This window comes from Haemaphysalis longicornis, unplaced genomic scaffold, assembly GCF_048455015.1.
Source record: "Haemaphysalis longicornis isolate Haplotype H1 unplaced genomic scaffold, Haemaphysalis longicornis Haplotype H1 scaffold_11, whole genome shotgun sequence".
NCBI classification, from domain to species: domain Eukaryota; kingdom Metazoa; phylum Arthropoda; class Arachnida; order Ixodida; family Ixodidae; genus Haemaphysalis; species Haemaphysalis longicornis.
Window position 1 is genome coordinate 128,698,255 of NW_027526214.1, and position 72,089 is coordinate 128,770,343.

Sequence of the window (72,089 nt, forward strand, 5' to 3'; positions counted from 1 at the left end):
GAATTTTTTCTCTACTTTCTATCTTTCTTTCCAAATTCTTTATCTGTTTCTATTACCTACCACATCCTCCCCTTTGCTTTCCGAGGTTTTCTTTACTGCGAACCCTTATTTCTGTCTTACTTTCACCGAGCCCCTCATATCCTATTCTGATTCGCTACATGCATTGCGAGGGCCTCTGTTGTGGCACTCTTAGTGCCATAGGGAGCTTAAGAGGGTTCAACGCTGGTCGACCACTCTCGACATGTCGTAGACACTCGAGTCACGGCCCGGGAGTTAAAACGAAGGTCCCCTTCACCCCGAGTAGTCAGAGTGGCGCTGGCTACCACCCCCAAGCGCAGGAAACAAAAATACCTAACATAAATACCCAGAAAGTGGAGGGGAAATATAGCCCCGCCGGTAACTTAGTGGTTATCGCACCAGACCAGTATTCTGGATGTCGTGGGTTCGGATCCCACCTGGCGGTCATTTTTTCTTCACTTTCTAACTTTCTTTCCAAATTCTTTATCTGTTTCAATTACCTACCACATCCTCCCCTTTGCTTTCCGAGGTTTTCTTGACTGCCAACCCTTATTTCTGTCTTACTTTCAACGAGCCCCTCATTTCCTATTCTGATTCGCTACATGCATAGCGAGGGCCTCTGTTCTGGCAGTCTTGGTGCCATAGGGAGCTTAAGAGGGTTCAACGCTGGTCGACCACTCTCGACATGTCGTAGACACTCGAGTCACGGCCCGGGGGTTATAAAGAAGGTCCCCTTCACCCCGAGTAGTCAGGGTGGCGCTGGCTACCACCCCCAAGTGCAGGAAACAAACATACTTACATAAATACCGAAAAAGTGGAGGGGAAATATAGCCCCGCGGGTAGCGTAGTGGTTATCGCACCAGACCGGTATTCTGGAGGTCGTCGGTTCGGATCCCTCCTGGCGGGCATTTGTTCTCCACTATCTGTCTTTCTATCCAAATTCTATATCTGTTTCAATTACCTACCACATCCTCCCCTTTGCTTTCCGAGGTTTTCTTGACTGCCAACCCTTATTTCTGTCTTATATATATATATATATACAAGAGAAGAAAAACTTCGAACAAGGTAAAAGCACGATTGTGGCCTAAGTTTCAGCAAAGAGAACTTGCTTTCCTCAGGGCAATCTCTCGCCTGGCAGGCAGGGTTTATATAGGGGTAGGACCCCAGGTGAAAGGAGAGGGAAAGATGGAAGGGAAATTGAGCAAGCTGATTGGTTTCGGAGTGTGTCGGGGGAGAGATTGAGGGGCCAAGAAGGTTGTCTAGTTTAAGCCGCGAAGTAGGTCACACGGAAGTCAGCTGGTGGCTGATATTCGTGGAATTTTTGGACAGAAAGGATGAGAGGGTGCTTATTGACCCGCCGCGGGGTATAGGGAAAGGATCTCAGAACCGCCGGAAGCAGACCAGGCGGTGAGGGTGGGGCCCTTATCAGAAACTATCTGCAAGCCTCAGGTCAAAAGAAAAGATAGAGACGGGGGAAAAACTAACTAGGTCAAGAAAAAAATAAAAAAGGAGAAAAAAAAACAGGGAGGGAAACCACATAAACCCACACACAAAAGAAAAAGCAATGGCCCGGCAACTGAAATGGCACGTGTCACCCACAGCAATATTCCTGGTACAGGCCTGTCCTGAAACTCAAAAACGAAAAGATAAAGTTAGAGTGACATACGGGGCACGAGACCACGCGGAGTAAAAAAAAAAGGAGAAATTAAATAAATAAAATTGAATTCCAAAAGCAAAGGTTGGAGGCATGAGGGCGAGTATTAAGCTAGACATTAAGGAATGAAAAAAAAAAAAAAAGAAATTAGGTGACCAGGTACAGAGCAGAGTGAACGGTCATAGTCTTTGGATGAGGTATATGCACGAAAATGCCTAATGCTGTATTCGCGGTGAATATCGCAAGGATTCCAAGTTGCCCTTAGACGCATTAATTCCAGCAGGTTCCATGGAGTTGAATTTGTGAATTAAGTAGGATTCTCGGTATTTCCTGTCCCTAGGGGGCTTAAAATTTGACTGAAGTATATATAACTTAAGGTCATCAAAATTGTGGCCTGGTTGGTTGAAATGCTGCGCTACAGCTATGGAGGATTTGCTAAGAGTATCTGCCCGGTGACCATTAAGTCGTAGGCTCATAGGTTGGCTCGTTTCGCCTATATACTGTTTGTGGCACATTGAGCATTGCAACATATACACAATGTTGGATGAAGTGCACGTAAAACTTGAATTAATCTTGTGGACATAATTACTGGCTGTGCTTTTTACAACGCAGTCTGTTTGCAGGTGCCGACAAGTCTTGCATCTGGGGCGGGAGCAGCTGGCTATGACTGGTTGCTTTGAAGGCCCTGTTTTAGCATGCACTAAAATATCTTTTAGATTCCTGTTTCTCCGGTAGGTAACCCTTGGTGCTTCCGGGAAAGTCTTTTTAAGTCGGTCGTTACTGGCTAAAATGGGGTAGTACTTCCGCAGTATATTGTTTACGTTTGGGAGGGCGCTTGAAAATTTAGTTATTAGGGCAGGTGGCCTGGCACTTTCGTTTTGCCGCTGTTTCTTGAGAACGTCATCCCTTTTGAGATTAGACACACGTTGGTACGCCTGATCGAGCGAGCTTTCGGGGTGGTTCCTGTTCATAAGGGTGGCCTTTAGTTCGTCTAGGTGCTCTACGTAGTCACTGTCATCACTGCATACTCTTCTAAGCCTGGTGGCTTGTCCTACAAAGATCCCTTGTTTGCAGTGTCTGGGGTGATGGCTTTTATAATCTAGGTACTGCTGTCTGTCTGTTGGCTTTCTAAAAAGCGTGGTTTTAAGTTTACCGTTGTCTAGAATGACGGTAGTATCTAGGAAGTTCACTTCTTTTTCAGAATACTGGCAGGAGAATTTAATAGTCGGATGCGAAGAATTGAGATGTGATATAAACGTTTCTAGAGTCGCGCGACCGTGTGCCCAAATCATAAAGATGTCGTCTATGTAGCGGAGGTAAACCTGAGGTTTATGCGGAGTTGGCTAGTACAGTGTTCTCTAAGAATTTCTAGGAGGGAAAGAGAAGCATTATTCAGAATATCTTGCCACCTGGCAGCTAGTTCAGGAGGGAGCTCACCAAGGGCACATCTAACTTTTAGGCGGAGGCCTTTGGGGATCTTTTTGCTTTGGAGATACAAGGAGTACGTTTTTAGATGAAATCTGTAGTTGGTTTGTTTGCCGGCTAGTTTTCGAGCTTTGAGGAAAGAGCGGGATTTAGGGGTTGGAGCATACGGCCTACTCGGTGGTAGTCATTTGTGTTTGTTCCGAGCAGACCTCCGGGGTGACACTTTTTTGCTTGGAGTCAGTAGTTTAGGGGGGCTGCTAGGGGTGAGGTCCACATCGATGCCTGTTTGGGTGCCTGTTTGCGTTATACTGCGTGTTGGGGTCTGCGTAAACCATGAGCGTGTTGTCTTTGGTGGGTCGGGTTGTTGTTCGCTCACGTGCTGTACAGCTGGTGTTGCGGCCACGTCCACGGTTTGTGTGCTGGCGTCACATGTGCTGTTCTTAGGTGGACATGGCATTTCGCTACCGTTGGGGGTGTTGGGTTGGTTCTGTTGTTCTGTGCTGGCCGGAGACGGGAGGTTGATACGTGAAGTTGGGAGCGTCACCTTAAATGTGTTCCTCAGCCTGTGCTTGATGTTTTCGGAAATCAGTCGGACGCCTCGAAAGTTAGGGTGTAGTCCGTCCTTGGCCAGGTGTCCTAGGGGGTCGTGGTGAATTTTTGCGTGGTGGATGATGTCCACGTTTCCTGTGTTGTGTCCAAGGTACATGAGGAAGTCGTTAAGCTTAGCTGACCTTTGTGAGTGAGCTAGAAGTCTGTGTGTCTGGGGTATGTCTGGCTTGTGTTTGTTTTCGATCCTGGGAAGTACTGTTGTCAGGGTTATCTTTGCTTTGGGCCTGTTGGTCTGAACATCGTGAACAAGAGTTTTCATGGCCTCGATGGTGCTTTCTGCGGTGTCGTTCTTTAAGTCGTTAGTGCCAAAGTGCAGAACGAAGTGAGTGATGTTGCGTGATGAGTTGTTTTGCCTATGGGAAAATACAAAGATGAAGCTTATAGGCAGCTCAATAACCCTTGCCACTACAAGCCCTTAGATAACGATCCGAGCCAGGAATACAGCCTAAAAATCCTTCAGACCCTCACAGATCTACGATCTAGAGAATTAATAACGACTACTGACTTAAATTTCATGAAACCGAATAATAAGCATGCAGGACGTTTTTACCTCCTCCCAAAAGTCCATAAAGTCCCCGTAGACTTATTGTTCACTGCCGACATTCCTGGCAGACCCATAGTTTCGAATAACAATACCCCAACCGAAGCACTATCTCTGTTTCTGAATCATCACCTATCTGACATCCCGGCTCTTCTTCCTTCATTCGTTCAGGACACCCCCCACTTCCTCCGCATAATAGAAGAGATAAATATGGGCGGGCGCCTACCCAGTGGAACCCTCCTTGTTACTCTTGACGTTGCTGCATTGTATACAAACATTCCGTTCGCCGAAGGAATTGAAGCGATTTCAAAATCTCTATCAGTTAACCCGCACCAACATGCACCAGAAGTGTACATAACTTTGTTAAAACTAGTTCTAACTCTCAATTATTTTGAATTTGACTCTTCTTACTTTTTGCAAGTTTTTGGAACTAGCATGGGTACTCCATTCGCACCGACCTATGCCAACATTTTCATGGGGCAACTTGAAGCTACCCTATTAAGCTCTTTTCCGCATAAACCTCAGGTTTACCTCCGCTACATAGACGACATCTTTATGATTTGGGCACACGGTCGCGCGACTCTAGAAACGTTTATATCACATCTCAATTCTTCGCATCCGACTATTAAATTCTCCTGCCAGTATTCTGAAAAAGAAGTGAACTTCCTAGATACTACCGTCATTCTAGACAACGGTAAACTTAAAACCACGCTTTTTAGAAAGCCAACAGACAGACAGCAGTACCTAGATTATAAAAGCCATCACCCCAGACACTGCAAACAAGGGATCTTTGTAGGACAAGCCACCAGGCTTAGAAGAGTATGCAGTGATGACAGTGACTACGTAGAGCACCTAGACGAACTAAAGGCCACCCTTATGAACAGGAACCACCCCGAAAGCTCGCTCGATCAGGCGTACCAACGTGTGTCTAATCTCAAAAGGGATGACGTTCTCAAGAAACAGCGGCAAAACGAAAGTGCCAGGCCACCTGCCCTAATAACTAAATTTTCAAACGCCCTCCCAAACGTAAACAATATACTGCGGAAGTACTACCCCATTTTAGCCAGTACCCGCCGCGGTGGCTCAGTGGCTATGGTGTTGCGCTGCTGAGCACGAGGTCGCGGGTTCGATTCCCGGCCGCGGCGGCCGCTTTTCTGATGGAGGCGAAAAGCAAAAACGCCCGTGTGTACGAGATTTCGGCGCACGTTAAAGATCCCCAGGTGGTCAAAATTAATCCGGAGCCCTCCACTACGGCGCGCCTCATCGCCTGCGTTGCGTCGGCGCGTTAAACCCTGCAATCAATCAATCATTTTAGCCAGTAACGACCGACTTAAAAAGACTTTCCCGGAAGCACCAAGGGTTACCTACCGGAGAAACAGGAATCTAAAAGATATTTTAGTGCATGCTAAAACAGGGCCTTCAAAGCAACCAGTCATAGCCAGCTGCTCCCGCCCCAGATGCAAGACTTGTCGGCACCTGCAAACAGACTGCGTTGTAAAAAGCACAGCCAGTAATTATGTCCACAAGATTAATTCAAGTTTTACGTGCACTTCATCCAACATTGTGTATATGTTGCAATGCTCAATGTGCCACAAACAGTATATAGGCGAAACGAGCCAACCTATGAGCCTACGACTTAATGGTCACCGGGCAGATACTCTTAGCAAATCCTCCATAGCTGTAGCGCAGCATTTCAACCAACCAGGCCACAATTTTGATGACCTTAAGTTATATATACTTCAGTCAAATTTTAAGTCCCCTAGGGACAGGAAATACCGAGAATCCTACTTAATTAACAAATTCAACTCCATGGAACCTGCTGGAATTAATGCGTCTAAGGGCAACTTGGAATCCTTGCGATATTCACCGCGAATACAGCATTAGGCATTTTCGTGCATATACCTCATCCAAAGACTATGACCGTTCACTCTGCTCTGTACCTGGTCACCTAATTTCTTTTTTTTTTTTCATTCCTTAATGTCTAGCTTAATACTCGCCCTCATGCCTCCAACCTTTGCTTTTGGAATTCAATTTTATTTATTTAATTTCTCCTTTTTTTTTTACTCCGCGTGGTCTCGTGCCCCGTATGTCACTCTAACTTTATCTTTTCGTTTTTGAGTTTCAGGACAGGCCTGTACCAGGAATATTGCTGTGGGTGACACGTGCCATTTCAGTTGCCGGGCCATTGCTTTTTCTTTTGTGTGTGGGTTTATGTGGTTTCCCTCCCTGTTTTTTTTTCTCCTTTTTTATTTTTTTCTTGACCTAGTTAGTTTTTCCCCCGTCTCTATCTTTTCTTTTGACCTGAGGCTTGCAGATAGTTTCTGATAAGGGCCCCACCCTCACCGCCTGGTCTGCTTCCGGCGGTTCTGAGATCCTTTCCCTATACACCGCGGCGGGTCAATAAGCACCCTCTCATCCTTTCTGTCCAAAAATTCCACGAATATCAGCCACCAGCTGACTTCCGTGTGACCTACTTCGCGGCTTAAACTAGACAACCTTCTTGGCCCCTCAATCTCTCCCCCGACACACTCCGAAACCAATCAGCTTGCTCAATTTCCCTTCCATCTTTCCCTCTCCTTTCACCTGGGGTCCTACCCCTATATAAACCCTGCCTGCCAGGCGAGAGATTGCCCTGAGGAAAGCAAGTTCTCTTTGCTGAAACGTAGGCCACAATCGTGCTTTTACCTTGTTCGAAGTTTTTCTTCTCTTATATATATATATATATATATATATATATATATATATATATATATATATATACGATAGAGCATTCAAACTGAAAAACATAACAACATTTATTTTAACTTTTCGACGGGGGGCCGGTCTTTTTCAAAAAAGACCGACCCCCCGTCTAAACGTTAGAATAAATGTTATGTTGTTCAGTTTGACTTCTCTATCGTACAGCTAACCTCATAGCCAGGAATCTTTTCTCTTAACTATATATATATATATATATATATATATATATAGATATTGCTGCGGAGCAGATAAAACACTTATTCACAAGTAGTAAACGAATGTGTCTCTATTGGCAGATAATTACGAAGGCTAATTCGGACAGGCAGCTAGGTCCTTCAGCTCGTGCACACGCTAGTCCACGAGAGCGTCTTCTTCTTCGTCGACGGATAGCCAGGCTGCCGCGCAACCATGGCACATGCCCACTTTGGGGGATTGCGCTCTTTGCAAGTCGAGTGTCTGGCCAGCTCATTTCTCGGCTTGCTCATTTCTCTAATCAGCTCCACGCGGCATAGCTCCCCCGCAGGATAAGCACCGAATCGGTGCTGTGCGGCTAATATGTGGAAGGTGAACCAGAGGAGTGGTATGGCTTGAGGCGGGCGACGTGGACGATGTCCCTTCGAGGTTCAGAGCTGGAAGGAACGACGGGTACTTTTTCATATGTAACGTCCATAACTTGACGAAGTACTTTGTAAGGGACTGCATAGCGGGAAAGCAGCTTCTCAGAAAGTCCCACACCGCGAGTCGGACACCATAGTAGGACGAGGGACCCTGATTAAAAGTGAACGACGCGGTGATGTTCATCATAGCGGTTCTTCTGACTGATTTGTGAAACGGCGAGGTTGGAACGGGAAGCTGACGTGCTTCGTCGGCACTTGCGATGGCTTCGTGGGCATATTCGGTTAACGGGTCTATGGCGGGACGCAGAAGGGTATCAAGCGGCATGGCCGGTTCGCTCCCGTAGAGAAGGTAAAAGGGCGAGAAGCCTGCCGTGTCGTGATACGCGAAAGTGACGAAAGGCAGTGCAATGTCCCAGTCGCTGTGGTCACTAGACACGTACATGGCGAGCATGTCAGTAAGGGTTCTATTAAAACGCTCAGTAAGGCCATTCGTTTGTGGGTGATAGGCTGTAGTCACCTTGTGGCGAATCGAACATGAGCGAAGTATGTCCGCAATGACTTGCGACAGGAAATTTCGACCGCGGTCTGTGACAAGCTGCCCAGGAGTGCTGCGGTTCAGTATGACATGATAGAGGAGAAAATCGGCCACGTCAGTTGCACAGCTCGTGGGTAGCGCACGGGTGATAGCAAAGCGAGTAGCGTGCTCGGTACCGACAGGAATCCATTTGTTTCCAGAAGTAGACAAAGGGACAAAGGGAAGGGCCCGAGCAAATCTAGTCCGATCGGGAAAAATGGTTCAGTGGGAATTTCAAGTGGTTGCAGCTGGCCTGCTCGTAGCTTGGAGAGTAGCTTACGGCGTTGGCACAGGTCACATTCACGCACGTAACGCTGCACTGAGCGTTAGAGTCCTGGCCAGAAAAAACGGTGTCGCACGCGGTCGTTGGTGCAGGTCAATCCGAGATGGCCGGCCATGGGTGCGTCATGAAGCTGGTGCAGCGCAGTCGGACGACGCAGGTGTTGGGGAACGACAAGCAGGTTACCAGGACCATCCGAGCGAAAGTTGCGACAATATAAGACTCCATCGTGTATAACGAAGGAGCGGAGGGCAGGGTTTTCTGAACCAAGGTTAACGCCGTCAATGATAGAGCGCAGAGAAAGGTCGCGCCGCTGCTCTTCGCCAATGTTCAGGAAGTCGGAGACCACTAGGACACAAGCGTCAGTGTCGTCCGCCGAGAATCCCGGAGGGCTGACCGGGTTTCGAGATAAACAGTCGCCGTCCATTTGTAGGCGGCCGGACTTGTGAATCACCGAAAAAGAGTATTCTTGAAGGCGCAACGCCCAGCGGCCAAGACAACCGGTAGGGTCTATCAAGGACGAGAGCCAGCACAGTGCGTGATGGTCAGTCACAACTGCGAAGTGCCTACCATACACGTAGGGGCGAAATTTTCCGACGTCATACGCTAGAGCAATGCATTCGCGCTCAATTATAGACTAATTGCGCTCCGCCACAGACGAGACGAACGATGGCATAGGGTGAAGCGATCTATTTACAGTATGTGCATGGCGGCCATGACCCAAACCTCGCGCAAGATGCGCGCCAGGAACGTCGTCGTCGTCGTAATCGTTCTTCGGTCAAGGGGCTGTGAGGCATTGCCGGCCTAGTCCCGTAACATCAGCCCCCGGGTCGAGGCCGACCGTCAATGTCGATGCCGAGGCAACGTGAGGATTGCGATGCGGTGACCGATGCTATGAAAACATACAGTGAAGATTTGCCCGCCGCCACAGACAAAGATGACGTCCCTGTTGAAGCCTGGCCCCACGGAAGCAATGTCTTGAAGGCGGAAACGAACCGTCTGCGGAATTCGAACCACGTCGGACGAAAGAGCTGTGGACACGGCGTCTTCTTTGGTCTGTTCTCGGCTTGTATCGGCTGGTCTTCAGTGGCTGCACACGGGCTGGGGACACGGGGAGGGGGACGTGGTCGAAGGCAGGTCGCAGTGAGCTGGGGATGCCCGACATGGCCGACGTTCCCTCGACGATGCGATGCGGAGGCCAGGATGGGGATTACCCCGCACCTCTACCAAAATGTTAGGTGGCGGCAGGACACAGACGAGACGAACGATGCGTGATGGGTGAAGCGATCTATTTACAGAATGTGCATGGCGGCCATGACTCAAACCTCGAACAAGATGCGCGCCAGGAACGTCGTCGTCGTAATCGTTCTTCGGTCAAGGAGCTGTGAGGCATTGCCCGCCTAGTCCCGTAACAATATATATATATATATATATATATATATATATATATATATATATATATTTTGTAGAACAGAGACGTACGGGACGAGGGATTCCGTAAGGACACATATCAAAGTTGCAGTCCTTACTGCCAGTGCTGTTTGGCGTTTTACAAGTGCTTTATAGTGCCGAATGAGGTATGATTGCATTTTTTTTGCAGGAATAAATAATTGAAAATTCAAGTCGAGAAAAAATGCGTTTTTTCCGGAAGCGCGAATCGAACCCACAACCTCCGCATAACGCGTGCGGTGCTCTACCATTGAGCTAGTTCCGTGGCGACTCCCTTCTCGACTATACGGGGGGTTTGGTATTTACGACTGCTCAGAGCCCGGAAGTCCTTACGGAATCCCTCGTCCCGTACGTCTCTGTTCTACAAAATGCATTACGAGGGTTCTGGCTTCAGCAGTCTGAAATGCCTTTGGCTATCCCCGACTTCCGACCACGTCTTACGTGCGGCCGCTGGGAAAAGACGTTCTACGTCTTCCCGCGGTGGTCGAGGGGCGGCGCTAGTTGACCGGGCTCTGAGCAGTCGTAAATACCAAACCCCGCCGTATAGTCGAGAAGGGAGTCGCCGCGGAACTAGCTCAATGGTAGAGCACCGCACGCGTTATGCGGAGGTTGTGGGTTCGATTCCCGCTTCCGGAAAAAACGGCGCATTTTTTCTCGACTTGAATTTTCAATTATTTATTCCTGCAAAAAAAATGCAATCATTCCTCATTCGGCACTATAAAGCACTGGTAAAACGCCAAACAGCACTGGCAGTAAGGACTGCAACTTTGATATATATATATATATATATATATATATAAATCTAGAAAAAGATAACCTCACAAAGCGCGCAGAAATAGTATAAGTAAAGAGTCGGATACACAGCAAGAACAATAACAATGTTTACTTACGTAGCGGCAACGGGACTTGCCTTCATCAGAGTAAAGTTACATGATTTTACTGTAAAATCATGTAACTTTACTCTGATGAAGGCAAGTCCCGTTGCCGCTACGTAAGTAAACATTCTTTTTTATTGTTCTTGCTGTGTATCCGACTCTTTACTTATACTATATATATATATATATATATATATATATATATATATATATATATATATATGTCCGTCGCCAGGGACATCCTGGCGACGAACATCCGTCGCCAGAATGTCCGTCGCCAGCGCAATTCACGATATTAGGCAGCACTGTCCACTCGCCATGAGAGGGTACGTGCTTGCCGAAACAGTAGAGCATCATCATCGCAGTCAAGTGACAACAATACACGGCAGCCGCATCGCGAACGCTTGGAAGGAAGAAGAAGCTGTTTCTCGCTTTTGCTCTCGGTCAACACGACAGAGCGGACTTCGTGCTCCTGACTCCTTGAGCTGACTTTGCGGATCCCAGTCCGTCGGCCTTGGAATAAATCCTCCTTACAGTTTTTGGTGGAGTGTGCAGGTTCCTCCCTCTCCTGGCCTCAGCTTCCCACCTCATCGGCCTTCGGGCGATCGTCGAGAGGGCGTGACCTGCGTCGGCAGTCGTTTCGTTACCCTGGGGCTCCGAAATCTGACACTTCACCCTCCTACAATGCCTCACGACGATAACCCCCCGCCTGCGCCAACACCCATCATCTGCTCTGGTCCAATCCGTGAGCGGGACCCTCCCAGTACAATGGCACCGATGAGCAGGACGTCGAAGACTGGCCTGCCCTGTTTGAACAGGTGAGCACTCATAACAATTAGGACAACCGCCTCAAGCTCAGTAACGTAAACTTTTCTTTGACTGCGCTACGGGAGAAATGGTTTCTGAACAACGCAGCACGTCCTGAAACGTGGCCAGAATATAAAGCCGACTTCCAAGCAGTATTTGGACGTCCCGCTGTACGAACATTCCGGTCGGAGCAGCGCTTGCGCGAACGTGCACAGAAAAGTGGTGAAAACATCACTTCGTACATCGAGGACGTCGTAGATCTGTGCAGGAGGATCGACAGCGCCATGCCCGAAACGGTCAAGATCAAACACATCCTGAAAGGCACCGAAGACGATGCCTTCCAAATGCTCTTCGGGAAAAAAATCCCAAACTGTGGCAGATGTCGTTACCATTTGCCAGAGTTTCGACGGGCTGCGTAGGCAGCGGGCTCTAACTCGGCGACCCGTCGCACAAGATTAGTGTATGTCCAGCTTGGCTGCAAACGACAGTGACAGTACATTGGTTCAGCGAATCCAGCAGTTTGTGCGCGAGGAAGTGGCTCGTCAGTTGTCCCTAATGCCTAACGTTCCGGAGTGTAAATCTTCTCTCAGCCCTGACCTCCAGACCATTGTCCAACAACAAGTTGCTCAGTCCCTTCCAACTGCACTGCAGTCAGCCCCTGTTGTTGTCGCCCCCGTGCTCTATTCCGACGCTACGCCGACAGCCCAAGTCACCACAACTCTGGCTTATGCCGATTCCATATTCTCCATGCCGATGGCCGCTCCACTGACCTTTCTTGACTCTGTCCCACGACGACCTTATGCTGAGGTCGCAGCTAGGCACATACATCGGAGCCCCGTCTTTCTCCAGCCCCGCGTATCTGTACGCCCCCCGGTATGCTCCGGTCAGCAGCTCACTATCCCTTGGAGGGCGCTAGACAATCGTCCAATTTGCTTTGCCTGCACGGCTCCTGGCCATGTGGCCCGATATTGACGCGGCAGTATTACAACTGGACGCAAGCCTGCCACGGCTTATTCCTACGCCCTATCGCAACTCATTCAGGAAGGCGCCGCTTATTCGCCGGTGATATCTATGCCCTCCGAAAGCCGTGACTTCACCAGCCGCCGACTTTGTCTCCGCGACGACGCTCGCTGTCTCCCATGCGTCGTCGTCCTGCCCCAACGCAAGCGGAAAACTTGGCGCCGCAGTTCCGGAGGCAAGAACTGCGTCGTTGTCGATCTGCCCAAGACCTCCTCCCTCTCCCGCAAACATCATTAGTATTGTCATATATGGCGCCGAAATCTTAGCCCTTGTCGACATTGGAGCCACCGTTTCTGTCATCGACGCCAAACTCTGTCGCCGCCTGAAGACGGTCACGACGCCGCACCTTGGGTTCTTATTGCGGACTGCTACGGCTCATCCCATAGATCCACTTGGCGTGTGCACTGCCCGTGCCGTTATTCGAGATGTCATATACGTTATTCAGTTCGTTGGCCTGCCTTTGTGCTCCCACGATGTAATACTGGGGTGGGACCTCCTTACCCAACATAGAGCTGTAATCGACTCTGGCCGTGCCAAAGTAGAGCTCTTCCCGTCCATGGATCCTACCGCTGATGACCCGCCCGCTTGTTCTGCCGTAAAACTGGTCCTCGCGGGAGAAGTTAGCATTCCTCCTCATTCCGCCCTCCTTGGTTCTTTATCTCTGTCCAATGCGACAGTACTCTTTACGCCTTCTACCCTGTTCTACCAGCGCCGAAATCTTCCGCTTCCTTTCTGCCTGCTTCCAATCCGCAACAGCCAAGCTACACTTCTCCTTTCTAACTAGGGCACATGTACCTGCACCTTGCAACGCGGAGAGTGCGTCGGCCACGTCGAGACCGTAGCTTCTGTTGTGGCTGTGGATTTTCTGGATGATTTAACAACTCTTGACGTCAGTGGACTCTGCGCTCCTGCAGCAGCGACACCCCCACCGTCTGCAGATCTCTTTCTTCACGCCGTTGATGACAAGCTTTCGTCGTCCGAATGAGACCAACGTCTTGCACTGCTGCACAGATTTCGGACGTCTTTTGATTCTGTTCAGACTGGCCTGGGGCGTACCACCACAGTTGAACACACCATCGAGACCGGGAGTCACGCACCCTTACGACAACGTCCCTACCGTGTTTCTCCTACTGAACGCCGCGTAATTGACGAACAAGTCGAGGACATGCTCCAACGTGGTGTGATTCGACCATCCACGAGTCCATGGGCGTCACCGGTAGTGCTTGTCAAGAAGAAGGACGGTTCTATTCGGTTTTGCGTAGATTACCGACGGCTTAACAAGATAACCCGCAAAGACGTATATCCTTTGCCAAGAATCGATGAAGCCCTCGATTGTCTCCAAGGCGCAGAGTTTTTTTCTTCAATTGACTTAGGCTCAGGTTATTGGCAGGTTCCCATTGCGGAGGCTGATCGTGCAAAAACGGCCTTTGTTACTCCAGATGGCCTATATGAGTTTAACGTCATGCCGTTTGGCCTCTGCAATGCGCCTGCAACCTTCGAGCGAATGATGGACAACATTCTCCGTGGACTCAAATGGCACACATGCCTTTGTTACCTGGATGATATTGTTGTCTTTTCTCCAGATTTTTCAACACATCTCATTCGACTTCAGCAAATTTTGACGTGCTTAACTACCGCAGGACTACAGATAAACCTCAAGAAGTGCCGTTTTGCTGCCCGACAGCTTACCATCCTCGGCCACGTTGTCGCTAAAGCTGGTGTCCTGCAGGATCCTGCCAAGTTGCGCGCTGTGGTAGAGTTCCCGAAGCCGAAATCAGTGAAGGCCCTTCGCAGCTTCATTGGGCTGTGTTCGCATTTTCGCCGCTTCGTACGGAACTTTGCATCCCTCATCGCGCCACTGACACAGCTCCTCAGCAAGGAAGGCAGTATCTCTGAGTGGTGAACGGCTTGCGACGACGCTTTTACTAAATTGCGTCATCTCCTCACATCTCCGCCAATCCTGCGCCATTTCAATCCCGACGCCCCTACCGAGATTCACACCGATGCGAGCGGAGTCGGTTTGGGGGCAGTTCTCGCACAACGGAAGGCAGGTTATGACGAGTATGTGGTCTCCTACGCAAGTCGCACGCTAACAAAAGCCGAGACCAACTATTCTGTGACAGAACGAGAATGCTTAGCTGTTGTTTGGGCGCTTGCAAAGTTCCGCCCGTATCTCTACCGCCGCCCTGTCGAGGTTGTTACGGACCACCACTCGCTTTGCTGGCTGTCCTCCCTCAAAGATCCGTCCGGTCGCCTCGCACGCTGGGCTTTGCGACTCCAGGAATATGATATTCGCGTTACCTATCGGTCAGGCCGGAAGCACCATGACGCTGATGCCCTTTCTCGCTCCCCGTTGCCGCATGAAAGTGAGTGACTCCCGGGTACCGATTGTTACCTCTCACCACTGGCGATACATGTAGAAAATAAAGGTGGAATGGGTGGTTGAGACAAGCGAAGGCAGGGGGCGCGGCACGATCAGAAGATGAAGATCGGCCGCGCTCGCGTGCTCGAGCTTGAGTGTTCCGTGACCACCACGAGAACCGGACGTCTGGGTCCTGCTTTCCTTGCTTGATCCGCCACACGCTGGTGCCGTGAAACCCGGGATTCGAGGCACGAGTGGACCTGACTTTGGAGGCGCAGCGGCTGCGAGGATCGCGAGGCCTGCAACCTTCGCGCCACTTGTTCCGGGAGGCCTTGCCCTCGACCGCTGCCCATCATGGCTCGTGCCCAAGCCGACCCTCGTTTTTCTACGCCACCCCTTCCATTGGAACGCCTGAAGCTACGCCGCAGGCTCCTGCGAGAGAAAATCACAGGGCTCATTACGGCAATCGACGCCCTTCTCCAGGACCCGGCTCCGCACATGACCGACCTTACCGCGAACATTTACCACTTCCACGACACGCCGAGCGAGATACGGGCCCTCGACGCTGCAATTCAAGGAAACCTGACCGGAGACGAGCTAAAGGAAGACGTTGCCGTATCCCAGCATTTTGACGACAAAATGCGCTCGTGTCAAACGCGCGTGCTGCTCCACCCGGTCGGCAAAGCCGCTGTGAATTCAGCCGCCGGTGGCTACGTCCGAACCACCTGGAGGAGTGACAATCGAGAGCCCATGGGTGTTCCCAACGTACCGGAAAACACCCACTTTGTCTCTCTTCCGACGGTTCAGCCAGACACGCTCCAACAACAGCCCGAGCACTCCATGCACGACGAACACGCAGCCAACATAAGTTCGTCCATTTGGATGGGGCCTGGTGACTCTGCTGTCAACGCCACTCACGGTGAGACTCCTGTAACGAAACCGTGTACAGTGAAAGCAGAGGACCACACCCAGCGTCAATTGCCTCTCCCGATCTGCCCTCAAACTACCATCCTCGCCGTATTCACCGACAGTGAGAGCATGCTGCTTTCGAGCAACAGAAATGAGGCGCAGGGTGACGATAAGGCATACGCGTTCCTGCCGTCCTCTTCTACAACCGATGGCCGTGCCTTCATACCTTCTCGTGAGGCATATCCGCGTACGAAACAGATCAAGGAACTCAGTGATCCTGGGGAGAGCAAACACAGCGGGCTTCCTTGCGTGCTCAAGTTGTTGTCACCTGGCGACGCCACCCTCAGAATGCACTTAGACGATGCTCCTAAAGGTCAGGAAATGGCCCATTTGAAATCGCGACGGGAGGAGGTGAATCGATGCCGACAATCCCGAAGGAAGATGAGTACCCACGCCTTGCGCCGTACTGTGGATAGCTGCGACCGCGTACCAGCTAGACACCAGACATTTCACCGCGTCCGCAGATGCCTGCCCAGATCTATTCCTTCGCAAGTTTTGAAGCTCCGGCTGGCATACCGCTTTCGAATCTGGCACCTCCCCCGATGGTGTCCAATACGGCACAGTGCAGAATCACCGTCACTTCGACTCCACAGATTGAGAACCAGAGATTGTGGCCAGCCCACCAACAATATTTATGCTAGACTCGTTTGGTTTGTCACAGCCGCTGTCATTTGCACACCGACCAACCACTGCAGCTTCAAAAACGTGCTCGTCATCAAGACGCACATCGAGCTACAACGACTCATGGGAGTCCCTTACGACCCCGGCGGCTACCCCAAGACCTACAGTGCGAAGCGGGTGATCCTGATGCACAGGGAACATCACAGCAACTGCGGCACGCAGCATCAGATGAGAATCATGGCTTCAAGCTCCGCCCGCACCAACAGTCCGACATCATTTATTTTCACCTGATCACTTGGACAATGTTCAGGCGCCTCATACGAAGGGTCAGCTTGAAGGCCAGTCCTTGGCTTTCTGGCCGGGGGGGGAGTGTGTTGTAAATAAATGAGATGGGCGCAGGCAGAGGGCGATAGCTGGGGGAAGAAGACGAAGCTACGCCCACTGCCTCGCTCACAGTTGGTTCCATCGCCTTACGAGAACGGGTGTCTGGGTCTGCCTTCCCTCTTGGATCCTCCACACGCTGTGTGTGTGTGTTGTAAATAAATGAGATGGGCGCAGGCAGAGGGCGATAGCGGGGGGAAGAAGACGAAGCTACGCCCACTGCCTCGCTCACAGTTGGTTCCATCGCCTTACGAGAACGGGTGTCTGGGTCTGCCTTCCCTCTTGGATCCTCCACACGCTGGTGCCGAAAACCCGCCCAGGCTCCCGGTTCCTTCCTTCATGGAGCACGAACGCCGAGTTCGGGGGTCCCTGCGCGCCGCCATCACGAAGGCGATCGCCGCGCTTGACGCTCTCCTCGAGGATCCCGCTGCCCCCGAGACCCGAATTCAGGGCTACGTCACCCTACTTACTGAGAAGCAGACAGAGCTGCGCGCCCTGGACGCCAAGATCCAGGCTCAACTCTCGGACGAGGCCTTTCAGGCGGACTACGCCACAGCATGGGACTACGAGCTCAGCATTTGCGAAATTCGGGCCCGCGTGCACACCGCCCGATCTTCATCTTCTGCCGTCTCCGGTCCCTCGACCTCCGCTGCTGGTGGACATACGCTAGATCGAAGGGTGAGCGAATCCACGGCTGCTCCCGCCGTGCCAGTTCCCCGCGTCGCCCTCCCCAAGCTGCAGATTGCACCATTCTCTGGGGACCGTCGCGATTGGCAGGGGTTCTGGGAACAATTCGACGCTACCATCCATGCAAACCAACACTTGACGAAAATCGATAAATTCAAGTACCTCCGCTCGTACATGACCGGCCCCGCTAAGACCGCGATTGAGGGCATCAGGCTTGCAGAGGATGGATACGACGCTGCGATCAAGATCCTTACAGACCGTTTTGGTCGCAGAGACCTATTGATGGCGGATCATGTCGATGCCCTCCTCTCCATAACTCCAGTGAAGACCTCTGCGGACGTCGCGGGGCTGCGGCGCTTGCATGACGACATCAGCTTTCGCCTAAACGCTTTGGAGGCACTAGGTATCGCGCCCGACCGGTACGCCGTCATAATCCACCGGGTCCTGCTGAAGGCGTTGCCGCATGACATCGCTCTTCTTTACCGGCAACGGATGAAGGAATCAGCCGCGAATGAGGTGAACGGGGATGCGAAGCAAGTTCAGGAGATCTTGGATTTTCTCCGTATTCAGGTGGAAATTCGGGAAGAAGGGTACATGGACAGCACCGGTCCTCAGGTTCGACGCCCTCCAGCACCCCGGCCGACACCGCATGAGGAGTTTTCTCCACCGTCAGCCGCAGCGCTACATGCGGAGTCATCGCCGCCTCCTCGTGGTGACTGTTGCCCCCTTTGTGACGGGCGAGGCCATGGGATCCCGCAATGCACCACGAATGTGCCACCAGAGGAGAAGCGACGGCGACTGCAAGCAGGAAGACATTGCTTCCGGTGCGGCAAGCAGAATCACATTGCACGTGCTTGCCAGACTGCTAGAACGTTGTCCTGCAGCCGCTGTTCACGCCGGCATCTAACGTCACTCTGCGACGTGGCTCAGCCAGGTTCCGCGCACGCTACCAGGTCGTCCCACTCGGCTGGTCAAGGGGGCCCGCCCACAGTGCCCAAACCGTCACATGCGGCATCGTCGGTGGTTACAGCGTCAACTAGAAGCACACGGCCCACTCCAGTCTACCTGCAGACTTGCCGCGCATGGGCGACGGGTCCCAACGGTCAGCTTCTGGTGAGGGTTCTGCTAGACACGGGCAGCCAGCGGACGTTCGTTCGGCGTGACGTTTCGCGCGCTCTGGGCTACTCCGTTGAAGGCGTTGAGGACCTCAAGCTGGTCACATTCGGCAAGAGCCACCACGCAGCAGCGGAGAAGTATCCTCGCGTGTCAGTCACGGTGGCCAGCCAGAACAACGGCAAGCAGGTGGTCATCGACGCCCTCGAGGTCCCAAGTATCTGCGTCGTTACGAGTCCCCCAATCACCGATGACACGCTTAGACTGATGTACGACCATGGTCTTTTCGCCGCTGACACTTCGCCCGCGTCGGCTTACATGGATGACCACATCAGCATCCTAATTGGGTCAGATTTCTACTGGAAAGTTACCTCGGGGAACATTTCACGGCTGACTCCGCACCTGACCGCCGTCGAAACAATGTTCGGCTGGACTCTCCAGGGTGCACACTCCGACGAAACTGGCTGGACTTCGGGATCATCTAGTGCTTTATTCCTGGCCCTCATGGAGCCCTCGCTGGATGACGAAGCGGCAGATAACGAGTTATCGTCACTCCCAGGCAGCACAGGACTGTTCGGCCTAAAACAGGCCGGTGTACTTTGGCCGGTGATTTTCTGTCCGGCCGTTTTCCGGCAGCCATGTTCGGCCCATGTCCAAATGTGGGCCTTTTGGCCGTATACGGCCGTACTCCGATGGCTGTCCAACGGCCAGTGTCCGTCGGCCAGTCGACCGGCTTACAGTCATACGGCCAGATTCCAGCCGTAGGGCTCCGGCCATTCCAAAGCCACCCGTGTACGGCCGAAGTACGTCCGCCGGAGGACAGCCGAGATGCGGTCGTCGGACTCCAGCCGGACTACAGCTACCGGAAATACGGCCGTGCTACGGGCATTGGAGTTCAGCCACAGTACGTTAGCTGTACTGAGGCCGGTCACTGCATGTCGCGCAAGCAGATGACTCATTTGCGCAGTGCAGAAGCAGCACAAACCCAGCATTTTGGGTCCAATGCAGCCACATCAAAGTGAGTTCGCGCGCAAGCACCAGCCGTCAAGCTTTCAGCGCAGCTTTGCTTAATTACCAGCCTCAGTTGACAGCAAAATTCATTTATTAAACAGTGCTCACAAATTGTCGGTCCTTTAATGGCTGTGCCTCTTTTACTGCCGAACACAGAAAATATTCAGTTCTTTGTAGAGCTTGAATAGATGTATTGTCCAGATCCTGATATCCTCTGTGGGGCGGCTTACCTGTAATAAACGGGGAAAGAGGAGGGGGGGGAGCGGAGGGCGCATACTTTAGTGGGTTGAATTTCAGAGAGATAAATTGCGCCGCTTTTAGCCAATTTCTTTTAGGGCAATATTCCGGAACACTTTCATGCTATGACTACATAAACTATTTTTATAACAGTTGCTTGACCAATTTTGATGTATATAAAACCGGCGTAAATGCCTTTACGAAGCGTTTTGGTTCTCAACAAAACACTCAGGAGCATTTAATATAACTCCTTCACAAAAAAGTATGTCCAGTTTTTTGCCCATTTTTCTTGCAAAGACATTTTCTACTCGATCAACTTTTCTGATGATCTTGCGCAGGGCTGATCCTAAGAAGGAGCGAACAAATATTTTCATTTTCAATCTATTTTAATGTTGTTTTCATGAGTGTACGTCCACACCACTCAATAGTCCAAAAGAACTTAATTTTCTTCTAATGTCATACTACGTTCAAAAAATTCTAGACCCGTCGCGAATGACGCCCTGCTTCAGGTGGCTGCAGTTGTATCCCTTTGTGTTCACGCAAGGAAAGGCGTAAAATTAGAGTTACATAATTTGTTTCAAACCAATAACATAGCAATGGTAGCATGTATACAGGAAACCTTGCATACTGCAACGAATAGGGCAATAAATATTTTGTTGGTCAAGGTTGAATGCGTAGGGTTCTCATCTCAACCCGTCGGAGGCAAACTTGCGCCTCTGGAAGTTTATTTATTTATTTATTTATTTATTTATTTATTTATTTATTTATTTATTTATTTTTATTTATTTATTTATTCATTGTTTTATTATTTATTTATTTATTTATTTATTTATTTGATACCTGCTTTCCTTTGCATGCATTACAGAAGGGAGATACATAACACTAAGCATTAAATATGAGACAAAATAACAAAATAATTCTACAAAGCGTGCTGAAAATCGCCAATATAAACAGTTAATGCAGTCATACGTGGAAGATAATTACACTGCAGTATTGATGTAAAATAAAATAAATCGCGCAAGGCGTCACCTTTAAAGAAAAGTTAATAATTTGCTTTAAGCTAGCGGTCCCACTTTGAGATATGTAGAATGGCGCTTGGACATACTTCTCCCCTTCTACAACAGTTTTCGAATAATAGATATTACGAAAAAAGTTAAACCTGTGGTTTCGTCTGTGATCTTTCACGTCCTGCCATTTCAGTTTACTTTTACTTTCTCTCATGCTAAGTTGAGCGTGCCAAACTTTCTCATGCTAAGTTGAGCGTGCCAATTACCTAATACGAATTGCACTGACATATTCTGTATGTTTTCGAGTGTATCAACGAGCTCTTTGGTGTAGGGATCCACGAAAACACATGCGTACTCCAAGATTGAGCGCACATGAGTGAAATACGGTTCTTCTTTTCAGTTAGATGGAGGTTCACTGAAATTTCGTCTCAGAAAGCCAAAAACATATGCAGCTGTAACTTTTATGGTGTGAACCTGCCTATTTAACCTCTAACCACTCCCTAAATAAACTCCTAGGTATTCATAGTCCTCGGCCGTTGTCACAGCAGCATAATGTACGGTATACGTATCCAATTGGAATGAAGGTTTTCTTGTAAAGGTGCCGTTAACACACTGTTTAACATCCAAAAACTTTTCTGAATCAGCACACCAGGATGTTATTAAATGCGAATAAAGCTGCAGGTATACGGAATCACGTTCATTCGCTATAGTCCGGTTAACTACACAGTACTTTTGAACAAAGCTATAGGGCCAATAGTAATAACAATGCAAAAACCAATTCATTCAGTTCATAGGATGAAATGTACCACGCAGAAGGTGATATGCAACACCATCATTTGCTTTTCTGCAGTCCAAGAATATACAGTCAAGCACTTTAAGCTTATCTATTGCAAGAGCCAAATCGTGCGTGAACTCAACAATCTGCGTTGAGCAAGAAAATCCTGACAAAATCCGTGTTTGCTAGGATGCTGGCGATTATGTTTACCCAAATGAGTCATGTCCCAAGAGTAGCTAAGCTCACCTTCAAACATCAGAACTAAATTAACAGCTAGGCTTCGCCAGTGACAAGGCTCTGTTGTTATCGCAAATTTAAAATAATTTGTTTTTCTAAATAGGCAGTCGTAAAATCTCCTGAAGTAACATAGTGCAGGGCATGAAGTTGATCCTACCAATGCACGAGCGAGTCTCTTCTACGTTTATCACCAACAACATAGTGCAACATTACTTGTCGCAGTTTAATTGTAAGCAGAATAACTTGCGCTTTTGCTCGCACTTGCCTTTCTTTGGTGGGGAGTCCTTGACATGGTGGCGGTTTAGCTCCTGCGTGGTTGCCGCTTGCTCGACGCCCTTGAAGGCCAGTTATTTTGGTGAACCATCTCCATCTCGGATCGGACATCTCTGCCGGGTCGATGTCTCCAATGCTCTCCATTTCTTGAGCGGGCGAATAGCCTCGAGATGATGCGTCGACGAAGCCGGAGGCAGAAGCGTGGTAGCGGCGATGACTGGCGAGGCTTAGCTCACCCGTCGGTGTGGCACAGTCTTCTTGTGGCAATAAATGACATTTCGATGGCCTAAAAGGTTCCCTGCTAATGTCCAGTGAGTCCTTGTACGTTGCCCGTTCACCGAGAACACTCAATACTGTTTGACAAACGATGTTCGTTCATTTAAAACGTAGAAACACGGAGCGGATGAAAAACGCGTCCCCGTCGTTCGGCTCCCTAACGGCTCTTTGTCCCCCCAGAAAAAAACAGGTCGGTCTCCTTCCAAACACGTCTGTGCATGAATTCTCGGCGCCCAGGCGCGAGCCGTTGTTCGGCTGGATGCCGTTTGCCGAAAAAAGGACGTATAACCAGATACCTTACGTAGGCCGGTCTCCTCTTGAACACCGGTTGCCAAATATTCTGTGGCCATTCGCTGGCCGTAATTCGGCCGAAGACAGCTAACCGAATGCAAAACGTATATTCTGGGGCCGTACGTCCGCAGGACGCGCGGTTCACCGTTGAAACAACGAATGCACGGCCGCCGCGCTCCGGCCGGTCTCCTTTCGAACACCAACTGCCGCAAGAATACGCATATTCTGTGGCCGGTCGCTTGCCGTGCTTCGGCCGATTACCGCTTCCCGAAGAAAAAACGGATGCCCTAAGGCCGTACTTAGGCCGTTCTCTTTCTCAACATCGGCAGCCGTAAGAGAACTGAATATCTGGCAGCCGGTTAGCTGCCGTTGTGCGTCCGGACACGGGCGGACGGAAAAATGCCGAAGCGCTGGTTGCCGAATGTTGGCCGTTCAACGCATGATCAGTGGCTGCCAGAACCTGGATGCTGGCCGGACATGCCAGAAAGCGGCCATTGACGGGCCGGTCTTGGGGCACACTTTCTGTGCCGCCTGGGCTGTGGCGACTGGATGCTATCGGGATCAAAGAAAGACCTGATGCGTCAGTGCTGGACCGCGCGGCCGTAGAGCAATTCGAGAGTGACGTGAGGAAGAATGGCGTACGGTACGAGGTTCCACTCATGATCCAGGAGCCAGGGCTGGACGCCAGCGCTGACAACTATAGGCTCGCAGAACAGCGGTTGCGTGTGCAGATGTGGCGCTTTCGTGGTCAGCCTGAGCTGCTCTCCCAGTACGACAATGCAATACGGACGTATTTCAACGACGGCCATGCCGAACGAGTTCCCGAGCATGACGGCGACCAACGCTCGACAACCAGGTACTACATGCCGCATCACGGTGTGGTTCGTCGGGACGCCGTCACAACCAAGCTAAGGGTGGTCTTCGATGCCTCGTCACATGTTTCGGGGCAACCTTCGCTGAACAGCATTCTCTGTAAGGGGCCCAAGTTGGATGCGGACCTGTTAAGGCTCATTCTTAAATTCAGGTGCTATCCCGTGGTCATGGTCGCAGATATAAAGAAGGCCTACCTCCAGATGATTGTTCGGGAACAGGACAGGGACGCGCTACGTTTTTTGTGGGTGGAGCGCCTTCCTACACCGAATGAGCCCTTTCCTCCAGTAGTGAAGTGGCGAATGACACGGGTTCCTTTTGGTGCGAGATCGAGTCCCTTTTTGCTCGCCGCCACTTTGCACCATCATCTGCGAGTCTCACAAAAGTTTCCGGACACCGCCGCCATCTTGCGAGAGTCTTTCTATGTCGACGACCTCATCATTGGCATGGACGACGTCGACCGAGCTCATCAGATATATTCGGAAGCAAAGGCTGTAATGGCCGAAGCCGGAATGGAGCTCCGAAAATGGGCTTCCAACATCTCTTCCCTGCGGGACTTGTTCATAAGAGATAAGCTCGCATTGGAGGATGAAGGTGGCGACGCCACCACAATGAAAGTTATCGGGGTGAGCTGGAACCGCATTGACGACACGCTGCTCATCAGCACAGGAAACGTGGCCGCGTTTATCAACACCAAGCCCACAACCAAGCGAACCCTGCTACAAACATTTGCAAGAATCTACGATCAGCTAGGCTTCTTGGCACCATTCACGGTCCGGGCAAAGGTTATATTTCAAGATTTATGGAAGCTGCGGCACCCATGGGACAGTCCTCTACAACGTGAGCAACTCACCGCCTGGAACGCATGGTGCTCCGAACTAACCGAGCTGCAACACCTTTGTTTGCCACGAAACGTATCAGACAACCAAGGTTACCCGGAGCAGTCCATCGAAATCCACTTCTTCGCGGACGCTAGCCCGCGAGCATATGGCACAGCTGTCTACGTCCGCCGACGCTCCGCGCATGGTGACCCGTTTGAGGCAAATCTGCTGATCAGCAAAGGTCGTGTGGCCCCTATCAAGGCGACGACGTTGCCTCGCCTCGAGCTCCTTGCCTGCCTCATCGCAGCGCGCCTTTACAACTACCTAATGCGAGTTCCTCGCCTATCAGCCACACGTGCGTTCTTCTGGTCGGACGCGCAGATTGCCGTACACTGGATATGCGGGGAACCTAGCCGGTGGCCACCCTTCGTCCGAAATCGCGTCGAAGAGATCCAGCGCCTGACCAAGGGATGCAGATGGGGGCATTGCAGCAGCAAGGACAATCCTGCTGACCTCATCACACGCGGAATAAGTGCAACAGTCCTCAGAACCTCAGAGCTTTGGTGGCATGGACCATCATGGATCACCCACACAGAAAACCTGTGGCCATTGAACCAGCCCCAGGAAGCCGCTGACTTCGTCGACCCGTCACCAGCCTTGGCGTCATCTTGCCCGGTGGGGTCTTCGCCACCGGAACCGCTATGCCAAATTTCAGATTACAGCCGCTACTCACGGCTACTTAGAGTGACGGCCTGGGTTCGACGCTTCGTAAACAACGCTTTACCGCAACGTCCATCGATGACCGGGCCACTGGTTGCTAACGAAGTCCAAGAAGCTGAACTGTACTGGATTCTCCAGGTACAGCAGGAAGCATTCCCCCAAGACCAGGAAGCTCCATCAAACAGCCAGCTTGGTGTGGGGACTTCCCGACTGCTTCGTCTACAGCCCTTTTTGGACTCCGCTGGCGTTATCCGCGTGGGGGGACGACTACACTGCTTACAATCTCCTTTCGAAGTGCGACATCCGATCATTCTGCCCGGAAAGAACGATTTAACACGGCTGCTTATTCTGGCAACCCACGAGCGCCTATTGCACGCTGGAATAGAAGCCACGCTCGCAGAGATCCGCCAGCGCTATTGGATCATTCGAGGGCGCCAGACAGTGAAGAAAGCCCTCCACCAGTGCTTGCCGTGCCGAAGGCGCAGGCTGACACCGGAGACAGCACCGACGGCACCATTACCACGTGACCGCATAACGGAAACAAGCCCGTTCTCTATTGTGGGCGTCGACTTCTGCGGTCCTCTGTACTGCCGTACCAACGACCCTTCCAAAGTTAAAGCATACGTCGCCGTATTCTCGTGCGGCGTCACGCGGGCTCTACACCTGGAATTGACGACGGGGATGCCAGCGTCAAGTTTCTTGCTCGCCTTCAGGCGCTTCATTGCTCGCCGCGGAATACCTGCCACGGTATACTCCGATAACGCCCTCGCTTTTAAACACTGTGCGAAGTCCTTCCATTCCCTCACCGACGCCACACTCCAAGATTTTTGCAGTGGAAAGCGCATTGTTTGGAAATTCAACGTAGAGAAGGCACCGTGGTGGGGCGGTTGGTGGGAACGAGTGATTCGGGTAACGAAAGAGACGCTGAGACGTACCCTTGGGCGCAACTCTCTGACAGCTGAGGAACTGGCAACCACGTTGTGTGAAGTGGAGGCGGTTATCAACAGCCGGCCCTTGACGTACCTGACCACGGATGCCGACGGACCTCATCCCATAACGCCGGCTCACTTCTGGCTCGGCAAGCCGAACACGCACCTCCCCCAGAACCTCGGGCCATTCGAGCCATCGTCGACAAGCTCCGGGTTGACACGCCGCTGGAGGCACCGACAGAACGTCACAAATCGCCTATGGCAAAGATGGCGGAATGAATACCTGCTGCTTCTGCGGTCCGCTCACGAAGCGCCCTCACATCCGTTACACCAACTCGCAGTCGGAGACGTGGTTGTAGTGCACGATGAAAGATACGCCCCAACGTTTTGGAGACTCGGCCGTGTGGCCAAGTTGCTACCCGGACGCGACGGAATCGCCCGCTCCTGTGTACTCCGCCTGTCAACTGGTCAAGAAATCAGGCGGCCCATTCAACGGCTCTACTTCCTTGAAGCTAACCCTTAGATTTCTTGGCGGGCCGGGGAGTGTGTAGAAAATAAAGGTGGAATGGGTGGTTGAGACAAGCGAAGGCAGGGGGCGCGGCACGATCAGAAGATGAAGATCGGCCGCGCTCGCGTGCTCGAGCTTGAGTGTTCCGTGACCACCACGAGAACCGGACGTCTGGGTCCTGCTTTCCTTGCTTGATCCGCCACAATACAGTCCATATCATCCGAGCAAAAGAAAGATGCCTGGATTTCCTCCATGTTCAAATTCCTCTCAGGCTCATCGGCGAAAGGTGCATCTCGAAATCTACGCCGGCAAGCGTCGCACTTCGCAATTCGTGACGGTCTGCTGTTTCGACGCAACTACCAACCGGAAAATCGCAAGTGGCTCCTAGTAATTCCGCGCCACCTACGTGCAGAAATATGCGCATATTTTCACGACGAGCCGCACTGCGCCCATGCTGGTGTACCCAATACCTACCAACATTTGCGCCTGCGGTACTACTGGCGCGGCATGTACCGTTTCGTTCGTCAGTTCGTTCGTTCCTGTGTGCACTGCCAACGCCGCAAATCTCCACCTCGCCAAGGAATTGAACCTCGACAACCTTTACCATGTCCAGAACGACCCATCGACCGCGTCGGCATCGACATCTATGGGCCTCTCCCTTGCACAGCAGCTGGAAACAGGTGGGTTGTTGTCGCTGTTGACCACGTGACCAGATATGCAGAGACGGCAGCACTGCCGGCGGCAACTGCGCGTGAAGTTGCCTCTTTCCTCCTTCGGCACTTCATTCTACGTCATGGAGCGCCTAGAGAACTACTCAGTGACAGAGGGAAGGGTTTCTGTCTTAAGTTATAGAAGCCCTCCTCACAGCCTGCCGCACCATCCATCGCACCACAACGGCGTACCACCCACAGACCAATGGTCTGTGGGTGGTACGAACGTTTCAACCGGACGCTGGGGGATATGCTCGCAATGTACCTGGCATCTGATCATTCTAATTGGGACACCATCCTTCCTTTTGTTACATATGCGTATAATACCGCCACGCAAGCCACGACTGGCTTCTCTCAGTTTTTCCTTTTGTATGAACGCGAGCCCTCTTGTACGCTGGACACAATACTTCATTATAGCCCTGATGACTCAGAGTGCACGCCCATCTCATACGTCCCGAACCATGCCGAAGAATGCCGCCAACTGGCACGTTCACTAACCAAGGAAGACCAACATCGACAGAAGACACAGCATGACGAAAAGACCTCTGCACCAAGCTTCTTACCCGGATCACTTGTTTGGCTGTGGGTGCCAACGACTGCTTCTGGATTGAGCAGTAAGCTCATTTCGCGATACGATGGTCCCTACCGTGTCATCAAACGCACCTCCCCTGTCAATTACATTGTCGAGCCCGTTGCCCATCCCCCCACCAGCGACGCCGCGGCCGTGATATAGTACATATCCAGCGTCTCAAGCCTTACGTTGAGCCTCTCACCATTTCGACTCCCTGATCGACAGGATGGCTCTTTTTCCCAGGGGGCAATTGTAAGGATGTTCATCGCCAGCGCAATTCACGAAATTCACGAAGAAGCATCCGGAGTATAGGCAGCACTGTCCACTCGCCATGAGAGGGTACGTGCCTGCCGAAACAGTAGAGCATCATCATCGCAGTCAAGTGACAACAATACACGGCAGCCGCATCGCGAACGCTTGGAAGGAAGAAGAAGCTGTTTCTCGCTTTTGCTCTGGGTCAACACGACAGAGCGAACTGCGTGCTCCTGACTCCTTGAGCTGACTTTGTGGTCTCCCAGTCCGTCGGCCTTGGAATAAATCCTCCTTACAATATATATATATATATATATAGCGTATGTATGAAGTACGATGGGGCCGGTAAAAAATATACAGTGAAAGAGAAGACTAAAGGATAACGAACGAAAATGTATTAACGTTTCGGCTTCGGAGAAGCCTTCGTCAGAATAAAAACAAATTGCAAGTGAACTGGCTTATAAAGCAGCAGGAGCCAATCACAGTAAACATGGTGACACGTGTTGTGTTAGGCAGGACGACAGCAGTTGATAAACAAATGATTTCATATCAAGGCTAACATGATTTAAAAAAAACCAGGTCACTAACACTGGCAAGATACAGTGACAGCTGTGCAAAAAAGGTAGATAGAGTAACGGGAAATGGGTGTAGGAAAAGGGCAGTGGATGAAAAACAAAAGTTCTACTTAACAGCGGAGTCAACAATAATATATACCATGCAGAGCGGGCAAAAAAGAGAAAAAGATAAAACAGTAACATCTGAACAGTCAACCTGTCGTAAGGAGTGCAGTATAGATAGCATCACTTGTCTACCTGCTACCGGAAGCAGGTAGATTCTATCTACTGCCAAAAATACATAAAAAAGATAATCCAGGTCGTCCGATCGTATCCGGAATTGGCACAGTGACAGAAAAACTATCCCTTTATGTAGACTCGCTTATAAACAATATCCCACCTAAGTTCCCTTCATTTGTAAAAGACACAAACCATTTTTTAAATGATATCGTGGAACTCGACATTCCACCCGGTTCGCTGCTCGTGACTTTGGACGTAGCCTCATTGTACACTAATATACCTCACGATGATGGCATACGAGCTGTCGTTGAAACATATGAAGCCTTCTGCGAATCAAGTCCAGTTGATGGTGACACACTGGCAACGTTGTTAAAACTGATTCTCGAGCTAAATAACTTTGAATTCGATAATGCACACTATATTCAGATAAATGGTACTTCAATGGGAACGAGGGTGGGACCAAGCTATGCTAATATTTTCATGTGTTCTCTCGAAACACCATACCTGGATAAATGCGCTCTCAAGCCCTTCTATTATAAACGCTTCATAGACGACGTTTTTATAATTTGGCAACACGGCGAAAATGAACTTCTCTCCTTCATCTCTGGTTTTAACAACTGCCTCCCCCGTATCTCCTTTTCGCACCAGTATTCGGCTGAAGTAATCAACTTTCTTGACGTCACAGTGACAGTTAAGGATGCGAAACTAAGTACAAATCTTTATAGAAAGCCCACAGACCGCCATCAGTACCTCCACTTCGAGAGCAGTCATGTAAAACATAATAAGACTAGTATACCTTACAGCCAAGCGGTTCGTTTTAAAAGGATATGCTCGCAAGAATCCGACTTCAATCAAAACTGCGCAGTACTCCGTGCCGCCCTGACTAGACAAAAATACCCAACCCAGATTATTGACGATGCAGTGACACGAGCAAGCATGCTTGATCGCAACGCACTTTTACTCCCGACGACACAGCCTCGCACTCAGCAAACCACTAATCTGGTACTCGGTTATTCATCATCAGCCCATAAAGTAACATCAATTCTTAAGAAGCACCATAACATACTTATGCAAAGCCAGAGGCTCCAACGCATTTTTCAAGATCCGCCTCGCGTAGTCTATCGTCGAGCACCGAACCTACGCGATTCACTCACTTCGTCTAAGACCACTCGCCCACCTTGCATTGGCTGCCAACCCTGCCAAAAACCGCGATGTCAAATTTGTCCCCAAATGACGACAACTGCCACAGCCAGCAGTACAGCTTCCAATTTCACACTGAACATAAAAGGTAATTTTACTTGCGAAACCGAAAACGTGGTTTATCTGCTCGAGTGTACCAAATGCCGGCTTCAGTATATTGGCCAGACCCGCACGTCTTTTAGACTTCGTTTTAATAATCACAAGTCGCATATTAAGACCCTCCCGAACCTGCCGTTGTCCCAACATGTCAACGTAGTTGGTCATTCATTCAACAAAATAAAAGCAACAATTCTTGAATCCGGTTTCCGCTCACATCATGATAGGGAAGTCAGGGAATCGTATCTTATTCACAAATTCAAATCTATGAAATCGGGTTTAAATGAAAGCGTTGGCGCGCTGGCTTTCTTGTCGCACTGATCGCGTCTGTGTAACCTTTTTACTGCCGTTTACGTAGATATACTTGTGTTTGCATTGGCCCTCGTGTATATGGTTGCGCGCGTGCCACCAACTAAGCATTTCTATCATTTTTTCCGTCTTAGCTTCGGCATTAGCCTGACAAGTGATGCTATCTATACTGCACTCCTTACGACAGGTTGACTGTTCAGATGTTACTGTTTTATCTTTTTCTCTTTTTTGCCCGCTCTGCATGGTATATATTATTGTTGACTCCGCTGTTAAGTAGAACTTTTGTTTTTCATCCACTGCCCTTTTCCTACACCCATTTCCCGTTACTCTATCTACCTTTTTTGCACAGCTGTCACTGTATCTTTCCAGTGTTAGTGACCTGGTTTTTTTTAAATCCTGTTAGCCTTGATATGAAATCATTTGTTTATCAACTGCTGTCGTCCTGCCTAACACAACACGTGTCACCATGTTTACTGTGATTGGCTCCTGCTGCTTTATAAGCCAGTTCACTTGCAATTTGTTTTTATTCTGACGAAGGATTCTCCGAAGCCGAAACGTTACTACATTTTCGTTCGTTACCCTTTAGCCTTCTCTTTCACTGTATATATATATATATATATATATATATATATATATATATATATATATATGTAGGGAGTAGTAGAACTTTGAAGATGGTAGAGAACACAAGAGAAGAAAAACTTCGAACAAGGTAAAAGCACGATTGTGCTTTTGCTTCCCTTGCTTTCCTCAGGGAAGAACTTGCTTCCCTGAGGAAAGCAAGTTCTCTTTGCTGAAACGTAGGCCACAATCGTGCTTTTACCTTGTTCGAAGTTTTTCTTCTCTTGTATATATATATATTGTTTCGAGGATGATGTGGTGAAACCTCGTGGCTGCCGCCTGAGAGACCATGAGGCTATGCGCCCGCGCCATGCCGGCTATGCGCCTAGCGCTGGCAGGGAACGAAGAGGAAGACGAGGATTTGTCTCTCGCTTGTATTGCGACCATCTTGCCGGGCTGGTGACTATTTCCACTAGGACTGATTTTGTGTAAATACCTGTTAATACACCAGTAATCCTTGTGCCTTCCTCGTAACATCTTATGGTGGAGGTTGCGGTCTGATCCCTATCAGTCAAATTCACCCGACACGGAGCAGCGTAGCGGTCGCCACATCGGTCTACAGACCATGTCATCGCCCCAACCGCCGGTTGGAACGGCACCGGTCGTCATCCTGTCCCATCCAAGCGAACCCGGTACGTTCAATGGAACAGATGGCCTCGACGTTGAAGACTGGCTCCGCCGGTATGAGCGAGTTAGTTCTCACAACCGCTGGGACGACACTTTGATGCTGGCGAACGTCTCCTATTCTTTGAGCGGCGCAGCAGAGACTTGGTTCGACACCAATGAGGCCACGGTAACAAGCTGGGACGACTTCAAGCAGAAGCTCCGCGCCATTTTCGGCCAGCCCGAAGCTAACCGCCTTGCTGCCAAAAACAAGTTGGCCTCCCGTGCGCAAACGTCTACTGAATCGTATGTAGCGTACATTCAGGACGTTCTCGCACTGTGTCAAATGGTCGACAACCAGATGTCTGAAGACGACAAAGTAGCGAATGTGTTGAAGGGCATCGCCGACGACGCTTTCCACCTGCTTGTCTGCAAGGACTGCACGAGTGTCGACGCACGAGTGTCGACGAGTGCCGTCGCTTCGAGCAGGCAAAAAGTCGCCGCATCGCGCCGCAGTACGCCCGCCTCCCTAACACTGCCGCGACTTCGTCGTGTGAGGACCTTTCCCCACGCCCTGCTTCGGCAGCTGAGGTTAGTCCTACCCGAACTTCAAGTATCACTCAGGTCGTACGTCGGGGGCTGGAGGCAATGGCCCCGGCACTTTCCTACCAAGCACCTGATAGCGGCATGCATATGCTGCCCCTTATTCAGGCCGTCGTGCGCCAAGAAATTGCGACCATGGGCATTCCTACCACCTGCGCCGCGAATTGCCGCAATGTCCGCCCTAACTCCGCCTTCGCCGAACCGCGGGCTGATTTCGGCTTTCCTCGCTCTCGGACAAGAAACCTCGCTGAATGGCGCACAGCAGACGATAGGCCCAGTTGCTTTAACTGCCGTCGGGTCGGTCATATGGCCCGTTACTGCCGGTCCCGCTGGTTTTCGTCGCGCCCACAGCCCCCTGTTGATTCTTCTCCCGTCGACGCCAGACCTCGCCGCTTCATGAATCCCGGTTCGTCGCCGTATGCCAAAACTTCCGTCCACGCTTCCCGAATCAGCCGTTCTCCATCTCCGCAGCGCCACCAGTCCCGCTCGCCGCAGCCTCGCCGTGTCCAGTCACCGGTTCCGGGCGGACGCACCTCCTCGGAAAACTGAGAAATGCAGCTCCCTGAGGTGACGCTGCATTTTCGACCCCTGACCGAAATCCTCTTCTTACGATACCGGCTCAACATAGCTTACTGGAAGTACAGGTAGACGGTGTGCCCGTCAAGGCCCTCATTGACACTGGTGCGCAAATTTCTATTATGAGTGCTGCCCTTCGTCGTCGTCTTCGTAAAGTACTGACCCCGCCCCTTCTTGTGCTGTGCGTGTCGCTGACGGAGGTACGCCTTTGGTTGCCGGAGTATGTGCTGCCCGTGTCAACATCGCTGACCAACGAACTGTTGTTCTTTTCACAGTGTTGGACCAATGCCCATATGACCGGTCTTGATTTCCTTTCCGCCCACTCTGCCCTAATTGACTGTTCCGAAGGCCTACTCCATCTTGAGCTACCGTGTTCCGACGCCGCGATTGACGAAATTCAGCAGAAGTCACTGCTCGTATCCGCAGACCACATCTGGTTACTACCGTATACTGCCGCTTATGTCCCATTGACGCCGAGCCCTCCTGTTGCAGGTGGCGTATACGAGGTTTCGCCCATTGTTGAGGTGCTCCTCACGCGGAATGTGGCGCTGCCTCACACCCTGGTCACTATAACTGACAACCACGTTGAGCTACCGTTCATCAACTTCGGCCCCTCTGCGCAGCTCCTACCGGAGGGCATGTCTCTCGCAACGATTTCCCTTCTCGAAGACTACCACGTTGCCGCCCTGACCGTCGATGATAACCTTGATCATTCCAACGACGAATCACGAACTCCAAAACCCGACCACTATTACGCTGCGATGATTTCCACCGACTTACCACCCGCACATGCCGGTGAGCTCCTCAATCTCCTATACTCTTACCGAGACATTTTTGACCTTGACAACCGTCCACTCGGTAAGGCAACCGCTGTGAAACATCGCATCAACACCGGCGATGCCAGCCCCATTCACCGAAGGCCTTACCGCGTGTCCCACACTGAACGTAAAATCATCCAGGAGGAAGTGGACACCATGCTCCGCAGAGATATAGTAGAGCCTTCTTCGAGTCCTTGGGCTTCTCCCGTCGTCTTAGTAAAGAAGAAAGATGGCAGCTGGCGTTTTTGTGTCGATTACCGCCACTTAAACAAGATTACCAAGAAAGACGTGTACCCTCTGCCTCGTATAGATGATGCCCTTGATTGCCTCCATAGTGCCAAATACTTCTCCTGCATCGACCTCCGATCCGGATACTGGCAGATTGCGATTGACGACCTTGACCGAGAGAAGACAGCCTTTGTAACACCAGATGGCCTCTATCAATTCAAAGTCATGCCGTTCCGCCTCTACAATGCGCCCGCCACGTTCGAACGCATGATGGACTCTCTATTACATGGCTTAAAGTGGTCCACATGCCTCTGTTACCTAGATGATGTCGTCGTATTTTCCCCCCATTTTGACACTCACATTCACCGACTTGCCGACGTACTTGACGTGTTCCGACGAGCGGGTCTTCAGTTAAACTCGAAGAAATGTCGCTTTGCGCACCGCGAAATAACCATTCTTGGCCACCTTGTTGACGCCAATGGAGTCAGACCTGATCCTGAGAAAATTCGCGCCGTACAGCACTTTCCTAAGCCGCAGTCAACCAAAGATGTGCGCAGCTTTGTGGGCCTGTGCTCACACTTTCGCCGCTTTATAGCGGACTTCGCCACTATCGCCCGTCCCCTCACCGAGAAAACCGCGACTTTTTCTTGGGGCCCCGATCAAGCAGAAGCATTCTCAACCTTGGTTTCTCTGCTTACAGCATCCCCTATATTGGGGCATTTCGACCCATCCGCACGAACGGAGGTCCGGACAGACGCCAGTGGCAACGGCGTAGGTGCCATTCTAGCACAAAAATAACATGGTCGCGAGCGCGTTATTGCATATGCGAGTCGTCTCCTGTCCACATCCGAGCAAAATTATTCGATCACAGAGCGCGAGTGTCTCGCCTTGGTGTGGGCCTTCCTCGTAACAATATATATACACGCCACTATTAACTAATTTGTTACTCTAAAGGTGAACAGACCCCCCCATGCCCCCTTCCTTGTGGCAGCAGTCCTCTGCTGCTGCTGCAAACTTGCCGGCTGTGTGCCGGGCTGCAGCGGCGGCGATCGGCGGGCACGCCGTGCGCAGCCGTGACCACCGCATGCGTGGAACAACAGATTGCGTGCCGTCGGCGGCCGCTCATTTCGGCGCACCCGCGTCAGGGAAACGCCCCGACCTCGATGCGCCGTCGCGGCGGCCGACATGTAGACGGGCTGGGGATGGCGCCGCGAGGCGATACAAGTTACGATCCATTAAAGAATTGGACGCCACGCGGCTTGCGCGCTGTCAGCCTTGCCGCCCAGCGCATGTAAGCGCTGGATGAATGGTAAAGAATGCTCGCTCGCGCACAGTGTTCGTCATGGGCGAAACAGCTCGCTGTTGTGCGTTGCTGACGGCGGCATTGTTTTTCTTTGCAAACTTGTTCCATTTATTAGTGCAATGCATGCATTGCACTAATATGATTGTTTGCATCTCAGGGCGCGCTCGGTAACCTTAAGTCTCCTCGTGTGCACTTGCACAGTTCATACGATTCACTGCGGGAGGTAATATGTCAAGTTGGTGGGTAAGGCACGTTTTCATTACCGCGTGGAAAGTTTGGCGTTTAAGGTTTCATTTAAGGCAAATGAAAATACCGCATAATATAGGCTACATAATATAGGCTAATATAGGCTAGACTAACATTGTGAACGTTATGAACCATTGGTCAGTGAATGCAGCCAACCTTCAGATTATGCGGTCGAGAGGGCCGCTCATGGATATTTCCGGTGGGCGCCTATATACGGCACAACAAAAACAAGTCCCCGAAACGGGGATGTCTGCTATTATTGCGTGAGCAAGAGAAACGTCAGAAAATTTGCAGCGTCAATTCGCGTTATTCTTTAAAGAGCGGGCGATGAAAAATATAAAAATTAAAGCCGTTCCCCTGAATGCGAAAGCTCTCCCATTGCGGAGTAGTAATTTGTCAGAGATGCAGTGGTGCCCTCGCGTGAGTAGTTTCAGCGTTAACGTGGTGTTGGTACCGACAGAAGCCCCTGAAAAGGCCTCTGTAACGAGACACCACAATGAGTTCTCGTTATTTTAAGGTAATTAATGCCTCAACGCATGACTTTTTTCCCGTTTTTGTTATCGTGTGCTCGTTTGCGGCCTACCAACGGCGGCCTCCGTGGCAACGATGCAGCGCAAAGGTCTCCCCCGACACCCTGCATGCGAGCAACGAGTGTGGCGCAATGAGATTGACATCTGCCTCGTTACGCGTCGAACTGGCGTCCGACACCGACCAGTGGGAAGCGGGAAGCCGCTGTTCGGGCGCGTCGCACCGTCACAAGGGGTGCTAGATACCGGACGAGCTACGACGACAACCCAGCCACCAAAGTGTTCAGCACGTAAAATAGTCGTAAGTGAGCGCGCGGGGATGTGTGCACTCGGGAGGAGAGACAGCGCCATTTCCAGGAAGACGCCAGTCGCGGCGCATCTGCTGTTGCCTTTCCTGGCGTTCCCCGTTCGCCAGCGACGGCGGAACAGCGGAGGTTGACGAAGAGATGCGAGTTTTGCAGTGGCCAAGGGGCATGGCCACTGGATTGCGCCGCAGCACCGATGAGCGGCCCACCTAAGCTTCCCGACTGCTCCCAGTAGAAAACGCGCGACACAACAGGAAATGTTACAAAGGCGCCGTAACGTGACGCCCTGGCTAGGAAGATAGGGCTCCGCATTCGAAAGATACACAATGGACCATCACTTGCGGTTTCAATATTATCCCTTGTGCGACGTTTTCTGCGTCCTTACCATTACCATTTGCGCCCCGTGGGCAAGTTGCAGCAACTGCCGGCTTCTCATTTGTTGCACAGTTGACAAAAGTAAAAAAGTAAAACGCTATAAACTAGGCATGCACCAGAAAAAAAAATAGTGTGATACTCCGATCACTACGTGTGTGCAATTAGTTTGTATGTGGGAAGATTATGCTTGCGAAGCACGGCCGCTATGCTGGTGTTGAGTTTTAGCTTCCGTCTTAACGCGGAAGGGTTACTACGTCCAATTCTGTGGTTCTGGTCGGCTCGCCAGTTTCTCCTATCTTACCTGCGAGCAGTGCCCATAAGTGACTCCACCACACCACCCACCTGACTAAAAAGCGCTGCAGAGACGGGTGTAAAACCCAGCTAAGCCTAGTGGCAGGAAAGGGACTTATTCGCCACCACACGCCTCGGCCAGAGGGAACGCTGCTTTCGCGGAGCCCATAGAAACGATGAGGAGACAAAGGGAGAAACGAGTCCGCCACTTTTGTTCATATCCGGCCTCCCTCTCCTCCCCCCTTCCCCTTCCCCAGAAGCCTACGTCAACACGTTGAGAGATGAGCTTCAAGCCGACGCCACAGACACGTACGACGAGAGCTGGCGAGCTGTGAATAAACATTTTGAAATACTGAAGTCGTTAGCTCCTTACCCGAGAGCAATCTAGCAACGTTCTAGCTCCATTAATCAGCACAAGCTTAGATGTCCTTTGCAATTTGTTTTATTTCCAGATTTTAGTGCACTGAGATTCCCAAAATGCAGTTGAGCGCATGAACACTAAATACAGAGAGCGATGAAACTTTGGTGGGTGTTAAAAATATTAGAGGAAGAAGAGGTAGATTGGCAACTGCCATTGAAAAAGTCCCATCCGCCATTAAAACGAATCACCCACGTCCCGCGGTCCCCGCCTCGGTTCTTCAACAAAATGGTGCCGTGACCAGGATGAGAAGATCTCCACAGTTGAAGAACGGAGTGTACGGACCGCCATCAACGATGACGTGAGTGACACGGCTGCGAGGGATCTACGGCTCCTGACCATCGACCGCAAGCGTCTGCGAAGAAAACCCAAGGAATTGAGGACGCACCAAACGTGTACCGGATACCACGCCCTCAACAACTTTTACCGATTCTTCGCGGACGCCTCGCGGACACTGAAAGTCAACGACAACGGCTTCGACCTTCCACCGACCGTGATCCTTCCTGACGACCACGTAGGCATAAACGACGTCGAGAATGGACCTGGAAGCCCTTTGCCAAAGACGGAGCCTCGTCCGACAGAAGGTAGCCACACTGATTGACGACATCAAAACTGAGATGAGCGCCGAGTCACCATCAATCTCTAAGCTTATTTTCTTAAAGAAACGCCTACTCGAAACACATGAAAATGTTACGTGGCGGCAGGACAATGATGAGGCGAACCATGGGCGACGATGAAGTGATGTATTTACATGATGTTGCCGCAGAGCGATGTAATCTATTTACAAGCGGCCATGATCGCTCGGGCGAGCCGCATCCTCTTCGTCGTCTTCGGTGACGGGTTATGGCGCTATGGGGCGTTGTCCACGTAGGTGTTCCGTGACATCACCCCCCCGGTGGAGGACGACCGTCCCGGTCGAGGCCAGGGTAAAGACAGGGTGGCGAAGCGGATGAGCAAAGCGATGAGAACATGTACAATGATGTCCTTGCCGCCACTGATGATGGTGATGGTCGCGATGAGCACGTGGTCGCGATGGTCACGATGAGAACACCTACGTGGACAATATTCTAAAGAAGTTTGACAGCAGTATTGAAGAACTTGTTGATTTGGATCATTTAACCGAGGAATATGAAATTGCATTAGAATTCGAAGATTCCATCCTGTTAACCAAATTTAGAATGAACAGATTGTTTCCCGAGTTGGAAAACCATTTCAACAATAACAATGCAACAATATCACTGAAAACACAGGATTGTCTCTCCAGCAACAATGACTCGGCAGTACAGAACACTGACTCTCTCAACAGGAAGATTGATTTGTTGACACCCTTCAAAGAAGCTCATCAGGGGACACCAGTAACGCAACGGAGTGCTTCATTCAAACAAGGAATTAAGGCATCACCTGACGAGACATCTGCTTCTGATTATGGTTCAGACAATTTCAGTCCTGGAAACGAACTTTTTCCAATTGGTCACCGGAGCTACGACAACGCAGTGGGTGCACCAGAAAACGCTTCCGCTTCGTGTAGTCTTCATGAGGCGAAAAGAAGCACAATGCGCAACGGACAACCTCATGAAGACCTGCATGCCGAAAGCGTTGACCGCAAACCCCCTATTATGAGCCGACACATCCACGCAGCCCCAGACTCGTCAACCAAGCGTTCAAATTTATGTCGACATCGCGGTAGCACTAGTACAGAATTGATTCTCTTTGCCGAGGCCAAAGTTGAGGATTTGATAGCCCCGACCCCAAAACAAAGACGGCGAAAACAGCGAAGCCGGAAGGACCTACGACAAGCGTGTACGCGTGTCCTAAATGAAGATCTACCGAAATGCATGATAACCTGCCGATTGATCCGAAAGTCAAGAAAGAAAGGACAAGCCTTACATAGAAAAATCGGTAAACACATCAAAAGACGCAGCCTACACCTGAATTCTTCTAAGACACGACAGGCAACCCCAGGCTCATGTCACACGAAGTTTGGACGGACACTACAATGTCGTTATCCAGGACGGAAGACGGTCCAGACGAGCAACCTATTCTGGTCGGATTCATCAATGCGCTGGTTCCACAGACGCTCCAAGCATCGTTGGAAGCATAAGTATAGAATACTCTGATGCGGCTAATACGGGCATGACATCGATCGGGGTCACAATGGACCACTCACAAGAACTTGGACTAAAAGGCTTGGCTGTTGTCTACTCCAAAGGCAGAAGCAATGGATGACTGCTGACAAGTGAACTTTAGGCGTTATGTCAAACGTCTTCCTACATTTATTCCGCGGCCGGGAGGATGTAAAAAATATTAGAGGAAGAAGAGGTAGCTTGGCAGCTGCCTCCTACTATCACCGTCATTGTAATGATCCATCCGCCATTAAACATTCGCTCACGTCCCGCGGTCCTCGCCTCGGTTCTTTAACAGTGGGCAAACAAGAGAAAAATGTTTGGAAAATGTAGCGGCCTCAGTCTGGTGCCGTGTCAAAGTTTCGACTGACAAAGACGCATGTTCTTGTCCTCCAAACCTTTTATTTTGCTCCGGGCACCAGTGGCCCGATCAAGGTATTTCTACATCGCTGAGCGCAAAGTAACTCTTCTTCCCTTTCCAGACAAACAGCAAGAGCGGCTTTGTCAAAATTTTCTAGGCCATGGGGAAAGCACTTAGGCCGCAGAAATTTCACAGAAAAACCTTACCTCTCGAGCGAGGCTGAAATATGTTATACCCGTAAGCTAGAGAAAGCACCTTTCTTTCTTGATGTCAGAAAATATTTTGGTCACAACTAAACGTTAAGCTTACGCTATGAAGTTTTGTGGTAGAGAAACCTTTCACGTGGCCTAGAAAATTTTGAGAAAGACTACATAAACGAGCCTATCCTGGTTGTTTTAAACTAAAATGGGCATTAAATAGGTTGTTACTACGCTTTTCAGAAAAAAAGTCGCTGCGTAAAGACAGCAGCTAAACTAAGCCCACCCGTGAGTGCGGCGAAATAAGGAGTGACACCGCTGACACGTCCGGTGTCGTACCTGGTCGGTGACGACACCACCGTGTCGCGTGGGCTTGGCGGATTCTGAGAGCAGATACGGGGTACGGTTTTGTCGGATCGTGCCGCTTTCTCTATCTGCCCGGTCATAGTCATTCAATTCGACCAAGGATGCCTGGTTACAGGTTGAGGCTGGTGGACTGCAAACACGCACTACTAATATTACAGGAACTCGCCTTAAAACGAGGAGAATTGTCATGCAGAGCAAAAAAATTTGCTCCCATCCACGCTGCGAAGGGGATGGAAAAACAAAGCTTTAAAGGACACCCGCAACAATTTCCCATGCGACGTCACTTGAACTCACATACGTGGCTCTACAAAGAGGGAAATCAGAGATTCGGCCAGCCATTACCTCGGAATGCGCGGGGGGCGGTGGGAGGGGGGCGGTATCCCGAACGCAGTAGCGTCGGCCACGGCCGGGCAAGAGCGGCGGACGCCGTCGCTGTAACCTACCCGTGGGTATATATAGGCAGAAAGAAAAGGAACAGGAGCGTCTTTCGAAACAGGCCATGCTGATGTGCTAGTTCGGGGCTACTGCACCGCGCGACACAAGCGCATACAACGAAACTATTCTGCATGTGAGATAAGTGATTCCCATTTGTACCGATTTACACTAGTTACTTTAGTAAGTTTGAGAATTGCGAGAAAGCTGAGGGAACTTTTATAATCGTCATTTATTAGGGCCAGTTGCTCCATTCGCCTATTTTAATGCCAGTTGTAACACAACCTAATTGGTATTCACCACTTTTAAAAACGGAGTCCCAATCGTGGCAAGCAGTGCGCGAAAGGTAGCATTTCTCTAGCGGCCAGGTGTGTGTATGTTCTCTACATTTTGTTTACCCGCCCTGCAAACGAATCCTTAACGTGTTTTTCCGTACCATCACATAGTTCCGTCGGGTCCGGGTTACCGAAGAGGTGCTTTCGAAGAAGTTAATGCAGCCGTACGAAGGAAGCGCACAAAGGACGTGAAGATGCGCAAGAACAGGCTTAAAACAACCGTCGCTAAAGCAGACGACAACGCCGACGGAATGGTTTCCACCGTCGCGCTCGCCGCCGCGCAGGAAACGCTTGGAAATCTGACTGACTGAATGAACTTTATTGAAGGAAAGATGGAGGAAAGGGGAAGGGGAGAAAAGGATGAAAGAATCATAGGTGGAACCCTTTGTCAAGGGCTCCAGTGGCTTCTGCTGCCGTCTTCGCCCGGCTGATTAGGTCCTTTTGGATCTGTACGTCGGGGCTGGCGACGGCGGCCTCCCATGATTCATAGCGCGCGTTCGCCGAGCCAGCTACACTTCGCTCCGTGAGTGAAAACCGGCCTCCCCCTCTTCAGCCGCGTTCGGAGTTTCTTGTCTCGCACGGCGCGAAAGAAGCGTTGGCTGGTAGACCCGATCTGTGCCCCATTTTATAAACTCATCTTCGCATCAACTGGAGCGTCTTGGAAAACATGAGTGAGGATTTTTTACCTGTCAATAAGAGTTGGTGCAGTGCGCGCGCCCCGAGCGACGATAACTCGTTCTCCGCCTGTGCTGAAGAAAGGTGCGTCCACGCCGCGCGGAAAAGTCCTTCTTTCCACGGCACTCACGCCACAGCTGCGCTGGTCGTATACGTCCTCTTGCATACAGGAGAAAAGAATGTCTCTGACAAGTTCTATGCATAACAGGAACTGGCGACTTTGCCGTGGAGGTACGGAGCACAAGTTCCCTCAAATAAACTTGTTTTTCCTTCAACACAACTGCGTAGGTTTTGCCTACGTTACAACGTTCGCCACGTGATCGCTATAATCGGCGCACTGACGAAACTTTGAGGCCTAACAAATAGTTCTTTGGCAGTTAAAGTGGTGTGAGAGCGTTGAAATAATATTCAAACCCTGCACAATAAATGTTTATCTGACTCCCTCCTTTTGGCATACGAGAACACGCGATCATATGTGTGGGAAAATAGCGCCACGAAGAGGTTTGTCGCGCTGTGTAATAAGCACACCAAAAAAACTCCTCGCAATTAAGCGGTTATTCTGACGTCACCCGGAAAGAATTTTAGGATATTGCGGACATCGCTGCCAAATGGTTCCGATGAGAAAAAAAACATTGCAAAACAGAGTGCACAGGTCGCAGGGAGCTTAACCAGACAAGACTCCGGTTGGCTACCGTACGCATAGGAACGTCTAAGGGTGATTGAAACTGGAAGAAAGACATTAATATGTAGGCGGGGAGGAAAGCGGCTGAGATAGTGCTAAGGAAACCACAAACGCAAAACCACGGACAAAATTTATTGCCCTGGCACTCTGTAAAGAAGGATGAGCACTGTAGCTGCATGCAGTGAAAGAAGATGACGAAAGGTATCAAGCTTCATCAAGGTATCAAGAGGACGAAAGGTGTCGAGAGTGATACGCAAGGCATAGTGCCCTCTCGCTTTTTTTACTGCTGTTTAATTCGTTTTGTATCGTTCCTTTTCAATGTATTTTTGTGTTTGTTTTGTCAGGGCGGTGTACAAAATACATATTAATATTTTTTTTATGTTCCTTTTTATATTTTCCGGGTTTATCTCGTGCAGTAAGAGCTCGATAATTCGAGCCGCAAGTTGGAATAATGAAAGTTCGAAAGATCAAAAGTGAGGAACCACTGCAACCTGTGGTCGCGACGCACCAAAGCTGTCAACAATTCAATACTTTTTGTCGTTGAAGGCGACAGCAAGCAATTATCGTTCTAACGAGCGAATGTAACGGAACGCCTCGTTTGGGCCTTCTTCAAAGCTAAACAAGACACAGGCGGAATCCCCTTCTCTAACAGAAGTCCTTCTTCGGGCCTGCTCGTCGTTACTGCCAGCGAGAGGTTCATCGCTTCCAGCCTCAGAAGTGATGTCCTCAGCGCAACACCCACCCACCCACAACACACACGCACACACACACACACACACACACACACACACGCACGCAGGCACGCACGGACGCACCGTTGCACTCGCGCCCACTAAACGTAGTCTGCAGAGGAGGCGTCTACCAAAACGTCCGCCGGGGGGGGGGGGGGCGGTGACGCCATTTTTAAGCGCTGGCATAGCTAGTTTAGCAAAGAACCATTTGAAAAATTATCTCGACTGGTTATAACTTAATTCGTGGAGTTCACAACTTACGTATATACGTGCAAATTCATGGCCTCACGCGGTTGGTCCATGTTCACAATTTTCTACAGCGAAGTTGTGTGTCTCGGTTTCACATACAGCGTATGCGGCAAATTCGGAGTAAATGGAACCGCTGTACCACATGTTTTATCAAAATTACGTCAAAACAAATATTATGACAATTTGCGGCTAGGAGGGCTCTATCATGAGGCTGAGTTACATTTACTTTTAGATGCGGAGCATCTGATTCACTCGCCTTGTCCCTCCGGCGCAGTCGTCGTCGTCGTCGTCGTCGGTGTTGTCCGCCCCTCCCCCATTCTCCTCGCTGCGCCAGCTGCGCTCCCCGCCGCTCACCCCCTCTCCTCTCCGATAGCGAACACTCTCTCGCGAGGGGCATTGGATTGCATTCTTGGCTTGGGTTGGATTGGATTGGCTTGGCTTCGCTTGGTTTGGATTGGATTTGGATTGGATTGGATTAAAGTGGATTGTGTTGGATTGTGTTGCGTCACAGCCGCGGCAGACGCGCTGGGGCCGGCGCATGGGCAGTGCTCTCTCTTCCGCGGTTTCCTCTCCTTCGGGCGCGCTGCGCATATAAGTGGTGTGCCGTTCTCCGGCGAAGCAACATCCACGCTTGGCTCAAGCACCTAGAGTCCACGCCGCTTTACAAGTACGCCAACGTCGTCATCGACTGGGACCGGCTTATGCAGTCCCCTCAATGTTATGCGCGCTATAAAACGCGGTCCCTTCGCTGCTCCGCATATGCATCGCATCTACACAGGGGTTCCCGCGAGGGGAGGTGGGAGTTTTTTCATTATTAAATAGTTCGCAGTGCAGTTGTAAACGTCACACAATTCCCGTACACTGCCGATACATGGTCGTGTACGCAAGTAGTGCGGTTACAGAAAACTGCTGTAACCTTTGTTTCGTCGAAATTATGCCAAAACAAAGTTTACAATAATTAGCCGCTGACACGCCGATTTATTTTCATAACATAGCACAACATAACGCCGATTTATTTTCACCTACCTTTCGTCATTACCTAGTTCGAAATTGTTTTATAAGCGGGACAGATTTGTGTTTGAAGCACCTGCTGTCAATACATGGGCTTGCACGGGACGGAAACAGGCCGCCCTATAATTGCCCGCTTGACTGAAACGCTAATATTTCCCACTTCCTTCAGCACATTAACTTGGCAGTCGCTTAATGGCAAATTACAGACATGTATTGGATCATACCGTCCTTGGACTGCGCCATGCTTCGTTATCGAGTGGAAGGTCACTTGTTTGTATTTCGATCTCGGAATGGCGAGCCCCACAACAGCAAGACGAGGAGAGAGGCATTTTCGTGGCAATTCGACAATACACGGCACCGATTACACGTAACACACATCCTAAAAGTAACAAGGCACGAGGGAAAGCTAGGGAACCAGCAATCCAGAAGCCTATGATCCCCTCCGCTTTCCTTGCTATGCAGACGCATATCCATATCCCCACAAATCTGCCCACGTTCCAAGCGTGTTAGACGCAAGCGGCAAAGAACTGACTGCAGTCACGACCCTTACAAAATACTTAGAAAAAGCCGAAGAAGTTGCTATCATCCTAACCGCCACCACTTGAGAAGAATATAGAGTTACACTGGCCGACTCCCACGCTGCACATGTGTTCAGTCAGGCAATCCCTACCAGCATTAGCTATTATCAGACAAATTAAACATCTTCCAGAACTACACATTGTGTGGTCGCCTGGCCACCAGTCCCTCAAAGCAAATGAGTCGGCCCACGCCGCTGCCCGCGCTTACACACACCGGGCCGTTTGCAAAGAGGGAGATAACCTAACAGCTGGCGACATCCTCAAGCGTACGACACTGCGAAAATACGCCGACACACTCGCCCAGTATACCGGCACAGGCGCCAATAGCACCCAGCACCCCAGCCACATTTAACCGCAACCGAAGCTACAATATTCCGACGACTACAAAGCAACTCTTCGTCCCTCCCTATACCCTGCTCCATGCAATGTACCCCACCCTCTGCTCCGCTTCTCAGAAATACTGCCCCCAGCCTGGCAGCCTAAACCATCTGGTTGGGGGTGTCAGCAGACCCCGTCCCTTACTCCTGATCCCCAACCTACTTACTAGCAGTGGGTAACACGGCTGACCAGCGCCGACATCTCCCCCTGCCGTAGCCTGGTGGAGAGGGCCCTGCTGGCCAACGCGGACCAGGGTATCCCGGACTAGAGGAAACTCCCCGCTAGGCGGGTGCGAATAAAGTTTACTCCTCGACTGTCATCGTCTCCTTAAAGGGCTACTGTAGTGCTTTTAAAACCGGGCAAAACTACATTTTTCATTATTACATTGGTCAATTCATGCCTGTAAAGTTTTTTTTTTGTCACATTTAGCTTGGGGACAGCGGTATTCTTCGTTAAAATTCACCCTACGCCCCGCCCACCGCTCCCTGCCGATTCGCCGGAAAAGCGATAAACTGAGTGGCAGCGACAGGAAGTACAGTGATATTCGGGAGACGGCCAGCAAAGTGGGCCGCCGATTCGCTGCGTCCCAGTTTTCTGGGCGAAGTTCCGAATTAAGCAGGCGTGTAATCTGAAATTTATTAATCATTATTGTCTAGAGTTGCTTCCGCGTCGATTTTTAACCGTAATGCTACTGCATGATTCCCTAAAGCGACTCCTAGATACCACAGATTTCCTACCCGAGCGCCCGTGGCTACTACATTGCCTTCACGAGCAGTCGCGAGGCAGGCCGTGTCGTCGGGTGCTCTGTGCTTCGCACGCGAAGCAGCGGGATAAAACAAATACGGAGGTACCCAAAGTTCCTGTTCCATTATTATAAGGGAATTAGAAAATTTGTGGAACCACAGCGCTCTGGGCTTACGTTTTCCCGATCAACGTTGTTGGCTGTGACGACAGTTTAGCTGAATAGCTAGATTTTAAGAAGAAATCAAGCAAGCAGAAACATAAAGCGTTTTCTGCGCGCGCAAGCGCTCAGAAAACGCACACTCAGCATGCACACTCGCCGGTCGTGCATCGCCGTACGGCGCACGAAACGGCTCGCACCACACATGCCGCGGCAGCGACCGTCCTTCGCTGCCGTCCAGAATCAAGTCCTTCGCGAAAAGCAAGGTAAGCGTGCAAGAGAGGATGATAGTGTGGTGAAAAATTGTGCTAGGGATTGTCATCCAAGGTGATTTCGAAAGAGGTGATCGAATTTGTATCGCGATGCGGAGCGCGGACCGGTCGCGGAGGCTCGTCGACGGCAGCAAACTCACCTGCCCGAGCACGAGATGCGGCGAGAGGCCAATGGATGGCGTTACCTGCGCGCAAGTATGAGCACAGCACCGATCGCTAGAATGACTATCAACGTAGGAATAAGGTTCCACGTGCGAGAAAGGGGATGACCACGTGGGGAAAAACTGTGTTAAGTATAGTCATTCGCAATTGTAGAGATAGCGGCGACCAACTAGCTCCCTTGGTGCTAAGCCTAAAGTTCCCAACATCAGCGGCGATCCGTGCAACCTGAGCCGGCTGGAGCTGTTGGGGAAGGCGTTCTAAAGCTCGTCGTAGACCAGCGTGCTGTGCTTGGGTTCCGCTACCTTTTGGGGTGCAACCAACGTTCGGCTGGCCTATTATAAAGCATGCGTATGTGCAGCAATGGCACGTTCCGCTGACCGGCCGAGCAGCGACACGGCACCAGCACCTCTGCGCGACGCGGCGACAAGCGGCGGCCGCGCTGCCTGTGCGCATCGCAGGCCGCTGCTCAAAGCTTGTTGCCGCCTGTCCAAATGTGGAAACAAAGTTCCGCATTCGAGGATGGGGATGATGGTGGGTTGGAAATTTGTGCTGGGAATTGTGACTAGCGCTGGTAATGAAAGCGGCGAACCAATATCTGCGCAACTCCCCTGCACCCGAGAAACAAGTCGGCCATGAGTCGTCGAGGGTGAACCCTTTCTAAAGCTCGCCGCGAGCGAACCTGTTGCGTTTATACTTCCCTCAGGCTCTCCTATTTTAAGGAAAGATTGTGTGAGCCCTCCATTCCCCAGAGGGCCTGCTAACCCGTATCTGAACTGGAACAGAATGAGATCTTCAGGCCCAGCGGCCCCGACTACCCGCAGCACCGGCACTTCCGAATATGACGTCATCTGCCGCCAGCCAATCGCGAAAGGCAGCCAGGGCTCTCACCGCACCCGCGGGCAGGGGTCATTTGTTTTGACGAAAAAAGATGGTTTGGGTGTACTTACACATAAAATAAGCATGTTTTTCGAATTCAGGATCAGGAAATTCATAACGTAATGCCCCCAACAAAATTTTCTTGAAAAGCTCTTCAACAGCCCTGTAATAGAGTGCACGGTCAGAAGATATCGGGAGTCGATTCAAGCGCGCCCACAACCCCACCGAATCTACAGGGCACAGGTGACGAAGGGGGTGGCCGTCTGATGTGCGGCTTTCCTTGACCAGAGCGGTGAGAATAAGCCAGAGCCTTGCACGAAAACGGTACAAAGATTTATATTTAGACCGGCAAAACACTGCACAAGTACGAGGTAACGAATCGTTAATGACAGACAACTTAGATTGAATTCAAATACAAGAAACAGTTCAAAATTAGACAAAATGATTCGATTAGAAGCGTTAACAAATGGATATTACGAAGTGGAGCAGTCAGCTAAAAAGAAAAAAAAAACGAACAGTTCCATGCATATGAGCGACTGAGTCCCACAATATTCACCGACCGGGCCGGACGATGCACCTCTGTCGGACGCGATTCGACAAACTGGGAAGCGTGGCCTCGTTGTAGGCCAGGCCGGTCGAGACGATCACGGTGATTGGAGGCCCGGGAGTACGTTTATTTATTTATTTATTTGAAGTGCTCACCAACAGCACAGGGCCTTCTCGGGTGATGCACCGCATTTTGGCAGCAGCAGCGGCAGCGGAAACGTGCCGGCCCAAGCTAATCTGCGCGCATCGTGCTCTCGCAGGTTGGCGCAGAAAACAGCTGAACGGACGGACGATCAACCTGGAGCACCGGACAGCTTTCTGCGACAGCGAATTGAAATTTGCAAGAGCATCGTCAGGACAACGTGCCCACCACTGACGCCAGCGACATCAAGGGGCCTCCCGGCATCGCTATAAAAAAGCGACGCATCCATCGCTGGACCATTTTGGCAGCAGCAGCGGCAGCGGAAACGTGCCGGCCCAAGCTAATCTGCGCGCATCGTGCTCTCGCAGGTTGGCGCAGAAAACAGCTGAACGGATGGACGATCAACCTGGAGCACCGGACAGCTTTCTGCGACAGCGAATTGAAATTTGCAAGAGCATCGTCAGGACAACGTGCCCACCACTGACGCCAGCGACATCAAGGGGCCTCCCGGCATCGCTATAAAAAAGCGACGCATCCATCGCTGGACCATATTGGCAGCAGCAGCGGCAGCGGAAACGTGCCGGCCCAAGCTAATCTGCGCGCATCGTGCTCTCGCAGGTTGGCGCAGAAAACAGCTGAACGGACGGACGATCAACCTGGAGCACCGGACAGCTTTCTGCGACAGCGAATTGAAATTTGCAAGAGCATCGTCAGGACAACGTGCCCACCACTGACGCCAGCGACATCAAGGGGCCTCCCGGCATCGCTATAAAAAAGCGACGCATCCATCGCTGGACCATTTTGGCAGCAGCAGCGGCAGCGGAAACGTGCCGGCCCAAGCTAATCTGCGCGCATCGTGCTCTCGCAGGTTGGTCTGTAATTTCTGTGAATGTTTTTGACCAGTTAAGCAAAGTATGATTCTGCTGTCGCTGCTGCTTTGCTTTTATGATTAGTGACTGTCCAGTCTTAACGAATACCTCATCTTTACCATGTCTAGTGATCAATGTGAAGAGTGCCCTTGTTGTGAGGCCCAGTGTGAAGATGGTGAAGGTTTGCTGTGTGCGGGATGTAACCGTAACTATCACTTCGGGAAATGCTCCAACGTTGCTGAAAGTACGTACAAGTCTAAAGGCAAGCCATGGTGAAAGTCATGGCAGTGCCAAACATGCAAGGGAAAGAAGTCGAAAGGCAGTCAGGGCGAAAGCCCGAAGAAGCAAGATGTAAATGTAGCGAGCTTAATGCTAGCTGTTAACGAAAAGCTTGAAGGCCTCATGACGCTTAAAACCACTGTAGAAAACATTGAGAAGTCCGTCGACATGATGTCCAGCAAGTATGATGAAATTCTTGCTCACATTTGTAGACAGGACAAAGAGGTGCAACAGTTGAAGCACCGGGTTGAGGCCATTGAAGAACGGGAGAAAACGTACAGAACGGACGAAATCGCTCAGGAACTTCACGAGCTTGAGCTGCACAGTAGAAAACTTAACCTTGAGTTTCATGGCCTTCCTGTTACCGAAAATGAGGACCTCTTGACTAAGATCAATGCCGTAGCGGAGAAAGTACACCTTCCCCAGCTTGCCGACACTGATGTTGTAGCAGTGCACCGGTTACCGTCTGCTAAAGATAGAGTGCCAGGCATAATCGTAAGATTCGTGAAGCAAACCACAAGGATCTCCTTCTTGGAAAAAAAGAGCGAACTGAGGGACGCTGATGACTCATGTTACATTATGGAAAATTTGACAAAGAAAAACAGGCTTCTATTAGCAACAACGAAAGTTTGGGCTAAAAATCATGGGTACAAATACGCCTGGCACACGAACGGAAAAGTGTATCTGAGGAAGAAAGATGGAGAGAAGGCGATCAGGGTGCGGAACGAAAGTGAATTACATAACATTAGGTAAAGGCGGCTGCGCTCTTACACCTTCCACGATAGTTCCTCTCTATCAAGACGATGGGGGACTTCACAATGCCTTCCGAGTTTATCAAGGTCTGCGGTAGCGACTGCGCACAATCGTTAAACTTGCTTCACTTAAACACGCAATCCGCCGGAAATAAGATACCGCAGCTTGAAGTACTTTTTGACCAGTTCAACGATGTGTTCGACGTGATTATGTTAACAGAAACTTGGTACGTCGGAGATGATAATGTTCTGCGTCTTTCGAATTACAATAATTTTCTTCTGAATCGAAGTGCCGGCCGCGGAGGGGGTGTATGCCTCATGGTTAAAAAAGGTGCCATGTGTGACGTTATATCAGACTTCTCTTGTGTTAACGTTGACTTCGAAATTTTGTCTTTGTACACAAAAGAAAGCATATTAGCGGTTGTATACCGTCCACCGAATGGGAATGTTAGAAATTTCTTTTCTTTTCTTGAGACTCTACTAACTTTTGCAGGTGAAAATAAATACAACATTATTTTAGGCGGAGACTTTAACATAAACATGTTAACGGACACCAGTATGAAGATCGAATTTGAACAGTTAATCCTCTCATATGGTTGCACCAATGTTATAACATGTCCAACTAGGATCACCCTTTCATCCGCTACTCTGTTAGACTTGTTTATCACGAACATGCACACTTCTCTAAAGGCAGGTGCGGTATGTACGGATATTAGTGATCACAGTGCGATTTACTTATGCATACAGAAACAAAAGTTCAGTTACACAAAAGCACCACCAGTATTTTTTCAGGAGATGACGCCAAATAACCTTAACGAGTTTGCACAAAAATTAGAACGCTTTGATGGAAGCACGATATTGCAACAAACGGATGCAGAGAGCGCTTACAATTTATTTCTGGACAGTTTTTTGAACATATATAATGACTCGTTTCCCTATAAGCGACTTCGCTCATGTAAGAAAATCCGCAAGCCTTGGATTAGTCCTGAATTACTCAGCAAGATCAAAGTAAGGGATAGCTTGTATAGGAAATTTCTTAAAAACCGGAATTCCGAGTCATTAAAAGTTTTCAAATCTTTCCGGAACAAACTAACAAAAGAGATTAGATCGGCAAAAAATAACTATTTTTATGAACTGTTTACCGCATGTGCAACAAGAACAGATTTAACGTGGAAAACGCTAAATAAAACTCTCAATCGTACTGCCCACACAAATGCGATTGATAAAATTACTTTGAACAATGAAGAACTGACAGGAAAACACTTAGCTAATGCATTTAATGATCATTTTGTCAATATAACCACAGATGAATTCGATGGTAGAGCGCTCAGTTTTGTCGAACATATAAGCAGAGACTGCTTTTTTCTAAATCCTGTATCTGACACAGAAGTGGCCGCTATCTTTCAAAGGCTGAGCAACAGTGCCAGCCGCGATGCGGATGGGATAACTATCAAACCCATTAAATACGTTCTAGAAATAATAACCCCATTTCTAACTCATATATTTAACTTATGCCTATCAGAGGGAGTGTTTCCGAAACGAATGCAAATTGCTAAGGTAGCAGTCGTACATAAAAAAGGAAGTAAAAATGATATGGGAAATTACAGACCAGTATCAATATTACCCGTCTTTTCAAAGGGACTTGAGAAAGTAATTCTTTCTAGAATGGAAAATTTTTGCGATAAATATAGCATACTTAGCTCCGCACAGTTTGGCTTTCGGAAAAACTGCTCTACAGAGTTAGCCTTACTAGAACACAAGGAATTCATTCTAAAATCATTTGAAGACGAACAGGTGTCTCTAGGAATATATATAGATTACACAAAGGCATTTGACTACTTAAATCACGCGCTACTATTGAAGAAATTAGAATTGTACGGTTTCCGCGGTATTGGTTTAATGTTACTAAAATCTTACCTTGAAAGCCGACGTCAATACGTAAGCCTTAATGGCTATTCATCAGAAGTTAAACCTTTATCATCTGGCGTCCCGCAAGGTAGTATTCTTGGCCCGTTACTCTTCAAGTTATATATTAACGACATTGTTAACATAGACAAAACCACAAAATTTATTATATATGGTGACGACACCACATTACTGTTTTCTGATACATCACCTGTTAGTCTTGCTACAAGAGCAAACAACACCCTTGCTGAACTAAGCAAATGGACCGAGTATAATGCCCTTAAAGTAAACACAAATAAGACTAAAGCTATTCTTTTTCGCCCAAAAAATAAAAATGTATCTACTTTCCATAGTATTAAGTACAACAATGCAGCCATAGAGTTAGTTACTGCTTATAAAACACTCGGGGTTATCTTCACGGAAAAAATGACTTGGGACGAGCATATCAACCATATAAAATCAAAATTATCGCGAATAGTCGGATTGACTTACATTTACAAGGCCGTACTGCCAACTGAAGTTAAAAAAATTCTGTATAATTCGTTATTTTACTCGCATATTAACTATTGCCATCTTGTGTGGGGCAATACTACAATCGCAAATCTACAAACAATTCATGTCTTGCAAAAAAAGATTTTGAGAAATATCTCTAATGTCTCTTTTGACCATCCCTCCGCCGAGCTCTTTCTTAAGCATAATATAATGAAAATATATCACTTATATTCCTATCGCTTAGCCTTAATTTATAAAAAAGAACTTAAACTACAAAGAAACTTTCTCACACAGTTGTCCTCTCTCACCGTAAAAATTAACCCATATCTCACTCGAACAAATGAAATCTGGAAAATTGACGTCTGCAGAACAAACTATGGAACCCAAATGTTGAAACACAAACTTCCGGAATTGCTAAATTTTTGCCATACGAACACCATTGTTATCGAAAGGGCAACGGCCAAGGAATTGCGTGCCTTCTTTAACCTACAAACGAAGTGATTGCTACCGATTTTATTTCATGTATTTTCCTGTGCTTACCTATTGTAACAGTATATATTCTTTTTTCTGTACTCAACTGTTCTTTTATTTCGTATTATGTAAAAAAACGCGTGCAACCGGGATTGTTGCGCGCTTTATGTTATTGCAAAGACTGCTGATTGTTCATTTCACGTTTTTTTTTGTTTTCTCCTTTCTTTTTGTCGGTGTGTTTATTGTACGCTGTACACTGCTGAAAATTGAACATGTTATACTGTATTTTATATGTTGGGGGGGCGGGAGCAAGTCAAGCTGATTCATGGCCTAGCTGGAGCGGAGGCGGCGCGCGCCGCCGCTCTGGCCTGGCCGTGGATGATTGTACAGCTTTTTTCCTTGCCTCCCCCATCTCCAAGGATGGAAAATAAAGGAAATATTATTATTATTATTACATAGGTACAAAGAATACGAACACGCAACATACATAGATGCATGAATACAAGGAATACAAACAGTACAAATATGGGCAGCGTATAAATCAAAAATTGGTAAATGTGGAAGTGCAGATAGATATATACAAAAGTGTAGTGTTATCGAAGGAGACACAAATATTTTTGAACGGTAAAGGCTCGGAGGACGTGTCTGGAGTATGCACAGGAGAACACGTACGAACATGGGCAAGGTAGCGCTCTATGTGAGGAAACACGAGAGCAGGGAGAGAAGTGCAGGAGCGACCTCTCCACAGCATGCGTATTCAAAATATCACACATTTCAGAGAGCGCTTAAACAGCACCAAATCACTGCAAAAAACGCCTATAGGAGATAGAAACAGACTGTTATAGGTGAGCTGGCACCGGCTGGCTGGTGCCAAACTCATTGATCTGTCTACATCAAAGCATCCATGCGGCCGTAGTAGTCTGCTTGGCACTCGCAGATGGACAGAGCTTACGAGGCAAGGGCAGTCGAACTTCGAGTGAATACAATTAAACAGAAAAGCCAGGTCGCGCCTGGAGCGCCTCGCTGATAGCTCATCTAAATTAGTTCTCCAGGGCGCAGGTCGTCGATGGTGTGGTGCACAAACTGGCAGTTGCCGTTGTCACATCACGACGTCCAAACGTAGCTAACTTGCTTCGGCGCGAGTCTCTTTTTTATAACTGCGCCGTCGCGGAGAGAGACGGCACAACACAAAACGGGCCCGCCGCTGTCGGCCGAACAGCTTCCCTCTTTCTCCCTTCTAGAATCATCCGCGCGCTTTAGCACTGGCAAGGCGACGCGTGCCCCTTGAAAGGACTCAAAGCTTTGGTGAAAGCTGAGGGGCGGAGCTTTTATTTTGGTATTTTCTTGCCGGCGAGCCGGCGAGTGATCGTGTTACCACCTGTTCGTTCGAGAGAGTTTCAGCGTTTTCTCGGAGCGAATAGAACCGAACTGAATGGAGCGGACGACTATAACAAGAATTAGGCGTTGTACAATAAAATGAAAACAGCTGTACGGTACTTTTTGGCGTCGTTCGCTCGAGTTTGTGACATCCACCTTCCCCATATTCCTCGGTTTTTCTAAAGTTACGTTTGACCAATCAGCTCCATCTTCTACATTAAAATGCTTAAACGTGTCACTTCCGCCAATTTTACCATTTTGTGAAAATGCAGGCGTTACACGGTCCTGGCTGTGGGGGGTACTCGCCAAAGAATGCTACGCAATATTACTTGGAAAAACTAGTGTTGTTCTGGCCGACAGACATGGAGCTGTCCGTTTTCCTCCAGCGTCGTAGGCATCTCATTGTCTCTGTAACACACTAACCACAACCGCTCGATCACGGAGGACATCAGTCAGGTCGCATAGGGCTGTGGACGTCTAAGTTGAAGTCTCCCTCCAGCATGTCAGGAGTGATAATGTGAAGCCTGGCTTTGCGTGCACGCCCGTCCCCCCTCCTCCTTCTTAACCGTGAATACAAAAGGGGCGACTGGTCATGTGTCGAAACGACACGGAGCGAAACGTCACTGCGGAAGCCCTTGAAGAGGCTCGGGTCTTCCACCCCGGGAAGACGGAATGCCAGCGAAGGTGCGATTTGATATTTGGGGGTTTCGCTGTGTGTTGAATTGTAAGGACAGCGGCGCGATCACTGCGCCGCACACTAAGGTTACACATGATTTGTGGGCAGACACAGTATTGCTCTAGTACAGCGTGGCTACGCCAACCGCGCCCCATGCTCTTGAGCGCCGCAAAGCTGCCTGCAAAAGGATAGCGGCATTGCTGCGCAATCTGCTGGCCCTGGGATACACCGCGCGTGACGAGCACTGTACACGATTCTGGAAAGAGGCGGCGGTAGTGGAGTCGGGCAGAACGTGGGGCTGCCGCCACATTCCCTCTGTTGATGGCCGTGCTTCAATGTGAAGCACACAGTGTGGGAAGTGCAGGTTGCAGACACCAACCTCACACCGATCTCCTTAAAGTCGGCTTCACCGCTAAACACCACGGCATGGCTGGGCAGGCAATTTTGTAGGGGTGATGAAAGCTGTCTTATATCAAAATAGGCAGGCCCTGTTGGGAATTGCGAAGAAGAAGAAGAAGGTGTGGCTCCTGGCTCGAGGGCATGAGTATCATCATCATTTTAACTAAATAAGTCATCGACATTAAAAGGGTCGTTCGATCAGGGGTCCCACGGCTTCGTTTCCTGGCGGCGCACCAGCAAGTAGGTGTCCAATCCGCAACATTTGGTGCCGAATCCCAAGGGAAAACGAGCGGCTCCCAACGACGTGGACAACGGGTGACGGCGACGACGAGTTTCACCGAAAAACGGCCGCCACAGAACTTCGTCCTCATCGGAACCGCACCCAGGGAGACAACGCGCGGACCGGACTGCCTACCAAGCGAGTAAGCCGGACTTTTTCGCTGAACGATGGACCGGCTGAACACGAAACGCGCTGTAAGGCGAGCCCAAGCGACGAAAATTTCGACAGAGGCGACAGCACTGAACGAGAGTGGCAGCTACGACCGGCTCGCGCTCCGAAAGGTGTTGTACAAGCTCATGGCTAGCCGCGAGGAGCTTAGCAAGATCGACGCCCAGGTCGAGGACGCGGTTCCTGTCGAGGAGCTGAAAAGGAAGTACGAGTCGGCGGCCCATTACAACGACCAGACGCTCGAGGCTCTGACTCGCCTTACGTACCGGCTCGAGGAACTCGGCGTCAGCGACACGGCGCAACCTGCCCCCTCCGCTGCAGTTAGCACGCCACAGGCCCCAACGACGGTTCCATCTCAGATCTCTGGACCCCGTCTGCCCATGCTCACCATCCAGCCCTTTCATGGAGACGTATGTAGCTAGATGTCGTTTTGGGAGCAGTTCAACGGCGCAGTCCACACCAACCGGGCTCTCACCGCTACCGACAAGTTTCATTACCTCCGGAACTACCTGTCGGGTGAAGCAGCAGCTGCCATCGCCGGGCTGCCAACAACGGAGGCCTGTTATAAAAGTGCCGTCCAGCTGCTGAAGGACAGGTTGGGCGACAAGAACCGTATCATACAGCGGCATTTTCGAAACCTCCGCGAGCTACGGCCCGTGACGTATCACTCGGAGGACAAGGAGCTGCGCAGGCTTTACCACTGTGTTACGCTGAATGTCCGCTGCCTAAACGTACTGGACGTTCCCACGAGCAGCTTCTCGACAATGTTGTACGACGTTTTGCTGGAGGCGTTGCCAAAGGAAATCGTATTGGCATTCCACCGCCACGGACGTCTTCAAGGTGATACGCAGGGAGCGCCGCCTTCTGCTTCAGTAGAGGCAACCAGTGCCACAACGTCTTCACAGAAGCTAGAGCAGCTCTTGAGATACATGCAAATCGAGCTCGAGGCAAGAGAGCAATGCGCTCCAGTGTCGACTCCTACCGAATCGAGTGACCCTCTACAAAGTAGCGGCCACTCAACGTCGGTTCTGCACGCCTCTCAAGCAGGGATGACCGAAAGGAACGAGTGCTTCTTTTGCAAATCGCCAAAGCACACTACTGAAGCATCCTACGCTTCTCTGAGCATTTTAGAGAAGAAGAAACGACTATCTTACGCTAGGCGGTGCTACCGATGCACTATGACGGGCCATCGATCAAAGGAGTGCCGACGAAAGATAAGGTGTACGACTTGCAAGGGGAGGCACGCAACCGTCATGTGCGACCCAGACTATGCATGCAAAGCAAAGAGAGACGAGGCGCACACTGAGCCGACCTGCAAAGCCCCGATGCAGACGCACGACGCCAAGTCAGCATCACCTGCCCTCACTAGCTGCCAGTTGGGGGAGGACATTTACCTCCAGACCTTCCGGTCGTGGATCATCGGTCCCAACGGAGCATGTTACATACGAGACATTTTAGACAGTGGCAGCCAGCGAACGTTTCTCAAGGAAGACCTCGTGGAGAAGTTGGGACTGAAGGTTGTGGGGGAGACAAGCCTAACTGTAAACTCATTTGCGTCGGCTGTTCCTTCGGAAGAAAGACGGCGCAAAATAGTGGAGCTGAGGCTACGCAGCCAGTTCGACGACGCCGAGCATGTGGTGCGTGCAATTGCTGTGCCAACGATTTGTTCGAACGCCCCAAAAACGGAAATGAACGGTGCTTTCGGCAGTTTGGTTTGAGGAAGTTTGGCTTGAGACTTGCTGACGAACGTACCGTTCCCCAGAAACGTAAGGACCAAGGCATCGACCTGCTCGTAGGATCTGACCTGCTGTGAACAATAATGACAGGGGACTTCATTCGCAGCGATCAAGTGCAAGGCTTAGCAGCTATGAAGACCTCGCTCGGATGGACGCTTCAAGGCCCTGTACGGGAACCGAGTCCTTCGGATCAGACAACGGCACGAATGTCTTGCGTGCTTAGTACGCAAGTGCCCCGCAACGACAAATCAACAGGGGACCCTGCATGGAGTCTACACAGCAGCGTTATTGTCCTATCTCCAGGTGCTGCATCCATCTCACAGCACACCACAGAAAGAAAGGAAGCAAGGGAACATAAGGGTTTGGAAGTGGACTTACAGGGTCAAAGGCTATCCAGCAAGCATCTGAGTTACCCGGAGCCAGACAACAGATGCCGGATGCGTGAGCGCAGATATACAACTCTTAAAGAATTCAGTCAATTGTCGACATCGCCCCAGAGTTTACAAGTTGCCGACGTGTGCAATGAGTCACAGCCTATGAATTGTGATTGCGAAGACAGTGTTAGGGCGCATTCTATGCTTCAGAGAGGAGCTGCTTCGCTAACTGATTCAGCGGTGCGCGAGTACATGAATGGTTACCGGAACCGTCAGCACAACAGGCGCTGTTTCAATGACGATCTGAACACGTCAGAAGCAACGTCCTTTTTAAGCAGCATACGTTGAAAGAAAACAAGGAACCAAAGCGAACGGAAACCCAACGGAAAAAAAGGACGGTCTAGACGGAACTGGCATGCACGCTAGATTTTTACCGCGAATGATAGCGCCAAGATCCGCTTGCTACGTGTGGACGTCGTTTCACTCTTTTGTGGCCGGGAGAATGTTGGGAATTGCGAGGACGAGGAAGAAGGTGTGGCTCCTGGCTCGAGGGCATGAGTATCATCATCATTGTAACTAAGTCATCGCCATTAAAAGGGTCATTCGATCAGGGGTCCCACGGCTTCGTTTCCTGGTGGCGCACCCGCAACGAGGTGTCCGATCCGCAACAGGCACAAGGACCTGTTGTTATGATTTGTTTCATACGCTGAAAATTGTTCTACGTTTGGCCTCTCGCAGGACACCATATGCTGGATCCTAGCAATAGACAGGTGAGCTTAAAAACACCGGTCAAAACGTCACTCCAGGGGCTCTTCAAGAAGGTAATCTAAAACACCACCCCTGGAGACGAAAAGAATTCCTTCTACGTGGTTTTTCTGTGTGGAAACCGATACATTAACAGCTTGTCTGTAAGGAAGCCATAGAACAAAACAGGCATCCTGACCAACTGGGCGAACGAAGGACTATGCATGCACGTAACGTCCTTACAATCGATCAGACACGCCGGTGGCTTTGAAAAGGCGCAGTAAGGGCATAGGTTGGCAAAACAGAAAGAACTCACTCAAACTCAATCACACTTTTTTAAATGCAGAGCATTTCTTAGGCTCGCCTCTTCCTGCGTCGGACGGGTTCAACAGCTCCGCGTCCGCAGCAGGTGCGCCTCTCTTCCTTCCCTCCTCTCTCTCAACAGCAGCTGGCGCGCGCATGCGTCGTAGTCAGCCTGTTCGCTCCGTCGCGGTCTCGGCGTAACAGGTGCGTGATAGCAGCGCGGAGGGGCGTGGAAGGGCGCGCGCTGCTTGCGCATGCGCGCTCTCCCCCCCCCCCCGTACTGCTCTCCCTCTACTGCGCGCGCTGCAAATATAAAGCGTCTAGCGGTCGCTCGTGCTTCAGTCACTGCGTTGCTCCTTCCTTCCTTGGTTGACGCTCGCCCCCACGTTTACTCGTGTCTGCTACTCCAGCATCACGGAAGAAGCGATGGAAGCAACACTGCCTTCAACCAGTACTGAGGCCCCAATGCTTTGCATTTACTCGTGTTCCCCTCGCGGGAAGGCGCGGGAATTTTTTTCATTCACGCTGTACTCAATCAAACTCAGACTCAAAAAGTTCGTCTGTTCACAAAATCACTCGTACTCACTAATGAAATACTCATTTGTAATCGTACTCATTTGTACTCAAACTCATTTGTCCTCACGAGTATTCGTACTCAATCTGTACTCATGAGTACTGAATCTGTACTCATGAGTACTAACTCTGTACTCATGAGTGCTACTCATTCTGCACTCATGAGTACTACTCATTCTGCACTCATGAGTACTCAATCTCTATTCATGAGTACTCAATTTGTATTACTCACGAATAATCAATTTATCTGCACTGTTAGCTAGGTCGTAGCTCGAATAAAAAACTAAGTAGAAAAATAAATTGTTTAATTGATTAGAAAAACACAGGTTACATATATAAATCAGGACAGAGGAAGAAAAAGTCTGATGCGGTGCACTGTCGTTGGGCGACTTACTGCGCGAAGGCAAGTACATGTGAGAAAGCGAAACGGAACATAAGCACTCGCGTTGCCTCTGGCGTTTCCTCTTGTTCTCAGGCCGGGTCGGGCTCAGGGGGGCTCGGGGCTTAACGGTGCAGCCATGGCCGTAAACTGCGTTTTTCTGCGTGTCTTCGGGAGGCAGCTTTTGTCGTCCGTTTTCTTGTTTGCACTACTGTGTTCAGGACTGCATAAACTCAAGAGTGCAAGCACTCGCAAAAACAGTACTCATGAGTGCTGTGTACTCATGAGTGCTGTGTACTCATGAGTGCTGTGTACTCATGGGTACTGTGTACTCGTGAGTACTGTGTACTCATGGGTACTGTGTACTCGTGAGTACTGTGTACTTATGAGTACTCAAACTCATGAGTACTCATACTCATGAATACTGTACTCATGAGTACTCATACTCATGAGTAGTGTACTCATGAGTACTGTACTCACGAGTAGTGGACTTACCCCTGTACTCACTCGTCATCGTACTCACTGTTTTTTTCTGGGTGTGTGATCACTCATCATCGTACTCACTCGTGAGTTTGAGTACAAATGAGTACAAATGAGTGTACTCACGAGTGAGTACGCCGACCTATTAGTAAGGGTTTAGTATCCTTTTGGCACTGTGACGAGCAACTCCTCTGACACAAAGTAGTCAGTGCTGTTAGCGGGTGGATGTCGACTTTCTGGAGTGTGGCTGAGAGGGGCTGTGTGTACGCGATGGCAGCGTTGAGATCTGTCGGAAGACAGAAACCTGCGCTCTTTGTATGTGCTCTGTAATTATCTCGACGATATTGACAGAGCGATGAGCGAATGCTACTACCTGTACCCGATAGGACACACAGGCGATTTCATATCGTTTCACAAGTCTGGTAAGGCGAATGACAGTCTGGTACAACATGTATGCTCCTGAACAATCGCGTTGATAGCGTTGTATTTGTTGAGCAGGTTGCTGTTAATCATGACGTAGATCGAATGGAAAAGGAAGAAAAAAGTCTACTCCACAGGAATAATCATTGTCAGTTGTCAAGCGTGTACGGCAGTTTAGCCTGTGAACTTTCACATTGTTCTGGTGCTGTTATGTATCTAAAAAGGACGTGGTACACCACCAGGCCGTGGACGAAGAATGGTTACTTGTCTGTTGCTTTCTTCCAGTTTCAAGTTTTCAAAGAGTCTGAAATGTGCGTCGTGGCCTTTTTTTGCTCACACAAGCTATGTAGCTTGAAACAGCTAAGAGGAGTAAAAGCATGTCATATACATTTTTCTGCGGCGTGTATACAATAATGGAGCTCCAGATATACGTCGGGTAAGGATGCACTTATTTCCCTGGCGGCTGTTTTACCGGCGAGAAACAGAAACAGCTTTGCAGAAAAACAATGAATGACTTGTTCACGTTTTCTAAAAATTTAGTTCAGCACCGCCAATGCCAAAGAGGGGGCTACTGAGAGCAGTGGGCTAAGTTGTACTATGCAAGATATGGTCGCTTTGAATGCAGCAGGATCACGGTTGCTGGCATTGGGGGAAGGGATGTTCCCTTCCTGTCTTCTCTTCGGAAGACAGGAAGGGGATATTATTAAACTGACATATTAAACTGTGATAGGATGACATATTAAACTGTGGTGCGGCAATTCATGACTGCAACTTTTGAGTGCGAATGCACTTCTTAAGCGACCCTGAACCTGCGTCCACCGGCGATGTCCGCATAGCATACCCACGTGGGGGATTGGCCAGGAATCTCCTCGTCTTCCTTGGCAACGGGGGGAGATGGGCGCGCGCTGCCTGGCCGCTGACATGGCACATACCCACGTGGGGGATTGGCCAGGAATCGGGCGTGAGAAGGGCTAATGCACCCGCTTAAAGGAGTACTGACACGAAATTTCAAAGCTGAGATCCGCTCTAGCAATCAAGTACAACGACAACACAAATAGGTGTCTGTGAATAAATGCATCTTTCTTTCTTTGTAGTTGTGTGTGTGTGTGTGTGTGATCTCTCTTTCGCGAACATTACCGAACCGCGCAAATTCAACTCGTGCATTTGCACTTTCACATTCTTCCCCTCGGGGAAATGCGGGGAATTTTTTTAATTTGCGATCGATATTTGGAGAAATGTAGTTGGGTGTCGAAAAAATGTCAGTTTTAATTGTGGGATTAGTATAGCAAATTTTGTGAGAAACGGCTTAAACGGGAAATTTTCCTGCGAGTCATTAAAGTTGGAAGGTTAAGATTTGCTTTCATCGATTATTCGCTCCCTGTTCCGAAGTAATTGGAGGCGATGATACGAGAAGCACGTTTCTGAATACATTAATAAAACGAAAATAAAAGCGGATCCCGGATACCCCGTGGAGCGGATGAAGAGTTACTACGTAAGCAGCACCCAAGCTTGCGATTAGGATTGTTAGTTCATGGTATGCGTGTGTTAGTCATGAAAGGTTGCTACGGATGTGAATGCCTAAGTATGTGTATGTGCCAATTGTTGTGAGCAGAAAATTGCTGATTACATACGAACGAAGACAAAGGGGATAGAGACTGACGGAACTTGTCAGTAGTTTCCCCTTAGTAAGGTTGGACAACCAAAAAATCATGGCGAAACATGAATTGGCCAACCCTCGAAGCCAGCACGTGCCTCACAGGTGAATTGTTAGAACCCCTTAGTATCTGGCGAAATCGCTTTCTTTAAAATTGCAGAACTCTTATTGCAAACAAATCAGCACCTTGAACAAAACAGAATTTTATTGTTTATGGAACTTGATTGTAACTACAAAACATTTTTTTCCACTTCGCTAATATTTTTCCCTGCCGAACCGGTTCGCTTTCTGATTGAGTAGAACCGGGACTGAACTGGGCGAAATGAATTAACGCGAACCGAAACCGTAACCGAATTGGTATTGTTTCGGTTGGACAGACTGAGTGTATGGCTGACTTGAGTATACATTTCATAGCAAGTAAAATTGGTTTACTGGTTCTGTTTCATAATTTATGTGGCTACAAAGCAGTTACGCACTAACGCAAGAAGAGATTATTTTCAAATTATGGGTATAGAAAGCGGCATCGACGAGGAAAACATCTCGTGGGAATTTTAAAGCTGCTTCGGGCATTACGTCTGCCTGCGCTACCAGGCTCGCTGCAGCTGCCGCAAAAATTTGTTCCCGATTATTTCGATGCGAATGTCACACCTCTGGTGGAGCTGCGACACAGATAGCCAGCCCTGTTGGGCTATCGTCGATTCTCCGGTGCGGCACCTGCGATACCACATGTAGCACAGCCATTAGCATCATTCGTTCGGGGTGGTGTTACGGCCACAGACACCGGCACCCAAATGCAGTACGGCTGGGCAGTAAAACAGGCAATGAGGTAAAGCCGCCATTAAGGGCAGTGGCGTAATAGGGACAAGGGGGATTGGATCGACAGCCATAGAGCAATGTGCAGGAGGTAAGAAAAAACAATTTATTTGGCAACCTGAAATTCTAACTAACACCTGTCTGGCTGCAGCAGGTGAGTTGGGTAAGTCGAGTACAGATGCGATATAACTGCCTAAGTTTAACCTCCATTGAGCCGCGCTGTTTGTTGGGCATCTGGAAAATAAATAGTGACGTGTATGCGCCTGCGCCTGAACGCATGTACCTTCTCTACATGTTCGAAATGCAAGCCTTCGAAAAGCTGTCGTTCATGTTACTGTTTTGCCACCCTGAAAACTCCGATGCACCCCGTTCGAAAACGTGTTTGCAGGTCCCGACGATGTCGCTCATTCCTGACTGGATGCCGGAAAGCGGTGCAAACTCCACCAATGTCGCCTCTGAAATTTCTCTATTGAGCGTTTACACTGCATGGGGAGAGAAACGGAAGCAATACCGCAAGTTGGGCTAGTTGGTGCATGATATCAAAAAAAACTTCAAAGCGCAAAAATAGACGGGGACAAAGAGGAGGGACACTCACACGCGCTTAACCGGCCGACCGATCGAGGGTACCAGTAACGTCACGTTCTGAATATGTTCGCGCGGTATCTTGGAAACGTACATTGTTGGCTATATTATTAACGCTAGCCATGGTATTAAGCTCAAGCTTTTGTAAGCAAACATTGCCACTCATTAGGCCCGTAGTCTGGGGTTTTACAGTACCACGCTTAACAGTACAAAGAGCATTACAACATTTGGGCAAGCAAACACACTTCCTTAATAAAACGCCCAAAAACGATACAGAGAGCAGTGAAGAAAAACAGACTCTAACAGAATAAAAAAACATGTACGTCGCTAGCGCTCTCTCGGCGGATTTGACGCTCCACCGTAGTCGCGTGTTGTCCGGACGTGCGAGTCACTAAGCCCACGCGTCGAAAGCCTGTCAGGCTCCACTGAGGTGCTTTTCGGTTTGAAAACCCAGCAGGCGTCACGAAGGCACGTTTGGTCCTTCGACGCGTCTATAACAGCCGCCGGTCACGTAAATATCATTCCCCCATTTTTACTCCCTTCTTCGTCTACTCCCATTTAGCGTTTTTACATTGCTCTCATTTTCTTGATCCTGCCGACCGGCGAGCGGACGCTTCCAGGGGGAGATGGTTGCACATCGCCAAACGTGCGCCACAACATCAATCTCAGAGACCGAACCCTACCAACGCACCTGTCTAGCTTCCGCTTTTTCGTCTGCAAGTACTTTATATTCTTTTTTCTCGTTCTTTTTCGTGGCCGCTCTTTTAAACTTCTCTCAGCGCCCATTCTCAAATTACTGCTTTCTTTGAGATACCCTTGGATCAGCGTACAGTTCGTGCTGGGTGTCATTGATTCTTCCCTTCCCGTGGTTCTGTTTAGGCCTTTGCACTGCTGGAAAGGGGGGAGGAGGGGAAGTTTCTTCTTCTTACCTTTTGTGAGATGGTGCATGGAAGGGCAGCACAATCTGACGAGTTCCATAAAATTTGTCGTAGTCGTCAATAAATGTTGCCCAACTGTTGCTGAAAACGCGCGTCCACCCTCACTCTGAAATGTTGCTTCAAATGAATTTCAGTATAAATGAAAAATCATATCAAGTTGAAATGCCGCTGTTCTTATGTGACATCAGAGTCGTTCCCTGGTCACACTAATAAATAATAAATATGTACCGCGCGACATAACCATGTGCTCATCACCTGCAATTTGTTACTACCACCTGTAAGATCTGCAAGAGAGGTTGTTATGCAATAAAAAAAGTCCGTTGCACGCCTGTGATATTTGCTGAAACAGCGGACCTGATTGCAGCACACCTGGCGGCCTCCTCCCGCAGAGGCGGCGGTCGCTCACACTGCCAGTCGCGCGGCAGGGGGGTAAAGCGAGCTCCGAGACCGTACGAATCGTGGGCGCTGACATGATACAATTCCCATGGTTGCCAGATCAATTGTATTCGGTTTTGTAAAGGGTTGTTCGCTAATTATTTAACTAAAACAAAGAACTGAAGCAAAACAGTTGCAAATAATTGCCACAGTAATTAAAACTAGCTCTACAAAAAACTTTTAGTGTAATTAAGCTCTAATTTTCGAACCAAAAGTAAGTGCGTAGCTCAGTTTTGGTTTCGATTTCTTTAAGTGTGCTAGGAAGTGGCGAGGCCCTTGCGCCTGACTGCGCAGTGTGTGTGCAGTCTCCAGCTCAGATCTGCGTGCGGCAAAACGTGTACAACTGGTACAACTCGGATGCACACGCTGAGCAAGTGCTTCCCCGGGCGCTTGCGAGGCTGTCATTCGCTTCTTCACGTTAAGCACCCTGTCTATTGCCCCTGAACTGACGCCGGAACAGCGATTCCGATCTGACCTTGACTACCGCAAGTTCACTACAGGCTACGGAGTGGCAGCCAGCGATCGCTCTCGTTGGAAGAGAAATAAAAGGAACTTTTATAATTGTTCGGTTGCAGTTGTTTTATTCATGGAACTTCTTACAGCTCTTTGTGCTTCGAACTTCCGCGCAAACGTTCGCGAAGGTAGAACGAAAAAAGAGGTAACGAAATGCGGTTTCTTTTTTAATCAATCACAACAAGTCAACAAGTCAATGTTGTCTCCTCGCGCGCTCTGTGCGGCAAATTACTACCCATTCAATATTGCCCATTGAGTCCCGCAAGCTTTCCCTTTGAAGTGGTGGAAAGGAGCTAGAACTTGACGAATACAGACGGAAAGGAAAACGGGACACGCCGCTGACTGTATTTCGCATACTCCCTTGGCATGCATTCTGCCACTCCATTGGCCTGCGATCGACCGCGCTCTTTCGTTCCTGTGCTTCAAAGGCCCGCTACTCACCGGCAATATCAGCGTTGGCCCATGCGATAACGTTTTTCTTTTTTTGTGTGTGTCAACAAAGGTTTTACATTAAGCTACCAAGCCACAGTTCTTCACTTCACTTCATTTGAAAAGCATCGAGCGACTCGCAAGATGTCACAGAATGGCAAACAAAGCACCACAGCGCAAATATGCACGGAGATCATGACGGAGATTCATTTTTTCTGTGCGCCCCAGTACGGATCAGCTGATTCCTTGACGTCCTCGCGCATGCGATCAGTCGCATTCGAGCTTGCGCGCAAGTGTTGCGTGAGCGTTGCCACATCTTGCTCATATAGTCTCAGTACATATAAGTCACACACTAAACCGAAAACACGTCGGTTACCTACCACAGGAGATAAACCACGCAATGCTGTCGACGCCGCCTACACAAAATCCGCCTGGCCAGCGGTCCGCCATGTTACAATTAATCCCGGCATGCTTCGCTAGCCGGACGCGGAAACGCCGCAGTAGCCCGTTGCCAGATTACAACCCATCTTTTTCGCCGTTTTTAGTAAGCAAAAACTCAGCTGGCAACCATCAAATCGTTGTATCATGTCTGCCACTATGTGTCGTACGGTTCCAATGCATTGGCTCAGCGGCGCGCTTTCCCTCTAGAGTCAGTATATTATCTCTATGTCGCGCGGTATGTACGTACTCGAAGCTTACCCACGCACGTCGGGTAGTTCATCGGTGCATGTATACCCCTCGAGCTTCGCGATCGCTGCGCCGCCTGCCTCCGCTTCCCCGCGGCGTTGACGGGATTGGCGCTGCGTGGCTGATAGGGCCGCGTGCAGTGTTTAGGTTCTGTTTCACTTCTTTTCGCCTTTCCGCGCCCTGTAAAAAAATTGTTATGGTGACGTCTATAGGCAAATAGTACGTTTAGGTCACTCAAAAAGCAGCTGTGTCTTCGTAGAGTACGCGACCGCCTGCAAGAGCTACCCGGAGACGCGGTGGACGCGGTGCTGCGCGCTTCGTCGGCGCTCTTCCGGGCGTCGGCGACGGTAGCAGCATATCACCCCTGTCACCTCCAAAACATCAGGCACAAATGAATTCTACTGTCGCCTCGTTTAGACCTGATACTGGCTCAATGAGAGGTTGGCTTCATTTTGCAGCGTCAACAACGAATGCGGCTTCGTTTCGAATATATAGGTCGCAGAAAAATATGTTTCGGGGATGTGATTACCCAATCGCGGACAATAACTTATGCCTTTTATAGGCATATAAACCATGCGAAAATGTTAAGTATATTCCAGGCCTAGCTGTGCGTCGTTAAATATGTGCCCACAAACCAAGGCAAGTTAATGAAACCACGGAAAATAAATGCTGTGCAAGTGCGGAATTAAGAAACATAATTCTCTAACGGGAATAAAGAAAACAGTGCAGCTTCTGACATGCTAAAGACGTTCGTCAAAACTTAAGCCAGATAGGGTTCACTAGACCAACTATACGCGAAATGCACTGCTATTTCGCGAGACATCGGTAGGGGGGGGGGATGGAGGGGGACGCTGTGTACAAATGCGGAGCGGAATCAAGCAATGAACGTTTTAGTAATCACACACACACACAAATCTCGCGTTTACTTTCCTTTTCTTTTTCTACTTCAACGAACAGCTTATCATACGGCGGCCGCATTTTTGGAAGTATACAGGGTAGGCTTTTCAACAAGCGATGAAAGGTGTCATTGGAAGAGAGTGGTATGTGATAAGGCCCTCTGATTTATTCTGCTTTATTCTGCTGGCTCCCTGTGCCATATGACGATATTTCGAAGAAGCATTAGTCGCGGACGCGGATTATATTCTAAGCCCGTCTCCGCGCTGCTCACAGAGGAGCAGATGAATGTTTGCGGGCGCTCACCTCACGACAAGAAGACTGTCGTGTGCTGATCCCCGAGTATAATTATGCATTGTCCATCGTACTTTTGTTGAATATTCCCGAAATTAACACAGACTGGCTTGTAAATGGTGGTGATCAATATCAAAGTTATAATATTGGCAAACGTAACTGGCGTGCTGTCAGGTATGAGAGCCCCGCTGATTATGTAAGCCCACAAAACCAATTTAAATCGTAGCATGAACATCTGAGGAACCGGTGGTTAGAGAGACACTGCTAGTAAATTCAGGTCAGTGTAACTACAATCGGCTCCATCACACGCCGGTTCCGCGACGCTGGCCTGTGACACACACCTGGCGCTTATACAGACCGAATATACAATTCTAAGATCGCGTCAGAAACATCTACACTCTCGAAAACACACCTCATTTGCGAACAGAGTGACTGCTCAACATAAACATGGATTTCAAGTGCCCGCACACGGTAAATATCAGTCGTGGACGTGCCGCAAAAGCAGCGGCGGCACTGGGGAGCGGGACGCCGACTCCCGCGCCTGCTTTCGAAACGGGCCGCTAGGGGGATTTCAGTGGCGCCCCTACTAGAGTTCCTGTATATAGCTCCCGCAGGGAGCTAAGAGTTGCGCGACCGACCGCCATCTTTGTTATCCGGATTGCTGCGGGAAAGCCGCCCGTCGCGGGTGAAGGAGCCTCGCCGCCACGCTTCCGACGGCGGCCGACGCGCGGTGGGGGCGCTTCGGTCGGCGGCGCCTCACGCTTCTGCTGCTGCTGTTCCTGGGCGGGGCGTGGTGCCGCCCGCGTCGGCGGCTGCGGCGCAGCCGTAGTGGGGGCTTCTCTGCGCGGCATGGATAACCGGAGTGTCGCAATCACGGCGGCGCGTGGAAAAGGGTCGCGCAACTCTTAGCTCCCTGCGGGAGCTATATACAGGAACTCTAGCCCCTACAGGCCGCGCTCGAGCGTATACAGGCCTCGAGCTGCGCGACCGCTGTGCCGCCTGTCGCCGCTTCTCCGCGGCGATTACGGGATGTCCGCAGCGCAGCTGACAGCGGCTCATGCAGTGTTTTTGTTCTCTTTCGCTTCTTTTTGCTTTTCCGCGCCCTAAACATGCTGTTATTGTGATGTCTGTAAGCAAATAGTACGTTTAGGGTACTTTTAAAAACAGCTGCGTCCTGATTAGAGTTGTTAGAGTGCTCGAAAGCCAACAAGAGCTAATCGGGGACGCGGTACTGCGCGCTTCGCCTGTCTTACGGGCGTCGGCGACGGCAGCGGCATATCACCACTGTCACCTCCGAATATCTCAGGCGCAAACAAATTCTATTGACGCCTCGTTTACCCTGATAGTAGCACATTGAGAGGTTGGTTTCGTTTTGCAGCGCGGACAACCAATTCGGCCTTGTTTTGAATGTAAACGTCGTCCAAAAATATCATTCGGGGAGGTGATTACCTAATATACCTGGCAATAACTTGTGCCTTTTGTAGAAATAAAGGCCACGCGAGCATGTTAGTATATTCCAAGTCTATGGGTCGTTAAATATGTGCCCACTCCCGCCTGATAGAACGGACCAAGGAGAGTTAATAAAACCACGAACAAATAAATGGTCTGCCAAGTCCGGAAGCAATGTAATTCTCGAGCGAGAATGAAAAAAAAAAAGACAGTGCAGCTTCGCAAATCGTAGAGACCTTCGTCTTACCTTAAGCAAGGTTGAACTCACTAGACCAACTAGATGCGAAATGCACTGATGTTTTCCAAGACGTGAAGGGGGAGGAGGGGGCGATTAACTATCGTTGTGTACAAATGTGGAGTGAAATCAAGGAAAGACCGTTTTAGTAAATCACACACAAGCTGCGCGTTCACCTTTATTTTGTTTTTAGAGGAGGAGGAGGAGGAATAAACGTGTATCTGAAGCTGTCAGCCCTGGGGAAGAGTCCTCATTCCAGGACCCCTTGAGTCCGTCCGGCTTCTTGGGCTCGCTGCACCAGCCAAAGCTGGTCGTCAGGGTCCGAGCTGGACAGTGCTCTCTCCCAGTGCTCAGGGGAGGGGAAAGGCAGGGGGGGGGGTAGGTGGGGGTTCTTATTACAGCCCCAAATGATATGGTAGAGGGTGCCCGGAGCCTCGCAGAAGCGGCATTGCGAGGAGTACAGGGTGGGGGCCAGAATGTGGGCTCTAGTGGGGTGGGGAAATGTGTTTGTCTGAATGCCTCGGAGGTGGCGCTCTTGTTCTTTGGTGAGGCTTTTGTGCGCAGGAGGATATAGCATTCGTTCCAGACGGTAATGCTGAGTGACTTCGTGGAACGACAAGAGAGGGGAGACCTGCCACTGCTCGCCGAACTCCTGGCTTGCCCGGTGGGTCAACTCTCGGGCATGCTGATGGGCAGCTTCGTTGCCAGACACGGCTGAGTGGGCTGGAGCCCAACTAATCCGTACGGGATGTCGAGGAGGATGCTCGAGTAGAATTTTTCGGGCAGGTCGGGATATGAAACCGCTGGAGAAGGTTCTACAGGCTTGTTGGCTGTCTGTGATGATTATTTCTGCCGAAGTTTGTGCAATCGCTAGGGAGATGGCCGCTTCCTCCGCCAGCAGAGAGTGGATGGTGGGAATTGATACGCATGTAACGGGGTTTTCGGTAGTAGAAACCACAGCGGTCATAGCTCTTCGCCCGGGATATGAAGCGGCGTCTGTATAGACTGTGGCAGAGTTTCGGCCGTATTGATTAAGAATAGCTTTCGCTCTGGCTTCCCTACGAGCCTCGTGATGTGTCGGATGCATGTTGCGTGGTAGTGGGGCCACATCAATGAACTTGCGAACCTCATCGGGAAGCTGAGTCGAATCCGCCTGCGGGTGTTGCAGAGGAGAGCGCAGGTGTAGTTGAGATAGAATGTCTCTACCGGTAGGGATAGAACTCAGGCGTAAGAGTTGGCTCAAATTCTGGGCTTCCAATAATTCATCTAAGGTATTGTGGACTCCCAACCGCAAAAGTTTCTGCGTTGAGGTGGTAACAGGCAGTCCTAATGCTAGTTTGTACGCCTTGCGTATCAGGGCTTCCACCTTGTCCTTTTCGGTCTTGGAGAGTATGGCGTAGGGGAGGGAGTAAGTGACCCTAGACACGACGAAGGCTTGAACCAGCCTGAGTATATCCTCCTCTCGCATACCCCTCGTCTTGGTGCTAATCCTGCGGATCATGTGCGATACTTGCTCTGTGGTGTTCTTAAGTCTATTGAGCAGTTGGGTGTTCGAGCGATCCGCTTGGAAAAGCATGCCTAAAATTCTGACCTGTGGAGTCGGAACAATTACAGACTTTAACGAACAGGGGATCACTCGGCGCACACATTTTTTGAATTATAGTAAGGAAGTTCACAACCGATAAAACGTGTCGTTGGATTGAGTGTGGCATCTGATAAGGGCCCCTGATTTGACTTTTGTGCTAAATTCTGCAGGCTCCCTGTGTCATATAATGATGTTTCGAAAAAGCGTTTAGTCACGGCCGCGGATATAAGCGGAGGATTTATGTAACCGATGACTGTTTGGGGAAGCTCCCCTGGCGACAACAGGACCCAGCCGTAAATACTTTGTGCTGACTCCCGCATGTAATTTTGCATTATCGATATTACT

The 72,089-nt window shown here is 49.9% G+C and overlaps 1 protein-coding gene across 1 annotated transcript; it reads left to right on the top strand.

Moving 5' to 3' along the window:
- Positions 1–17,280: 17,280 nt before the first annotated feature.
- On the top strand, positions 17,281–45,928 carry LOC144160812 (uncharacterized). Its single transcript, XM_077691966.1, has 6 exons — positions 17,281–19,272; positions 23,601–24,558; positions 26,218–26,337; positions 33,524–33,667; positions 37,382–37,448; positions 45,877–45,928. The coding sequence occupies exons 1-6, from the start codon at positions 17,281–17,283 to the stop codon at positions 45,926–45,928; spliced, it is 3,333 nt and encodes a 1,110-aa protein (XP_077548092.1).
- Positions 45,929–72,089: the final 26,161 nt, after the last annotated feature.

Coding starts and splice junctions, on each gene's coding strand:
- LOC144160812 (XM_077691966.1), top strand. CDS start 17,281: ATGGAGCACGAACGCCGAGTTCGGGGGTCCCTGCGCGCCGCCATCACG. Junction 19,273..23,600: donor CCTCGCTGGATGACGAAGCG/GCAGATAACGAG, acceptor TTTCGTGGTCAG/CCTGAGCTGCTCTCCCAGTA. Junction 26,338..33,523: donor GCCGGCTCACTTCTGGCTCG/GCAAGCCGAACA, acceptor CTCCTGTTGCAG/GTGGCGTATACGAGGTTTCG.